General features: G+C 35.7%; 8 protein-coding genes across 15 annotated transcripts; 5 read left to right on the top strand and 3 right to left on the bottom strand.

Moving 5' to 3' along the window:
• The first annotated feature begins 3,077 nt into the window (after positions 1-3,077).
• On the top strand, positions 3,078-8,496 carry LOC131002852 (probable zinc metalloprotease EGY1, chloroplastic). Its single transcript, XM_057929331.1, has 10 exons — positions 3,078-3,603; positions 4,707-5,162; positions 5,298-5,438; positions 5,528-5,629; positions 6,314-6,528; positions 6,829-6,879; positions 6,951-7,020; positions 7,645-7,713; positions 8,037-8,087; positions 8,214-8,496. The coding sequence occupies exons 1-10, from the start codon at positions 3,265-3,267 to the stop codon at positions 8,370-8,372; spliced, it is 1,653 nt and encodes a 550-aa protein (XP_057785314.1). The 5' UTR covers positions 3,078-3,264; the 3' UTR covers positions 8,373-8,496.
• Positions 8,497-12,829: 4,333 nt separating this feature from the next.
• Positions 12,830-18,858, top strand: LOC131002851 (cationic amino acid transporter 2, vacuolar-like). The gene is made up of 14 exons (XM_057929330.1): positions 12,830-13,583; positions 14,316-14,517; positions 14,999-15,083; positions 15,318-15,458; positions 15,545-15,663; positions 15,794-15,890; positions 15,977-16,149; positions 16,254-16,320; positions 16,984-17,142; positions 17,271-17,547; positions 17,656-17,764; positions 17,900-18,012; positions 18,115-18,190; positions 18,295-18,858. The coding sequence occupies exons 1-14, from the start codon at positions 13,415-13,417 to the stop codon at positions 18,449-18,451; spliced, it is 1,944 nt and encodes a 647-aa protein (XP_057785313.1). The 5' UTR covers positions 12,830-13,414; the 3' UTR covers positions 18,452-18,858.
• Positions 18,859-19,595: 737 nt separating this feature from the next.
• LOC131002844 (uncharacterized protein At4g18490-like) lies at positions 19,596-26,860 on the top strand. Of its 4 annotated transcripts, none has more exons than XM_057929316.1 (17): positions 19,596-19,734; positions 20,020-20,104; positions 21,601-21,693; positions 22,084-22,207; positions 22,499-22,684; positions 22,785-23,807; positions 23,967-24,152; positions 24,222-24,341; positions 24,482-24,622; positions 24,924-25,079; positions 25,173-25,338; positions 25,487-25,554; positions 25,645-25,681; positions 25,826-25,975; positions 26,064-26,174; positions 26,269-26,360; positions 26,429-26,860. In XM_057929316.1, exons 3-16 carry the CDS (start codon positions 21,630-21,632, stop codon positions 26,323-26,325), a joined length of 2,589 nt encoding a protein of 862 aa, XP_057785299.1. In that variant the 5' UTR covers positions 19,596-19,734; positions 20,020-20,104; positions 21,601-21,629; the 3' UTR covers positions 26,326-26,360; positions 26,429-26,860. The 4 variants fall into 4 exon arrangements, with proteins under 4 accessions (XP_057785299.1, XP_057785301.1, XP_057785297.1 ...); XM_057929318.1 differs by having other exon boundaries at positions 24,485-24,622; XM_057929314.1 differs by lacking the exon at positions 26,429-26,860 and having other exon boundaries at positions 26,064-26,405.
• Positions 26,861-28,657: 1,797 nt separating this feature from the next.
• On the top strand, positions 28,658-31,851 carry LOC131002847 (NADH--cytochrome b5 reductase 1-like). Of its 5 annotated transcripts, none has more exons than XM_057929322.1 (10): positions 28,658-28,776; positions 29,125-29,251; positions 29,579-29,720; positions 29,873-29,963; positions 30,079-30,156; positions 30,470-30,550; positions 30,710-30,799; positions 31,164-31,229; positions 31,411-31,497; positions 31,584-31,851. In XM_057929322.1, exons 2-10 carry the CDS (start codon positions 29,146-29,148, stop codon positions 31,674-31,676), a joined length of 834 nt encoding a protein of 277 aa, XP_057785305.1. In that variant the 5' UTR covers positions 28,658-28,776; positions 29,125-29,145; the 3' UTR covers positions 31,677-31,851. The 5 variants fall into 5 exon arrangements, with proteins under 5 accessions (XP_057785305.1, XP_057785308.1, XP_057785304.1 ...); XM_057929325.1 differs by having other exon boundaries at positions 28,775-28,944; XM_057929321.1 differs by lacking the exon at positions 28,658-28,776 and adding an exon at positions 28,818-28,949.
• A 1,816-nt stretch (positions 31,852-33,667) lies between these two features.
• Positions 33,668-35,717, top strand: LOC131002845 (probable arabinosyltransferase ARAD1). The gene is made up of 2 exons (XM_057929319.1): positions 33,668-34,865; positions 34,940-35,717. The coding sequence occupies exons 1-2, from the start codon at positions 34,080-34,082 to the stop codon at positions 35,492-35,494; spliced, it is 1,341 nt and encodes a 446-aa protein (XP_057785302.1). The 5' UTR covers positions 33,668-34,079; the 3' UTR covers positions 35,495-35,717.
• LOC131002846 (replication factor C subunit 3) lies at positions 35,681-39,633 on the bottom strand. The gene is made up of 11 exons (XM_057929320.1): positions 39,314-39,633; positions 39,087-39,197; positions 38,760-38,792; positions 38,455-38,623; positions 38,011-38,192; positions 37,703-37,839; positions 37,207-37,305; positions 36,840-36,909; positions 36,657-36,731; positions 36,416-36,461; positions 35,681-35,933 (listed from the first exon to the last, which is right to left on the bottom strand). The coding sequence occupies exons 1-11, from the start codon at positions 39,395-39,397 to the stop codon at positions 35,875-35,877; spliced, it is 1,065 nt and encodes a 354-aa protein (XP_057785303.1). The 5' UTR covers positions 39,398-39,633; the 3' UTR covers positions 35,681-35,874.
• An 820-nt stretch (positions 39,634-40,453) lies between these two features.
• LOC131002861 (LOB domain-containing protein 20-like) lies at positions 40,454-41,705 on the bottom strand. Its single transcript, XM_057929344.1, has 2 exons — positions 41,229-41,705; positions 40,454-40,791 (listed from the first exon to the last, which is right to left on the bottom strand). Exons 1-2 carry the CDS (start codon positions 41,700-41,702, stop codon positions 40,510-40,512), a joined length of 756 nt encoding a protein of 251 aa, XP_057785327.1. The 5' UTR covers positions 41,703-41,705; the 3' UTR covers positions 40,454-40,509.
• A 2,851-nt stretch (positions 41,706-44,556) lies between these two features.
• Positions 44,557-56,748, bottom strand: LOC131002853 (probable polyribonucleotide nucleotidyltransferase 1, chloroplastic). The gene is made up of 25 exons (XM_057929332.1): positions 56,316-56,748; positions 55,828-55,896; positions 55,497-55,603; positions 55,366-55,408; positions 55,155-55,238; positions 54,263-54,327; positions 54,003-54,159; positions 52,807-52,863; positions 52,385-52,498; positions 51,487-51,753; positions 50,779-50,853; positions 50,087-50,200; positions 49,534-49,626; positions 48,545-48,723; positions 47,985-48,168; positions 47,500-47,547; positions 47,261-47,333; positions 46,879-46,952; positions 46,685-46,792; positions 46,504-46,598; positions 46,262-46,325; positions 46,060-46,113; positions 45,938-45,979; positions 45,106-45,592; positions 44,557-44,988 (listed from the first exon to the last, which is right to left on the bottom strand). The coding sequence occupies exons 1-24, from the start codon at positions 56,643-56,645 to the stop codon at positions 45,182-45,184; spliced, it is 2,907 nt and encodes a 968-aa protein (XP_057785315.1). The 5' UTR covers positions 56,646-56,748; the 3' UTR covers positions 44,557-44,988; positions 45,106-45,181.
• Positions 56,749-69,573: the final 12,825 nt, after the last annotated feature.

Raw genomic sequence — 69,573 nt, forward strand, 5'->3', positions numbered from 1 at the left:
ATCCTCCATGTCAGTCGACAAATTGATAGTTCAACATAGCGGCTCCTGCAAAAAGTAGAATGGTCCACCTGCAAGTCAGTTACAACTACTACTTCTTAGGTGTACCCTTTTTGCAGTCACAAAAGTACTTTTTCTATTTATCTTCAGATTCGCGGTTCTTTAGAAATCAACTTCTTCTCTTTCTACTGCTTGTGATGATTCTCTGTTGGAGATCAGGATACTCAGCTCTTATGACCAAAGGAACTCCTTCTCCTCTAACCAAAGGAGCCTTCTTCTGATGTTCAATTCTTCCTTTCGATGGACTTTGTCCTCTGCCTCTTCCCTAACATTCCCTTACTTTACGATTCTTTTTTGAATGCCTCAGCTCTGAGAGGGGCCATGATTCTTACTCTGTTACAAAATCCCAATGAAATTATTACGAATCTTTTTCAGAGGTCGCTATCTTTGTTCGTGAACTTAGGTATTTGGGCTATCTTTATCCTTAAGGTCTAAAGCCCAAATACCATCCTCATTATATTGAAAAATACCAAAAAAAAAGTATAAAAAATAAGTACAATATAAATAATACAGGAAAATAATAAATCCTATGTTTATTTTTTTAAATAAATAAATTAATTTTTTTATTAAATTAGTTTGTAGCTGGTAATAATATAAATGCATAGTTTTATCGTGGTTAAAATGACATTGAATTGTCATTACCATTATTTGGTCATAAGGAGTCTCGTCTCGCTCCACTAATTATGTCACCCTCGAAAACTTGTTAGCTCGTTTAAATGGACTGAAACGTCATTATAATCTACATTTGATTGTTCATATGTATTTCATGGGATTATTATCATTTCAAAATAACAGGGGCGCCGAAATTACTACTATGTTTTAATGGTAAGTAAATTAATACCATACTTATTGTGTTAGGAATAGAATATCAATAACGGAAATTAATGGCCACCAAACAATATCATAAACAACTATCAATAATTTATAACAATTGATGTTTTCAAAAAAAATATATATATATATATATATATGTCCCCTAGGGGACACCAAGCTGTGCGACTTCCTATGTGTGAACAGTGAGGTCTCGTGTTCAAACCCCACTGCTCCCCCTCCCAAACTCCCCCAAATAAAAAAAAAAGAAAAAAAAATTATAACAACTGATTGATCGCTACAAACATAATAAACATCTACGGATAAAAAGCCGATCTATTTTCGAAATCGTTTGCTTTTGGTGAACTTGAACGGAAATTATCGTATATTGCTAAATGCTAATTACTTCACTGCCGCTTTTTTATGTTGTTTTTGGTTGTTTAGTATTATTTTTTTTTTGACTTGGGGGAGTTGGGGAGGGGGAGCAGTGAAGTTTGAACCCGAGACCTTATTGTTCACACACAGGAGGTCGCACCGCTTGGTGTCCCCTTGAGGACTGGTTGTTTAGTATTAGTTACAATAACACGGTACAAGTTTTTTAACATATGTCACAAGGCATTAAATATTATTCAGAGTTTACTTTAAATTGTTTAATAAATAGATTTCAAATACTCCCTCCGTCCCAACTATAACGAGACTCTTTTTTTAACACAGAAATTAAAAAAAGTGTGTTCAGTGATTTAAGTGTAGTAGGTAATAAAGTGAAGAGGGACTGAAAGTAATGTGATTACTTTTTTATAATAAAATTAAGTATTCCTAATTTTAAATTAATTATTTCCATAAAAAGAAGAGTCTCAAGATAGGTCGGACACCCAATAAGGAAAGAGTCTCATTATAACTTGGACGGAGGGAGTATGAAATTATGACAGGCGAAAAGAGGCCAAATAATGATTTGTAGACTTAGGCCTAGTAAATATTCCCTTTGCCCACGAAATATTGTCATAATTTTATCATTTTAGTCCGTCCATAAAAAGTTGTCATAATTTAATTTTAGTAATAATTTATGGATCCATTTCTCTACTTACTAACATGTAGGGCCCATTCTCCACTCACTAACTTGATTAATTTTTTTCATTTTTTCTTTATTTGTGAATCTTTATCTCCACTCAATAAATAAATAATAGTACTATTTTTTAAAATTCAGATCTCCCTCCCTTAGGACAATATTTCTTGGACGAAACGAAAGAAACAATATAAATGCCCATAATTATGTGAGCCGGACAGAATTATAATTGGGCCAATCTATTATCCAGCCCATTATCATGAAAATATAACAATAGTTTTCTATATCCTAAACAAATAATCTACATGAGAAAAATACATCGTTTGAAAACCCAATATACTACGACACTAAAGTCCACCAATGTATGTTCCTGTGAGTAAGTGACTAAAATATTTATATTTTGAGTGAAAATTTGTTTTTTTAATTATCATCCCGTATCATAATCACTATATTAATAAATGACTCAGGCATATATTATACTACGTTTACAAATGACGAGGATTTTGTTGATTTGGACTAAAATTAAAATAAAATACTAATGGACTTTTGTTGGTTTAATTTTCAATTTGAGCTTTTAAAATTAGTTTGGCCTTTTGTTAAACATTAAAATGATCCATATAATTATTTAATTATTTTAATTTTTAATTTCCTTAACTACTTTAATTTTAATAATTTAAATCAATGTAATATTAATTTAGAAAATATATTTATTTTAATTGTTATCATTTAAATTAAATTAATATAATGTAAATTAATGCAATTAAATGAAAAAAAGCTAAAATCAAATTTAAGGTCTTGACTCATAAATAATCCCGGAGCATAGATAAATCAGTAAGTGACTCAACTAACATGAATTTTCTTCGGAACTTATTGTGTCAACTCCCAAAGAATATACACAAAAAATTAGATACAATTGAGTGTACTGTACAATCGAATTGACTCATATCCAGAACAATGTTATTTACACGGTTCGAATCAGGATGCAGGTTTGGATCAAAGTACGGATCAGGATATGAATATGGGTACAATTCGATTGTATGATACACTAGGTTATACCCTAAACCACATCAAGAATTTATAAGCTATTTCAAAGGGATTAAAGAAAAAGAAAACGAGGTATAGTAAGATAAAGAGAGATATTTTGAAATGGCGGAAGAGATATGCTTCGTCACATGCTTACAAAAACCTCACATAAATCCGTCATAGTTCTCTTTTTTTTCCTATTCTAATTCTTTATACAAATAGTATATAATTTTGTCGCAATTTATCTGAAAGAAATCACAATAGACACACGCCCACACGCAGACACTTAAGCTGTAGTTAATTTCATTGAAATGGGGACATTATCCAGCTTTAGTTTCAGTCTAATCTCTCCGAATGGGGGTAATTTCAGAGATAAATTTCAGAACAATCGCACCAAATGTTTATTGTGCGGTGAGATTTTGCTGAAGAGACGACGGCGGTTGGTTGCGAGAGGGGATTTCGGGAGGTTGAATTCTGTAATTAGGTCTTGTTATAATGGTGAAAGTAATAAGAGTGATGATAGCAGTAGTAGTAGTAGCAGCAACGGTGAAAGAGAAAGCAACGAGAATTCCAATTTGGCTACGATGACGCCTGCTGAGAAGAAATCCGAGGATAATGCCGATGATCCGCCGGCTTCTGCGTCTTCGCGGGTAAGCGAATTCTTCAAAAAGTTGTGAGTCAATGTTTTTTTATTGCGAGATAGTTGCTAGCTGCTGCTGGGTAGCATAAGTTTCGTTTAAGATGGTGCGGTTTGTTCCGAGTGCGAGTTGGGATTTTACTTCGTGAATCGATTACAATTTTCAATCATGCATGTTGAAGGAGCTAGGAACTTTAGTGTTTGGGAAAGAACTCATTGAAGATGCCACCGGAAAAATATGGAGAAAACTGGTGATAATTTTGTGGCAGCCGGGGCTACGAATGAATTGGATTCAAGTTGAGCTTTTGAGAACTTTTAGGTTCGAGCTCAAATGGTTGATGTCTCAAAATACTTTATTTGAGCTCAGTTTTAGAGATAATTAGAACGACGCCTATAAAAGTATGATGTTCTATCAAATTTGCATTGCGTTATCAAATTTTTTTAGTCATTAGGTATTGTTCTTTCTTTTTCTTTTTTCCCCTTATCAGTGCAATGGTGCAAGTTAGAATTGAAAACTGTTACTATGCTATAATACAGAAATAACATGGAATAACGCAATACATATTATTAGAATCATCATCAGTGCTACTCTTTAGCAGAGTCTGAAATTATAACCATTACTTATGTTTGCTAAATTTAAATACAATTCAAGGTGATATAAATTGTGTAGAATGAGCTTGTGGTTCAGCATGCTTGTCAAGATTGAGTTTGAGTTGAGTCTCGCTCAAACTATTGCGCTAGACTCAGGAGAGATCTTGCTCCAAATTGCAACTTATTGAGTATGGGAATCACACTAGTTTGGATGACTTATATACAGATACTACAAAGAAGCTTCAGGAACAAGTAAAGCTCTGTAAAGCATGCGAGCAAATGACGTACGCTCCACTGAACTGCAAAGAACTTTAAAGTTATGAACAACCATTCTAATTAAATGGTTCTGATTCAATGCATAGATATCCTTTTGGGTTTTGAACAGTGGTAATTGCAGCCTGACGGATAGGTACTGCATAATTAGGGCCTTCTTGTATGATTTCCGAACATTAACTTGTAACTAACTTTGCCAACAATTTGGAGATTAACTAAAGCCTCAACTAACTCAACTTTTGATTTGCTCAGGAACCATCATTTACACCTGCTTACAGTAATTTCCAAGTAGACTCTTTTAAATTGATGGAATTGCTGGGCCCAGATAAGGTTGACCCTTCTGATGTAAAAGTTATCAAGGACAAGCTTTTTGGCTATTCAACCTTTTGGGTAACTAGAGAAGAGCCTTTTGGTGATTTTGGAGAAGGCATTCTTTTTCTTGGAAATCTTCGGGGAAAGAGGGAAGATGTCTTCTCAAAACTTCAGACTCAGCTGAAAGAAATAATGGGAGACAAGTACAACCTGTTCATGGTGGAGGAGCCTAATTCTGAAGAGGAAGACCCTCGGGGAGGCCCCCGCGTCAGTTTTGGCATGTTGCGCAAAGAGGTTTCAGAGCCAGGTCAAACAACGCTTTGGCAATATGTGATTGCTTTTCTATTGTTTCTTTTTACTATTGGTTCCTCAGTGGAGCTCGGGATAGCATCTCAGGTATGTTTATCTACATGGGAATATTTGTTGGTTGATGGCATATGTGGATCTTCATATTATAAAATTCATAATTACTAAATATATCAACTCTCTCTGCATCAAACTTCGTAATTAGTTCTGGTTTTCACAATGAAGGTAAGTAGACTTCCTCCAGAGATAGTGAAATACTTCACAGATCCCAATGCTGTTGAACCACCAGACATGCAGCAGCTGGTTCCATTTGTGGAGTCTGCTTTGCCTCTGGCCTATGGCGTATTGGGGGTTCAGTTATTTCATGTAAGATTCTATTACTTCTTCTCCCTCTATGACTATTGAAGTCCTTTGTTTTCCTTTTTTAATTTCTACATGGAATTTATTTCCTGCAGGAAGTTGGACATTTTTTTGCTGCTTTTCCACGGAAAGTAAAATTGAGTATTCCATATTTTATTCCAAACATTACCCTTGGTAGTTTTGGTGCGATCACTCAGGTAAGGATATGTCCACAGAGAAGATCTTCTGGACATAACTGATCCAATTGATCTACAGTGCATGCACAACCTACTTATTTTCAATGTTGTCCATCTCTATCGCTTCTTTGCACAGTTGATGTCTTTTAATTTTGTATCCTCATTGATATTTTGTTGGACTTAGGTGCTTTGACTCGTGAAACATACTGCTATGACATTCAGAAGGAAGGATACCATGACATAATCATGTGATAACAGAATGTTCAAGTTCAGTAGTTACTTTGACAATGCGATGAAGTATGAGTTAAAGCCCATAATGTACTTGAGAAAGCTATGAACTTCCTTAATATGACATTGCAATACCGAGTACAGTTAATTTGTCAAGAATCTAAGGAATCAGTTTTACTTTGAAACTGTCTTGAGATCTATCAAAAGATGAACCTATCAATCTGATTTCATTATGCACTTGAAATGGAAGTATGATAAAATTAGTATCAAGTACCATTAGTATCTCAATAACCTTTCCAGCGTTCTCATCATGTTCCAATTTTATTCACTTTCAAGATAATATGACATCTAGCAGCATTTCTCCATGAAATCTCACAATCTGAAATCTAGCAACATTTTTTCTCAGCATGCCCTCTTTCTTTTGTGTCATCTAGATGATTGTGAAATGTAGGGCTTATGTGTAGGTCTTTTCTGCAGTTCAAGTCTATTCTTCCTGATCGGAAAGCAAAAGTAGATATTTCCTTGACGGGACCATTTGCGGGAGCTGCTTTGTCTTTTTCAATGTTTTCTGTCGGGCTGCTGCTTTCATCAAACCCATCTGTGGCAGCAGGAGATATGATTCAGGTTCCAAGCATGCTCTTCCAGGGTTCTTTGCTGCTTGGGCTTATCAGCAGAGCTGTCCTAGGTTATGCGTAAGTAATAGGAGTATTTTTTAACAACCTTCTCAACTATGTAAATTTTAGTCAAACTAGAGTGCTGCAGTATGAGTCCTTAGTATGCTGACTTATACTCCTTCACAATTAGAAGAGGTATTCAATCTTATTTTTGTTTGTTTATTTTTGTGTATCTCTGTTACTGTTAGTGTAACTTTCTATATCCGAATGAAGGTCATCCAGCATGTGTTGTTTTTTTATGTCACCTAGGCTATCTAGTTGAATTTTTTAGTTTCAGCCCAAAGATAAATAGTGACATTTTCTCATTTATATCAACAGGACTATGCATGCAGCAACAGTATCAATTCATCCTCTGGTGATTGCTGGCTGGTAATGTAGCTTTATGAAGTTCTAAGTTAAGTTTTGAAGAGCATGCTTAATGCTCAGCTCTGTGTTTGTAGGTGTGGGTTGACGACATCAGCGTTTAACTTGCTACCTGTTGGATGTCTCGATGGCGGAAGAGCCATGCAGGTCTAGCAGTTTTCTTATTCCCTTAGTTATGTCATTTTAGGTGCGAGATGGAGATAATGAAAATTACAATCAAAATTAAGTCTAGAACACTTCACTTCAATTTCGTACCCTAGTAGTTGTTTGTGATTATACATGAAAATATTTTCTGGGTGCTGGGATGGTCTTGTATACTAGGATATTGATGACTATAGATGTCAAATACTGTTTGTTCCACATAAGGGCTTCAAATTTCCACATAAGGGCTTCAAATGGCCATATATAATCTACCAAACTTTTCAATGAACAATCTGTCAATCTCACATATGATATTTTCATAGTCAGAGTTCGCACTGTTTGGCTCTCATCTGATATGATTCCTTTAATCTGCCCATCTCTTAAATCTGTCAAATCTCGCGAAGGAGTGGTTTCTGAAGGAAGGTAGGAGAGCTCCAATATTTTCATTATTGATCAAAAGCTCTGAGGTTAAGAATGACTTGACTTGTAAAACATCAAGGAACACACTATAACTTATTTATCAGATGGTCTCCTGATCCTACACTTGTGTCTTGAATCCGTTATCTACCAGCTGCATGTGCTTGGGAACCTTCACATCCTTATTTCACTAAATCTTGATATTTTTGTCAGGGCTCTTTTGGGAAAAACGCACTGATTGCTTCTGGTTTGGCTACATACAGTCTGCTGGGTTTGGGAGTGGTATGCTTTGTCTTAATTTGCCTTGTGAAATTTTAGCGCAGTTCTTGATCTCGATCTTTGATCCTTTATTATGTGGTGCATGAGTTCCACAAACCACAATGTTTCTCATCTCAAGAGATATTTCGATCCTTTACTCACTCTTTTTTTCTGAATTTAATATTGATTTTCTGTCTGATTTCTGCAAAGCCCACACCCTCGCCTAAAAATAGATTGCCATTCTTTTGGGCGGTGATTTTTACCTATTCCTCATCTTGGAAACCTCCAATTGATGTTTTCTTATAGAAAATACTGTATCTGCAACTGAGATTTTGTTTTCCTGTCAGCTGGGGGGTCCCTTATCGCTTCCTTGGGGATTATACGTGCTGATATGTCAGGTACACACACAGTCAGAAGCATTTAATGAATACTTACAGAATTACTAAATATTTTCTTGGATGATGAACATTAATCATGTAAAGTGGTCATTGTTGGCTAACTAAGAGTGTTATCGAATGATGCAGAGGAACCCAGAAAAGCCGTGCTTGAACGATGTATCGGAGGTTGGGACTTGGCGAAAGGTGGTGTTTGCTGCTGCAATTTTTCTTGTGGTGATGACGCTTCTCCCAGTGTGGGACGAGCTAGCAGAAGAGTTAGGTATAGGCCTTGTAACGTCGTTATAGTTGCTACCACTTTGACATAGAAAACCATTTTTGCTCTGATAAGGTGGATGTTGAGCTCCTTGTATTGACATCTTGATATTCACATTCCTATATAATGTACATAAATGTACCACTACAAAATAAATGCATCAAAAAATGATGAAACTAGTCTTTATTTATCGTTGTTGAAATCAAGGGAGTGACTGTCAAGGTCCACGGTGGCAAATCACTACCTTTTTGTTCCAGGTAATGTACAAATTAATATGAATGTGATTATTATTTAAATTGGTCTGAGTTTTTGCGCTCGTGTCACAGCCAATCAGTTTGTAATTAGAGACGTGCAAACTAAAAGGTTGTAACAATTCTGGTGAGACATTTGATGGGATAAAGGTATCCTTATTTTAGTATTTTATTGGTTTACGTGTGTAGTACTTATTTACTGTTACTGGACCTAACTATTTGATCTCTTCCGAATAAAACGACGTACGAAAGTAACCAAATTATTTCGATGTCAACTGTTTGATTTCTTTTAAATAAAATGACGTATGAAAGTAGAGCAGAATACAAAATTCAAACAAAGAAAGTCACCAAATTTGGACCCAAAATCCATAGCCTATCAAAATGGGGGCACAGATCGTGGTCTTTGAATTGGTCAATTAATTAGAAGTTAGGAGTCGTAAACTCTATTATATATTGAGAAAGGAAAAAACATGAGCTTTTAGTCAGCGTGCACTTTTGCCAACTATAGAAAAGTCTTATAAATTTGAACATTTTATTATTTCATTTACTATAAATACTTTTCCCCGTCTTACAAGAATGTGCATTTTTTTTAAAAAAAATTGAGACGCCCACAAAAGTGTGCATTTGCTATTTTTGGACACTACCTCTAACTCCTTATTTTTTACTTTTAGAATGTGTTTGATTTTTATCCATCTAAATAGAGGGATAATATAATGAGGTATAAACTTATCACTTAAAGTGGGGGTCACATTTGTTATATCTTATTTGGTTTGAAGGATAATATATTTATTCACTTCTTATAAAATTATACCACCCTCTTCTAGGTATAAAATTATCCATTTTTCAAGGGATAACGAACTGCCCAAAAAATTATACAATCTGTCCGAATTTTTTTATACATCAAAATAAACGAAGTATAAAGTGGTAAATGTAGTTTATCCCTTCTTTATACTCCCTCCGTCCCAATAAAAGTGGCCACATTTCCTTTTTGGATGTCCCATTAAAAGTGGCTACTTTCTAAAAATGGCAAAAGTTTACTTTAATTAAGTCAACAATTACTCACTAATTTGGTCAACAATTGTAGGCCACTTTCTAAAAATTACTCACTAATTTTGGTGGGTCACACTCAATTAAAACATAACAATCCCCTTCTTAATCTCCGTGCCAAAAAAAAGTGGCCAGTTTTATTGGGACGGAGGGAGTATCTCAAAACAAATATATCCTTACTTTATAATGAATTATTTTTTCTCCACTCTTAATACACTCATATAATATTATTAAATTATGTTACCAAAAGTGATGTACACTCTTTTGGATCTGTGGATCTGTGGGTAGGAGGAAGGTACCCTCATAAAATAGAATATATTTACATATGAGAATGTCCCCACCCTTAACCCCCCTCATGTGGAGGTTTATTTAGGGGTAAGTTCGGAACTATATAAATGACCTGACCTTTCAACTTGCAGAATCATTATGGGGATCACTGTTTTCGAGTTTCGATGTGATTGGAGGGCAATAGACAACAATAAATGTAAATGAAAAAGGGGAAATAAAACAAAAAAAGTGACTTATACTTGACTTTTTTATGAATTTTGGGGGTGAGAACAAAATATAATGGGGACGCTGGGGCAGGAATAGTGATCTTGATTGCTCTTTTTGATTCCATTGTCTTGGCATGGGCAACTATCACATTTCACGTGCTAACCTTGAAATCATTAGAATCTTCAACACTATTAATTTTTATTTTTTTCATTGTAATATTTAGTATTTATTTTGCATGACTATATTAGTATGGTATAGGTGATAATTTGATTACTAGGATACAACTACCTATTGAACATAATTATTTATTAATTACTATATGTTAAACCTGTTAATATAAACAGACACAGTGACATGTCTTTTGAATAAAATTGAATTCTTATAATGTAAATTGAAACTTCCATAATATAGTAGGTAAACGAATAAACGATTAAACATATCAATTGATTATTATGTCTCATCATAAAAGATTTTTTTTAAAAAAAATCTATTGTAACTTGTGAATTGGATTATATCGATTATTTTAAACATATCTTCCGATCCATATTTGATTTTTGTTTACATGTCATGCGATTTATCATATTGCATAACAAATTCAACTCAACGGATGGTTAATGATTCTTTTGATCAGTAATGTGATTGATTTGACCGAAAATCAAATGATAGCAATATTATACCCATATAAATGAATATAAATCATGTTGACCTTTTATTTGAAATATTAGGCTATTCCTACTCATTATTAATATATAATTTTTTTTGGCATAAATGTTACTAATATTGATATATGTATTAATGATGACCATTACTAATTTACTAGTATTGTAATACAAGGAAAATACACAAGTATTATTAATATATTTTTTTTGGCATAGATGTGTACTAATATTGATATAGTATGTATTAATGATGATCATTACTGGTATTGTAATATAAGGAAAATACACAAGTTCAAAATTTACAAAGTTCCTTATATAATAAAAGCAGCGTAGATTAACTTAATATACTACACCGCATGTATATATGTAGGTATGACATTACACCACACAAAGATAGCAAAAATATTATTACACTGTATGAACCCAAGATTTTTTTTATAAATGAGTCTTTGGGTGTTTCATAATTAGGCTTTATTGGCGATTAACAACGTTAATATTATATTCAAATAATTTAAAATAATTGCTCTCACATTTAAATTTATGGAATCATTATCGGTTTAAGAGTGAATTATCAGCTCATAAGTATAATGGATTAGCAAGCAATATATTGTCCTTTCACGTCACTCCATTTTAGTGCCGGAAATGAACATGTGGTGCGACTTGTAATAGAATGCGTACAAACAAAGTTGAAGCAATGTCTGTTTCAAATTTATAAATCTACAACAAATCTCTATATTTTATTGAAAGTGCATTATATAAAAACCTGTTATAATTTTGGGTAATTATCTGTAAATTTATAACGTTTACACGGAGTTGTTTTTGCTCCTATTTTAAAAAATCCGCCTCTAAATACATAATCTTTTATTTTTATCTCGTTTTTATCCGATGACCGATTTTGTCTCGTTTTGGCGGCAGGGGGCGGCGCCAGCGGCAGAGGGTGGCGGCGGCGGGTGGAGGAAGGGGAGATTAGGGTTCGAGAGTGGGGGAGGTTAGGGAAGATGATGATATACGTTTATTATTATTATTATTATTATTATTATTATTATTATTATTATTATTATTACATGTTATAAATGTGCCAAGTGGAGAATTTCAGTTGCCACTGTGTCAATTCCGACTGCCACCGTGTCATTTCTAACGCCGACAAAGAAAAAATCGGTCACCGGACAAAAATGAGATAAAAATGAAAGATTATGTATTTAGAGACGGATTTTTTTAAAATAGGAGCAAAAATTAATTATGTGTAAACGTTGTACATTATAGACAATTACCCTTATAATTTCAAACGAATTTCTCGACCATAAAAAAGGGAATAATAAAAAATTGCCCGTTGAATTTCGGATGCATTTCCTAAGAAACAATGATTCCCACCGACAAATTTAAGACCAGAAACCCATAAGTTGTTTTTTATCTGGTTGATTGAATGTTTGAAGTTTAGACTGTAAATGACCCTTAATTATATTATAATTCGAAATAAACACACATATATCCAACTTTTGCAGCGATTAAGACTTGGGATTTAAAAATGAAAGTGGTCCTAGCAAGTAATCATCAGTCCAGTGACCCACATAATAATATACTTGGCAAAATTATTAAGTAAATAATTTACTATTTACAGGAAACATATCATATTTTCTGCCTGATAATAATACCCCTTCAAGAAATACATCCAAACCATTCTTCGTTTAGTTTTCTCCAGAATCTTCGCTCCGTCTTTCAGGACTCCTAATAAATATCTTCATTGTAGAACATTCAAAAATAAAAATAACTGGAATATTAAATTTGTTGACTATTACTTATGGAATCTTATTTCCGTGGACGCAAATATAAGATATAATTTGACAAAGAGCACCGCGTCATCCTATCCATGCAAATATACTTTTTAATTTTAAAGCAGTTAACATGATTTCACTGGTAACGAATCAAAATGTACTTAATAAAATAATTAAATTATTTTCCATCCGGTTTAAATTTTAATCTTTATTTCCCCCTTATTATACATTTACTTCATACCAAGTTACCAACTATACACCTTTCGAATTAGCCAAGATGACTTTTATGTCAAATGGATGGGTAAGTGAATTGTACATCTACTTTATATTTGAACAAAAACATTTATAATGGGTAAATATGCAATAATCATGATATCAAGTACTCCTTTATTTCCATTGGGATTTGGAATCTCATCAACGAAACCAATAAAAAAATGGAAATGAGTGGACTAGAGCCGAGTTAAATGCACACATTCTTTAGCTTCATTGGGCAACCCACAACAATCAACAAAAATTCCGTCAGAATCTCGTTTCCTCTCTCTCAGCTGAATCTCTGTAACAGCAACCCCCAGCCCTCCCAATTCCCCCAAAGGCCATAATCCATCGAAAAATTCAATCTTTATCCACTTTGGGGATGCTCTGATCTTGTAATAACGTTTTCAATCATCCTTACCATAATCCCTGTTCAAGATTTTCTTGCTTGTATGGAATTCTAAACCATCAAAAAAAGGGGGAAGAGAAATCGTGTTCGAATATACACGGACGGCGAAGTTTTGGTTTCTCTTTAAAAATCTTTGGCAAGAAAATTGAATCTTAAGGCACCCAATTGAGAGATATCTCGTGGGTTGTGATGGGATTTCTTAGTGATACACAGAATGATAATGGTAATGGAAACTGTGCCGCCGGGGGTTTCATGTCTCTCGTGAGGAGGAAACAGGTTGATTCTGATCGTGCCAAGACGTCGTCGTCTCATCATCATTTGGCTAAGGCTCTCACTATTCCTCATCTCATAGCCATAGGTATGATTAAATTTCGCCATTTTATTGGCTTTGATTTTTTGTTTTTTTCTATATTTTTTTTTTGTTTTAATAACTTGTGCTTTGATGCTTGCTTTTCGATTTCTTCAGTTTTAGCTCCGTTTTATGTTATGTTATTGTTGTTGATGATGTATGTGGACGCGTTGGTTCGTTGGAGTTTGATTATCTTTTATTGGTCTTATAAGGAAAATTTTCGATTTTTATAGGTTAAAATATGCATCTATATTTTCTGTTTTGCCAGAAATCTGGCGATATGTGTTTTGAATATTTTGATAGATTTATGTTCTATGACGTCATGAAGCTAAATATAGATTTTTTCGTGTGAATTGTATGGTACAAATGCATTGACAATGGATGTGTTTTGCCAGAAATCTATATTTTCTGTTTTGCCAGAAATCTGGCGATATGTGTTTTGAATATTTTGATAGATTTATGTTCTATGACGTTATGAAGCTAAATATAGATTTTTTCGTGTGAATTGTATGGTACAAATGCATTGACAATGGATGTGTTTTGCCAGAAATCTATATTTTCTGTTTTGCCAGAAATCTGGCGATATGTGTTTTGAATATTTTGATAGATTTATGTTCTATGACGTCATGAAGCTAAATATAGATTTTTTCGTGTGAATTGTATGGTACAAATGCATTGACAATGGATGTGGTGATGAAATTACCTAAATTGATGTTTTGTGAGCGTTTCTTGGACTTGCAGGAGTTGGTTCAACTATCGGTGCTGGTGTATATATTCTTGTTGGTACTGTTGCAAGAGAGCACTCAGGGCCGGCGCTTACATTTTCCTTCCTGATTGCCGGAATAGCAGCTGCTCTTTCGGCATTCTGCTATGCTGAGCTAGCAAGTCGTTGCCCTTCTGCTGGAAGTGCCTATCACTATTCTTACATCTGCGTTGGAGAAGGGTATACATGTTTGAAATTTTCCGATTGGCTTAATTTTGTTTCATAGTGCCTCGTGTAGAACTTCCCTATCTCGTTTTTAGGTTTGACCGAAGCAGATAGAGACGTGTCTTTTGATTCAATACTCCATTATGGCATCTGAATCTGGCTTGTAGATTTATTGGTAGGGATCTGAACTTGCTTATGACCACGAGCTTGTCCACTCTACCAATTAGGCCACTCCCAAAGGGCTGATGCTTGATTATATTGTATATTTACATGGTTGTTCACATTTTAAACTTGGTAAAGAAATTGCTAATCAGTTGTTCTACTTTAATCTAAAACTTATTAAACTTTTTTTAATATGACGAAGTTATATTTTTTTTTTGTCCTTTTCACTTTCTATAAGACTGGTTCAACGCTAGTGAACCTGCTGGGAAGACCAGTTTGATCACTGATTGACTTATGGAAACGTCGATTTAACTTTAATACACTTTTCTTGCAGTGTTGCTTGGTTGATTGGTTGGGCATTGATTTTGGAATACACGATAGGAGGTTCGGCAGTTGCCCGTGGCATCTCACCAAATCTGGTGTGCTTTCTCTCTGACTCTCACTTTATTAGGTGAAGTTGTGAGTGTTACGATTTGTGATTTATTTGTAAAGTGGAATTTCTTAGCTATATTATAATGGGAGATCTTACTCCTAGGGCTCCAAACTTTTTGTGTTTCACAAGAGATCATTGTTTGCTATGTAGAGTCCAAACATATGGAATATAGCAAATATCTTGTTAATGCCTTGATTTTGTTATTCTCCTTTCCTTTCAGGCCTTGCTTTTTGGGGGGGCAGATAGCCTCCCTATGTTTCTAGCTCGCCATACCATCCCTGGGATTGATGTTGTAGTCGACCCTTGTGCAGCCATCTTAGTTTTTGTGGTCACTGGACTTTTATGTGTGGGAATCAAAGAGGTCTCTTTCTAATATCCTCATTTTATTCTGCGAAATTTCTCTACTCCTGATTACTACTATAACTTACTTATGCATGATTTCTGCAGAGTACATTTGTCCAAGGAATTGTCACTGCAGCAAATATTTGTGCCATGATCTTCGTCATTGTAGCCGGAGGATATTTGGGTTTCAAAACTGGATGGCCTGGTTATCAACTTCAGTCAGGGTAATTATTTGGTTCCCCTTCCCCCCCCCCCCCCCCCATTTCTTTTTTTCTTTCATATCTGGATCTTTTTATTGATATGGGAAACACACTTCATGGAAAGTGAAAGTTAATAACTTCAAATACTTTTCAGATATTTTCCTTTTGGGGCTGATGGGATGCTTGCTGGTGCTTCAACTGTTTTCTTTTCATATATAGGGTTTGATTCAGTTGCTAGTACAGCAGAAGAGGTATGGAATATTATCTCAAAAAAATTCCGTGAAGATTGTAGCCTGATTGATTGGAAATCTAAAGTAGGAACTTTACTCACCTGTAGGTGAAGAATCCTCAGAGAGATTTGCCTATGGGTATTGGTCTTGCTCTGTCGATATGTTGCGCCCTGTATATGTTGGTTTCTGCAGTCATTGTTGGTTTAGTACCATATTTCGCAATGGATCCAGACACTCCCATCTCCTCAGCGTTTGCTAGTCATGGTTGTAACTGGGCAGCGTAAGTAGATAGTTGTATCCTGGTCATGCATTTGGAATCTCTCAAAGCTTAGTCCATTTAAATGCTGAGCTCATTTTTCATGTCTCTAATTGGCTGTAATGCAGGTATATAGTGACGATAGGAGCTTGTACTGCTCTTTGCTCAACATTGATGGGTTCAATCCTTCCACAGGTAACTGTAATCTTTCCCAAAAATGATTGGTCTGTGTAACACTTTCATACGGTTCCCTTACCATTGAAAATCTTCTGTGATTGCCATCATATGCATCAGCAACTTGATGAAATCATAAACTTCTGATCTATATGGTTGCATTAGGCTGTGACGAGCCTCCATTCATATTCTCTTGATGCCAAACCCAGGAAAATTGTGTGCTGTGTGAATAGGGTTGACAAAGTGCTAGATACAAATTGTCATTTCTTTTTATGTGCATGTGTGCATGTTAGACCCTGTTGCTTGCTAAGATGATGATTGATAGTCTCAAGTTAAAAAAACCTTGAATTTGTTTTTCTTGTCTGTCTGCGTAAAGTATGTGAATTTAAACAATTGTATTTTGTACGGTAGTTCTCTTTTGGAACATTAAACTTCTTGCACCAAAACAATAATGTTATAGATGCTCTTTTGGTTTAGTAGCTTCACACAAAAGTTATGCCTTTTTTCATTGTGCATCATCTTTTTGTTTAATGATATATTGATATGTGTCTAATATACTGGATGGTGTATGTGAAATATATGCAAGCATCTGCAAGATTAAGCAAATATGAGATGAGTTGGTTGGACCAATTTCTGGATTAGTTTGAGATTAGTAAAATCTTTTGTTTCTGTCTGTGTTTTCAGCCACGAATACTGATGGCAATGGCCAGAGATGGATTGCTACCATCATTTTTTTCAGAAGTTAATAAAAAAACTCAAGTTCCACTGAAGAGCACTATAGTGACTGGTATTCTTGCAGCACTCTTGGCATTCTTTATGGATGTGGAAGCGTTGTCTGGAATGGTATGCTTCTATTCTCTCTCTCACCTAGATTCCTCTCTCTCTCTCTCACTCCCAGCAGAAATTGTCCAGCTTCATTGTTCTCTAGAATACTTATTACTGATCTTTATAGCTTATGTTTCTACTTGCAGGTTAGTGTTGGCACGCTTCTTGCATTTACTATGGTGGCAATTTCCGTGCTGATACTGAGATACATTCCACCGGATGTGGTTCCGATCCCATCATCACTTCAGGAAGCAATAGATTCAGTTTCTTCGAAGTATAGAAGCACCACTAGTCTTGTAGATTCTGATGCAGACGATGCCGATGCTAAAGCTGTTACATCAGAGAACCCTGTTCCAGTCCTAGTCAGCAAAGAAACAACTTTAGAAGATCCTCTTCTTGACAAAGTAGCTGTGCAGTTGAACTGTAAGTTCATCCTATTCCAGAATATTCACCCCTTCTACTAAGCATTTGATGAATCTTGATTCTGTTATTTCTAGGTTCTGATTTCTACTTCTTTTATAAATATTGCAGATTTCACAAATGAGGAGAACCGGCGAACTATTGCTGGCTGGGCAATCACGTGCACGTGCATTGGTGTGCTCATTCTAACTTCTGCTGCTTCAAGTCGGACCCTAATTAGGTATGTTTGGTACAATCGCGGCTTCTCAGCATCACTGAATTTATTATCACAGGGATTTCAAATGTATGTTAGGTTTTCCCATGTTATGATTTCTGCGAGTGAATTTCTTAACCAAATAAACATAATTCCTTCCAGCACTTATCGGTATTCTATTTGTGGAGTTGGCGGAGTGCTCCTTTTGTCCGGTCTCATATCGCTTACATGGATCGACCAAGATGATGCAAGGCACAGTTTTGGTCACACGGGAGGTATGTCGGATAAGATCTCAACTTGTTTGTTTCGTTCTTTTTGGTTGCTGCAGTTTCTATCGCGAGTTAAACGTGGTCATCTAAGTGTCGTTTCTCTTTCAGGATTCATTTGCCCATTTGTTCCATTGCTACCTATTGCCAGCGTACTCATCAATGTCTATCTATTAATCAACCTTGGGTGAGTATTTAGACAGTAGTTATCCTTCCATATCGAATTCATAAGTTAAGTTTAGGAATCTTGGATGTTTGCTACGCTGCAATTCCCATGTGATGAATGTGCAGCGGTGATACTTGGATGCGCGTATCAGTATGGCTCGCGATAGGTGCGCTCGTGTATGCTTTGTACGGCCGCAACCACAGCTCATTGCAGAACGTGATCTACGTTCCTGCAGCTCATGTTGATGAAATCTACGACAGCATCTCCCGACCTCACCCGTAAGCTGGTATCTCTCAAGAAGAGTACTCTGTAGTTTTAGCAGCAAGGATTTTCCGACGACGACGAATGGCTGGAGGCATATCTGGGCTCTCAGATTACCTGGATAAGATAAAAAAAAAAAACAAAAAGAAAATATAGTACAGTATTAGTGTTTCTGATCTGAGAAACACAGCCGAACTTTGATGCCATATGGTAGCATTACTTTGTCGAATTTCAGTTAATATAGCTAAATAGGGGGGAAAAGAAAAGAAAAAGGAAAGCAGATGAAAAGCTTTATATAGTCTTTGTGAATAGTTAAATAGTACGCATTTAATTAGCATTATTTCTTCAGTCAGTCCTCCAACTGGACTTGTACGAACAATCTGTAAATAGTGTGGTATTTTTATTGTATTAATTATTCAAAAAAGAAATTGTGGGCTTTCTGTCAGTTTTTTATTAAGGATGAAATAATTAATTTCATCTTAATTTAAATTTGAATTAGTGTGATTTTGTCGGTTTAATTTGTGTGCTTGTGTGAGTTGTATTTCATCTCCACTTCAAGTGATGCAGGGATTTAGATATTTTGCAAGTTATCGTTATGATTCTTTTTTTTTTTTAAGTTGCAGAGGAGATTAAAATAGATTTGAAATATTACATTGAATAAAAGCATTTTAGCAAAAGTTATCGATAAATAATAAGTGGAGATATTATCTTCTCAAAAAAAAAGTGGAGTTATTATAAATTATTTTTTGGATATGTTTGATTTTTATCCCATTAAATATAAGAATAATAGGTATAAATTTATCACTTAAAGTGATGATCACATTTTTTATACTCCCTCCGTCCGCCAAAAGTAGACTATTTTTACTATATTGGGCGTCCGCAAAGAGTAGACCACTTTCCTTTTATGGAAATGATCCCACCACCCACTTTAATCTTTTATCCTTACAAACACTCTTTATTTACAAAAAATTCACCCCAAATTCAATCTCAACCACATATCTCATAAAGTGGTGGGACCCTTTCTCCACTACATCAAAATCATCAACAATTTTATTAAATCCCGTGCCCAACCAAAGTAGTCTACTTTTGGCGGACGGAGGAAGTATTTTTTTTGTGAAATCTACATTTTTTTTAATAGAGAATGACGCCATCGATCAGCCGGAATTCGGCAGGGGCTCCGCATTTTGCTCCATTAGTCATGTCATGTGTATATAAAACCCTACAACTCAAAATTTTAACCGCGTGTTCTATTTGGTGGCAGCTTCTCGCTCAAATTCCTGCAACTCTGATCACTCCAACTCAAGGTCTCTCTCTCTCTCTCGCTACTTCGTCTGCAACGTGTACTACCATGCATTTATTATACTTTTCACTGATGGTCAGAATAATTGTGTGATTTCGCTCGATGAAGATTATTGCTATTTTGATTTAGATCGTCAAAAATTAAGCTCAAATTCCTCTGTAACTCTTCAACAATCAGTAGTCATAGCGCGAGAGTTATCAAAATGTTCATCTCAGAGGATGATTTTATCTTCTGTTTGGATTTCGGAGTATTGCTCAGATTTTTATTGTGATTTTGTCGGATTTTCTAGACTATCGGCCATGAGAAGGCAGAGGACGATGAAGTAGAGTATTCAATTCCAGAGTTTGGGGACACAACAGCAGATTCAAGAAAAGGTATTTATGGCAGACGATTTCACTTTACATTTCTTTTTTATGGTGAAGATATTGAATGAATTTTGTTGGTGTGATTAATGAAATCCATGTTTATGCGTAAAATTGCTGAACTCACCTCTGAAATTTTGAAATAGTTGCCGAAATCATGTTTATTTGAATATGTCTGCATCTCCCGATTCCTACATTCTCGCATAGGCTCAGCGCCGCCTCGCATAGCCTCAGCGCCTCCGCACGTCGAGGCGGCCGCCTTTCGCCAACGAGGCGCATATACACAAAAATCTTACAGAGGCGCACATATTGGTGCCCTTCAGTGTCGCCTTGCCTTGAGGTGCGCCTCAAGGCGTCCGCCTCCAGCGATTTTCACAACATTGATCGTATATACTTCTTTTTTTCACTCATTCATTTCCTTTTATTTGAATATATTTTATGGAAACAGATGTAAGGAACTTTTTATCAATGTGGTCAATTTTCTTACTATGAAATAGATTCTGATGTTCCAGTCAATGTCGAGTTATGCTGAGAGTTAATAAAATAAATTAGTAGATTACTAAATTAAAAGTTTCTGAAAAGAGGAGGATAAAGAAAGGAGAAGAAACAATGGATGAAAATATGTGTGGGAAGAGAAGCATGAGATGAATAGAAAGTGGCTGTATGCATATTGTATCAGAATCAGGATTGCCAAAGATGGTGAAATTGTTGAATAGATAGCTCATTATCTGTAGAATATGCCTACGACTCAATCATAAAAACACCACTATGTTGAATTCAATGACATAGCATTCCCTCATGCTACAGATGACCTCGTCCTGAAGGATCAGAAGTTGAGGGATCAGGGACCTGAGTTCATTTAATGATTGCTAATTGTTGGGACAGCCATTGCGAGTGGTGTTTGGTACATGAAAGTAGTATAGCTAGGAATTCAACTATAAAACAACTTATGTGCAGCTGCACATCCTTATACTCAATTACCTCAAGTGATTGCTAATTTTAGAGCTTTCAGCTCTTCAAGGGGTATAATGTCAGTGTTGTTCTATGATACATTTCTTCCTGGCACTAGAAAGCCCATAATTCTCTCGTCTCTAAGGTTATAAACCTGAGAGTGACCTTTTGTTCCTTTAAAAGTTGTCATTCTGCAGTGGTCATTTAGTGGCTTCCTTATCCACTCTGGATGGGTTCTTTGTAATATAAAGAAGAACAGAGATCCAGAAGATTTGTTGTTTCTTGGAGTACCCATATGAACATGCTGGAAATTTACTTTTAAAAAATAAATGCATTTGTGGTAGGGGATATAGTCTATCTTTGCAAGTCTGAAATTATTCTTTAACTTATTACAGGGTTGAATAAAATATGGTTTATCCTGTTATCACACCTGAAGTTGTTTATTAATCTATATCATACCTGGTGCAATGAATAACTGTTGTTACTTGTTACTCTTTCCAATAATTATTTCGTACCTGTTTTATTTTTCTTTCAAACTGAATGGTCATTCTTTGTAGAACAAAGACGTTACTAGCTGCAAACGAAGATGGCAGACCCTCAGAAGAATAATCGTGTTTCTGTCAATGTGAAGGAGAAAGATCCTTTGCAAGGTATTGCATCTGTTTTCATGATCATATCTCTAGAATGGATGGAACTTTTGTAGATTGAGAATTGTTGAGTTGGATAGTAGTGCATCTGTTTATTTAAGTTTATCACATTAGAGAGAATAACATCAGGGACCTAACAAGTCTTTCCAGTGAGGACTTGTAGAGAGTAGTCAGGCTGGATATAGAGGAACCAAAATCCTAATTGTTCCTTTTTCTGGACGAGAACTTGAATCATAATGGTTAATACTGAATATGTGGCAACTCCATTTTAACTTGGGAAACCTATATCTGTGCTTCTAGCAACGGTTTTACTGCCGCAAGTGCATTTTTTTATACATATGTATTATTCTCTGATGTAAAATCTCCCTTCATTGTTTATTTTGCTTGATGCAGATCTGGAAATTGGGAATGATTTCTTTTCTTGGAAATCAATGTCAATTGGAGAGGGGGATGGGCTGGATTTTGACATCACTCCAGTTTCTAAGGGCAATAAGAAACTATTTAACTTTGAGAAAGCGTAATTCAATTTTTAAGTTATTCGTTTATATTTTGAAACTTCAGTAATGTATTTTGAACATTTTTATGGTTTCTGGTCTGTTTAGCATGAATATGGGCATTAATAGGCTAATTTCCTGAATTAATTTATTGATCTTCTTGCCCTCCATCTACTTGAGTTACACAGTTACTCGATTTCTGCTGATTTTCTGCTCTTAGTAAAGTTTGCATTGACGAACAGTTGTAATGTAATAGCAGCTTAAAAAGTTGCAAGTCGTAACCAGGACTAATGGAATCGCTGCAAAAATTCCAGGGATATGGATTTTAATTTGGACGCTGATTTCGGAAAGATGTCATCTTTCAATTTGGATATATCCGATCTGGATAACTCACCACCACTTAAAAAAGATGCAAAATCAAAGGAGAAGCCGCAAGAATCATCCAGTGGAAAGAATAAAGGAAAAACTGATCGCTTTGCTTTTGGATTTGATTTTGACGAGTGAGTGTGCTGATACTCCTTCAAAGTTTTTCTCCTTGCATGCTTCACTTTTGTTGAGGTCATCCTGCTATAACTCTGCACTTATCTTTCCTAAAACTAGGTTGGACGATTTCAGTTTTGACTCCCCAAAAAAAGAAGGTACAAAAGCTCAGAGTGATAACAAAGAAAGTTCTTCAAATGGAAGTGGCTGTCAAGATAAGGAAGGTTCTACTCACATAAATGAAACTGGAAGTAAGAGTACTTCAAAAGATGGACCTCAAAAGCCATCTTTACCAGAGAGCCGGATCACTTTTGACATGGATTTTGAACCCACAAGGGAAATTTGTCCTTCAAATTTTGCCATGGATGACATTGTTACTCAAGAACATTTAGCTGCAATTGATGAAGGACCAACTGGTGAAGTGAAAGGTCCTCTGGAGACAACAATATCCAGGGAAATTCCAAATATCAGTCCATCTAAAAAGTTGGTTTCCCGAGGACAAGTTGATCTTGAAGCTTGTATTACAAATGATGTAATGCTGGACTTGTCATCTGATCATCTGTCTAACGATGAGCCAAGTGGAGGTAATTCATCAGCTCTGGAGAATAAGGTTGACTCTGTGGATGCAAATGCTAGTGGCTCCAAAGGAGAACAAGATGGTAATATGACATTGGTTGCTGATTCAACATTTAGTTACAAACATACAATATCTAGAAACTCACAGCACCACCAGGCTGTTGCAGTCTCCGAGAACATTGACGAGACAAGTGTAGATAATTCATCAGCAGGAGAGAGCAAGGTCAGCTGTATGGATACCAATGCTAGCAGCTTAAATGGAGAACAAGATGCTAACATGGTATTGGTTGCTGGCTCACCCTGTGATTACGAACATACATCTAAAGCCTCCGAGCACGATCAGCCTGTTGTATTCTCAGAAAACATTAATGGCGAAAGGACTCAGGATGGAATCGAAAATCATGCGGACGAAGATAGAGAAAGAGCTGAACTAGGTCAAACTAATTCACTTGTTGAAATTTCATGTACAACTGGGGATGTATCAGGGATATCCTGTGACAGTGATACACAATCTAGCAGGGAGAATCAGGAACCCTCTCACGAAATGATCAAGTCTTCATTAACCAGGTAAGGCTATATGTGCTCTTTTTTTCTTGTTCCAATTTTTTAAACTAAAGTAGTAGTGACACCATTTTATTTGTGGAAATAAATTTCACCGCACTCATGATATTGAACTACTCATTATTTTACTGATGGTTTTTTATTTGTATTGCTATGATGAGGCAGTGAGCCAGCTGATCCATTGGCCAAGCCAATTGAGAACACAACAGAACCCCTTATGAATTTCTCACGACCGTCAGTTCAGTTAGAGAAACCTGAAGGTCCCATCCCGAAGGCGTCAATCCAAGCAACTTTTTCCTCATTAAGTAGTAAACAGATTACCTCTGCTCAACCAAGTCTAGTTAAAGGAAGGTCTGTATATTAATATTTCATAATAATTTATTGATTTGTTCACTCCCTCATATGGCTTGGACAAAACAGGAATGGAGATGCGGCTCAAAGTGACAGAAAACTATCCTTGCAATGTTCTAAAACACTACTGAGGGGGATTATTCCCCAGATTCAGAGTCAGAAAAGCTGCAGTCATCTAAATATTTATGGGTGAGGCTCATTGTTTGTTTCAGATAAGTCAATTTGCTATTTTATATTTCCATTGACCAACACATTATGATATAGAAGCTAAGACTAGCAAGAAATTTTCTTTTAGTAGTCTGACAATTATGCCATGATTAAACATTTAGCAGAGAGGACCCTGTTGCTGATGGTTCACGAAACGGCAGTAACTTGAATGATTCTAGTGCAAAACAAGTTAAGGACATGGAGAAAATAAAATCTGCACCGAGGCAAAGAGAAGTGTTTACGAAAGATCTAGATAATCCCAGGTCTGGTGTTCTTTATCAAGACAACATATGCTAGAAAGAACTTTGTTGATGAAAGATTGATTCTCAGATATCATCCAAATGGTGACAACAGGCTTGGTACCTGAAACCAGGCCAGAAATGGTTTGGTGCTGATGGTCTACACATCTAAGCCTATTGCGGTTATAATCAGAATCATATTATAGTGTTGATATGATACAAAAAATGGTGGATTATATATTTATATTGCATTAGTCTAAGAAATTTTGAAATGAATTTATTTTTGAACCTTTCTGGAGATCTTATGCTGCCTTTTACTGTTCAGAATGGAAACTAATAGTAAAGCAGCAGAAAGCAGTGGAAATCCAAAAATATTAGCATCTATACTGTCAAATAAAAACACTTCTGCTCAAGAACACAGAACTTCTGCAACTGAAGGTGGTAGGAAGCCCCCTGATCTGTCTGGACTGAAACTTTCGAGGTGAAATCATCTTTAATCTTGAGAATTCTTGCTGTGGTTTAAATTGAGATTATTTCCACCGATCAAGTTCTCTATCCAATCTTGAACTGGCAGATTAAGCATTGATTCAACAAAATCACCAATTTTGAGAGAGATTAAACCAGTTGGAAACAGTAGTCAGAAAAGTGTTTCAGTAAGCAAAATACCATTTGGTACTGCTCATCTTTCGGACCAGTGTAGGCAAACAATTTCTACCCTATCTGTGAAGCGAGCATTAGAGGTACTTTTTTCATCGTGGTGTTGTACCTTGTATCTCCAATGATTTAAGATCAGTAACTATATTGTTATCTGTGCATTATCTTTCAGTTTGAGATATATAATTATCACCATATAATGCATGCTCTCAATGGACTTGGTTTTTCGTACAGGATGACACTGCAGATACTAGTGCCTTACATCCAGCTAAACGTCTTTCTCAATCAGTAGCTACGAGCAGGTTTCCTATCATTCCATTTGATATGATAGTTTGTTGAAATGTGACCTTCTGGATTATATACTCACGCCTGATGATCTGTGAAATATGCAGGAATTTTTTGGAAACAACAGAAAAGGTTCTCAAAAAGGTAATTTAGTGAGCGTTTAATGGAATAAGAATGAAATGCTACATGTTTATCAGTCAAGAAAGCAGTCCAGCAAGAAAGGAGCAAATAAAATGTTGAGCTACTAAGGGTAAAAGATTTGATGGCTCATGGGTTTCCAATTACTAGGTACCCATCAATCGCATGGAAGATGATCGCATCAAAAGCACAATCGGAAACTCCCATGAATTGAAGGCTAAAGGAGTAGAGATATCATCCTCGACAAAAAATGATAGCAACATCAAACTGGCTGATGCTTGCAGCAAGGAACTTGATGACGTAAGAATGATTGCCCTTTTCGTATGATTCCAGTTTTGAAGAAGCTAGCATTTGTGGAGTTCATTTTTTCCTTCGTTTTTGCTTGCAGCTTTGCGACATCCTGCGCAAGAAACATGATGAGGCCAAAGAACTACTGGCTCAAGCTATATTGAACAACAATAAGCTGCTGATGCTCAACAATCCCCAGTTGGATGAGAAGATATCCTTCAAGCTTTCCACTTCTACAGATTTTGTGGGTTCGATTTTCATAATTCATGCGAATACGCACTGTGTTGGCCTTTACTACTTATAACATTCGCGCAACTCAGAATTTGTTTGCCAGATTAACAGTCGGCGGCATTCAAGGATGAAACCATCAACTTGCGCAGTTATTTTTCATATCAAGGTAGCATTTTGCCCATTGATCTTGGTCAATTGATTTTTAATTTGCTTATCTTGACCTATGTTCTTCAGGTAACCTCGGTAGCAGCATTATCAATGATTGTGGAGAAACTTAGTCTGCTTTCTCAACTCTCAATCTTTTTTTACATACTTAAACACTTCAATCACACACATGAGCATCGTCTCATCTCATAGCTTGCAGTGGTAATTCAATAATACGCGTATAGCCCCAATGAAATACTTAATTCATATGCTTCGAATCCTGATCCTCATAATATATATCGAAATACAAATAAACGGGCCCCTATATTCCTTGGTTCCAGATAAAGTCCACATTAATGCGCTTAATGGCGCCGTTGAAATCTTTGAAAATTCGGTAAAAGTTGCCTGCTTAACGCCGTCTAAGTAGGGCGTGCTGCGCGCACAAATTGGTCGATTTGGCATGCTGCCGTACTATTAATTTTTTACTCTAATCTTTTTCCCAATTGTTTTTGGTTTTCTCAACTCTTCTCTGTTCCTTTTTAAGAAAATTCAACGTTACTGCGTTCAGTACTGGATGTCAAGCAAATTGTTAATAACGATGATTCATTGAATTCCACCAGCAGAGAATGCACACCTCAAGATTTCCCCCTATCTTTATTATTTAAACATATTAATGTGTCAAGTCAAAAAAAAATAAAAAATACTAATACTAATGTGTTGTTAGTAGTTAATAGGCGCAATAGTTTTTTAAGAATACAAAGATGATGTCATATTATGAAATGAACACATATTATAAAGAAATTCCACACCATAATAGTCAAACTAATTAAGTAATTAGTACAAAGATTAGACAATATAATATTCAAATTCAAATAAATTTTAAAAACTATTCACACTTTTGTGGAAATTGAACCTAAGACTTCTAATTAAATAAAAATTTTGATGCTTCAACTTTACTATTTAGACTAGACATTATCAAAGGATGCAATGCTTTTTTAAGCGATGCAATGTTATTAATAGTTAACGAGTACAATATACACGTCAAATATTTGTGTATTATATTTCTAAATACTCTGTGGCCTGATCGTAATAACAAATAATATAATAAATAGTATTAATTTCTCTCTCCATCCTATAAAGATAGTCTTAAGAGAGAATGACATGAGTTTTAATAATTGTAGTTAAGTGTATTGTGAGTGAATAATGACGTTTAAATTAAATTAAAATGGTGAACCATATATAGTAAATATGTAAATAAGTTAATATATTGAAGGTAATATACATTCATTTACTGTAGGAATAGAAATATTTTTTGTGAATATTTCAAAATAAAAAATGGGTCAACTTTTGAGATAGCATAAAACTCAATATTTGACCATCCATCTTAAAAACAAAAAAATTGGATATTTTTGTAATTTTGGACTGTATTGCCCTTAATTTGGACGGGGCCAAATTGGGTTGGGTTGACCAACTTTTGAGATAGCATAAAACTCAACATTTTCTGGTTTATATCATGACCTTATAATTTGGCCAGAAAATACATCAATTTTCAATTTAATAGCAATTATAACATGACTTTATAGTTTGGCCAAAAAATACACCAAGTTTCAATTTATTCTCAATTATAACATGACCTTGTAATTAATTTAGTATAATAATATCAAGTTTAATACATTAAATATTTTAAATTTTCTTTTCATCTCACAATATACTATATATAAATACATATATATTTGATAAATATACATCTATATGTAAATAATATATAATATTATTTACTTTTTAACATAGTTTCTATTATATATGTACGTAATTTTTTTAATTGGTCCTAATATTTTATAATTTCACAATTTAAATAAATAAATACTTATTATATATATAATATATTAATAGAATATTAAAATCAAATTTATATATATATATAAACAAGATATTATATTGATGGCTTAAAAATACATACATATATATATATATACATATATATATTATGAAATAATTATTATGAAATAATTATTATGAAATAATTAATAATCTAACTTAATTTTTATAAAAATTAATCAATCAATTAAAAATATTTTATACATAAAAATTTAATATAAATACAATAAATATTAATACATCTATGACGAAAAATAATCTAAATAAGGTCATGTTATAATTGAGAATAAATTGAAATTTAGTGTATTTTCTGGCCAGACTATAAAGTCATATTATAATTGCAATTAAATTGAAAATTAATGTATTTTCTGGCCAAATTATAAAGTCATGATATAAACCAGAAAATTGACAAAGCATATGTATTTTCTGGCAATAACCCCAATATAAAACACCAAATATGGGTGTTTGTCTCTGTTTTCTGGAAGGCATCAGTGATAAAACCAGGGGCCGCAGACATTGTTGGCTAGCGGAACCTCAACTGGAGAGCTGTAGGTTGGTAGGTAGGTGATAATTTCTCTCACCAGATCTTTCTCACTCACAATTTCTTTTTCCCCACCTACTCCCATTGCTTGCGCGTACTGTTGCATTCAGCCCTATTTTCATTTACTTATTTTGTTAAATACTCTTAATTGGACTCATTGTAGCATTATTCCAAACTGTGGACTCAAGTATGGTATCCCTCTCTGCTATAAGGCATTTCTTGGCATCTTAAACAACAAATAACCACCAACCCATTTGCTTTTCTTGGTCATTATGTCCAGATTTAGATGCTATTTATATGTATTTATTATATTCTAGTGAGAGATAGTTCTATTTTTATAAGCTCTCTTCCTTTTGTAAATTGTTAGGTGGTTTAAGTTATTGGAGCTATGGATTTCCTGGCAACATCTGAAGGCCAACTAGTAGTTGGAGTTGCCGTCGGTCTCGTAGCTATTGCTGCTGCCTACTTCTTGTTTTCCTCCAAGAAGCCTAAAGGTTTGGTTATATTTTTAGTGATTCTAATTTTATTTCATTTGAGTGAGTGTGTGTGTTTAGTGAGTATTGTCTGGTAATCTGCATGTAGCTTAGAGAAAGTATTTTTTTTTATTGATTTTTTTTCCATCTCAATTAGGGATTCAATCTTTGCCTAGATTTATGCGTACAATGAGTGCAGGGTTTAAAATTTACAAATTTCTGTTTGAATTAGGGGTTTCTTCAGTTATCTACCTACTTTCTTCCAAAAAACTTTGAAGTTTTCGAGGGGATAGAATAATGTCTTTATATACATGCATATTATATGTTGCTTTCCTGGGTAATTGGCAGTGTGCTTGGATGCCGAGAATTTCAAGGAATTTAAGCTTGTGAAGAAAACACAACTCAGCCATAACGTGGCTAAGTTCAGATTTGCTCTTCCTACGCCTACTTCTGTATTGGGTCTTCCTATTGGACAGCACATAAGCTGCAGGTTGAATCTCTAATTCAATTATTGTTCTCATGGTATCTGATACATCATACATCTAGTAATTGGTATACGGGCATATTGTGTTGATTTTGGCCATTGGAAGAGAAGGCATACTTAGGCTTGATCGATAATTTTGATTGCTTTTATCGACACAGGGGTAAGGATAGTCAAGGTGAAGAGGTCATTAAACCATACACTCCAACTACTTTGGATTCTGATGTTGGATACTTTGAATTAGTTATCAAGGTGCATTTCGTATATTTGTCAACCTGTTTATTTGCTGGCATGCTGGTATACAGTATCATACTTTCACTTTTCTTGGGTCTCATTTGGTTTGCTTTATGGCATTTTGCAATTACAGATGTATCCACAAGGGAGAATGTCTCATCATTTTAGAGAAATGAAGGAAGGTGATTATTTGGCTGTTAAAGGACCAAAGGTACATGCTGTATAATATTAAGATATATTTTGCACGCTGATGATGTGATTTATAATTTTATCGGTGTCAAGGCCTTCTGATTTCCTTCCTTACTTTTGAAACGATCAAAAGTTGAATAATTTTAGGACTCCAATATGTAATATGACCTATATGTTGCTAGCCAATCTATTGTAGGGTAAAGCAGGTCTTCTACCTCTGGTTATTCATTTGCATGTGCTTGTGGCATTGAGTCGCATTCTATTATTTATGTGGACTTAATTTGGTAATGCATCTGGAAATCTACTCTTAATTTTGATTTCTTTATCAAAACTAGGGCCGCTTTAGGTATCAACCAGGCCAATTGAGAGCATTTGGTATGCTTGCTGGAGGCTCTGGGATTACACCAATGTTCCAGGTTTATATTCAATCTCTTCATGTATATACATATATATTTGGGTTCAGACATATTATGTCTAGATAGATTCTTCTTTCAAACCTATGAATGTTTTAATTTCATAACTAAATTATGAATCTATCATCAACACAGTTTATACATTTTGGCATTTCTGTTTAGGTTGCCAGAGCAATCCTGGAGAACCCCAGTGACAGAACAAAGGTGCATCTGATTTATGCTAATGTTACGTCTGATGACATTCTACTAAAGGTAAGTTGTAATATCTTTTCTCCATCTGCGACTTGAATTATGCATGCTTAAAGCTGTCTATCGAAAAAAGTAACTTGAAATAGTTAGAATGAAACACAATTTGAGCTTGGTGATAGCTCAGTTGCATACGGACTGGGATAATTCATGAATCTTGTGCAGTCGAAATGTCTGATAAATTTGTTGAACAAAAATTATTGCCCAGTAGCTGCAGAACGAAAGTATAAGGGAAAACTTAGTTGAATCAATTCATTGTTCTTGTTCTATGGCGTATTCATTTTACGTATATTTGGTGATAGTATGGAATAATATAAACTAGTTTTTTAACTATTTTACGATCCTGAATAACTGTAGTTTCTTGCTGCAGGATGAAATCGATGGTCTTGCCAAAAACTATCCTGACCAGTTCAAAGTTTACTATGTGCTCAATCAGGCAAGTTTACCATCTATAAATCCTAGCACGAGGCAACCTCAGCAATTACACTTTTATTCTGAATGATTTCTGCACTTGTCACTTTTTGCACAACTGTTCAGAAGCAGTAAAATGAAATAATCTATGTTACAGACGACTATCCCAACTAATGGATTGTTGTTTGTTCGAAAAATTTCTATAGCCTCCTGAAGTATGGAATGGCGGGGTTGGTTTTGTGTCGAAGGAAATGATTCAGGAGCACTGCCCTCCTCCAGCCTCCGACATTAAGGTTTGAATTTAGCCATGCGAACAAATTAGAAAAGGAAAAATAGGTATGAAGTTTGAAGCAACAAATCTGTTACTGTGATTATGCAGATTCTGAGATGTGGTCCGCCTCCAATGAACAAGGCCATGGCTGCTCATCTTGAGGCACTTGAATACTCAGCTGAGATGCAGTTCCAGTTCTAACTTTCCCAGCGGTTGTTGAGACTTGATTTTATCATCTTCTTTCGGGAAATTACTTTTGATTTGCACCTTGTAATATAGGATTTTCCGTTTTCCATTTTTCAATTAAATTGTTGAGAAAGTGTAAACCTTTTTTTCCTCTTACCTTAAAATAAGCGATTTCCCCTGAGTTAAGTCATTAGGTCGATTCATCTCTAGTATTTTCTCTACGCAAAAATTTATGTGTGGACATTCGTAATTCTTCCGTCTCGTAAGAGTGTATCATATTTTTCATTTTCGTCCGTCCCATAAGAATGTATCACTTCTATTTGGGACATGACCTCACTTTCTTCTTTGAACCACAACCAACAAACGCTCATTTTCACTCAATACTTTATATATCAATTTTTTTTTTAAACTCGCACCATCTCTTATGTGATACACTTTTATAGAACGAACGGAGTGAGTATAATTTAGTTAAATCATAATTATAATATAATGAAATCCTAATTAGGGTAATGAAGACGGTTCTCACCATGCTTTTTTTGTGTGGCACATAGTGTTTAATATGAGAGAGTATTATACTACTAATTGATTTTTACACCTATCGTTTTTTATTAAGTTTCCTGGTCGTTAAATTTACACATACTAACGAAAAATGAAATTTATGTTTATAATTTTATTAATTATCGTGATAAATGTATATATACAGTTTAATTACCATATCCTGAAAAATATTAATTAAGGATAAGATAAGAAGAATATTACTTAATATATTGGATATTTATTAGGGAATAAAAATAAAATAAAATGGGACATCTATTAAAAAAATTATTATTGTAATAAAAAAACAAATAGCGCGAAAATCAATTGTAGGCATCTGTTTAGACAAATACCTATAGATCGAATTTATTCTAATTTCTAGAACTGAAATCGTTTTAACTTGAATACGTTACGCATCTAGTATATATTTCACATGCAAAAAATTGTTCTCAAATTATCTAGTTTAGTCGTGGGATACCATGAGCTAAAAATAACAAAGACCAACTATCTAGGATCCATCAACACATAAGTATGAGCGATTTTTTAGGATCTATCAATTCTTGCAATTAAAGCCGGTCTAGGTTAAGACCTTTTATGAATTACTTAAAATTTTTGTGTTGACCATACGGAGTAATATTTTAAGGCAAATTTGTGAATTGGTTAAAGCCTAGCACAGAAATTTGTACCGACCATACTAATAATTAAAGGCAAATTTGTGTATTGTTATATAAAGACTAATTTATTTATTTATTTTCAAAGTCTTTCGTGCTTCACCGTTTTGGCATATTTGACTTGTTTGGCAGCAGTCTCACCTAGCCACCGTTAACATTTAATAACAGCATCAAACTGCCATACAGTATTATCAGATCTCAAGAAATTACAGTCATGTGACTGTTTTAATGTTTTTTATTTTTAAATGGTATAGTACTGCATAATATTTTGTATTGCAAGAAAGGAAGTTGAAAATGATAGGTCTTCGATTTTTTAGGGAATAAAAGACGTACTAGAAACACTTATTCAAGAGATAATACTTCTTGAAAATGAACTGACTTGGCTACAAATTGAATTGGTGCAGAGTTTTAAACTCCCTCCATAAACCAAACTAGTACGTTTAAGTTTAGTCAAATATTTTCTTTTTTTGAGAGCATTTAGCTTTCATATTCATGTCTCACCGAAACTACATACTAACAGGTTTCCCATTTAAAGAAATTAAATAATAAATGGAGATGAAAAGGTTACCTAAAAATATCAAATTAAAAATATTAGAAATTTAATGAAGGTTGGATCCATTTGTTCATGACATGTAGTCTGTACTTGGTGTGTGTATTTTAATTTAATTTTTTTTTTATCTGTGTCAGCAAAGAGATTTTTTTTAGATAGAGTGTCCCAAAAATAGTTCAAAGAAATGTACAGACTTATTTTATAATAATACACACATATATTATTTTTGGATTTTTCGTACCTCGAGAAGGTCCATTTATTTAGTATTTATATGCACATCGTCAGCAACATAAACAATCCAAAATGCCCTCCCCCAATACAAGTGTTAGGTATTTATTACCCACAAAAGCCTCGGAAAATTAAAAAATCAGAATATTTTTGCAGTAAAAAAGAAAAAAAGAGTTTTTGTTTAATTACATTTGACAAAGATGAGATGAGCCCGCTTCTTCAGATGCTTCCTACACTCACGCTACACAAGCACCAAAAAGAAACAAAGAAATCAGCAAATTTCTTCAACACACAAGTAGTCCCGCGAGACAGAAAACACCTAAATAAATAAAACCAAGAAAAGAAAGGAAAGGAAAAGAAAAGAAAAGCCCCAATCTGAATCAAATATCATCTGGGTTTTGTTTGCAATCATACAAATCCCAGTCTCTCATCTCCATGCATGCAACCAAAATGTCAAGAAATCTAGGGCTCCTCCTCCTCCTAATATTCTTGATCCCAACAGCACTTGTCGTAATCTCTTCCCTAAACATGCTACGACCAAACGCCGCCTCTCATTTCATCGACGAAGCAACAAAATGCAGCACCAATAACCACCGAATCCTCAAGGTGTTCATGTACAACCTGCCCCCCGTCTTCCACTTCGGCCTATTGGGATGGAAAGGCAACGGCCACACCCTCTGGCCCGACCTCCGCCGCCGCCACATACCCCAATACCCCGGCGGCCTAAACCTGCAGCACAGCATTGAATACTGGCTCACTCTCGACATCTTGAGCTCCCAATTCTCCAAGAATTTAAGCGGCCGCAGCGCTGTCAGAGTCGGCGATTCGCGCCAAGCCGACGTTGTTTTCGTCCCGTTTTTCGCCTCCATTAGCTACAACCGCTTCGGCAAGAACCAGAAGCGGAGCAAGAAGAGCGCCGACGATATGTTGCAGGAGAAGCTGGTGCACTTCTTGGTAGCTCAGGAGGAGTGGAAGAGGTCTGGTGGGAGAGATCACATCATCGTTGCTCATCATCCTAATAGTCTGCTCTATGCAAGAATGAAGCTCTGGCCTGCCATTTTCATCCTCGCAGATCTCGGCAGATATCCTCCCTCCCTTGCTAATGTTGACAAGGATGTCATCGCCCCTTACAACCATCTCATTCCGGCCGGCCACCAGGACTCCGGCTTCCACGGCCGCCCCACCTTGCTGTATTTTCAAGGAGCTGTGTATAGGAAAGATGTGAGCCTTCAATCATATTCAATTTTTCTTCTCACTTGTTTTGGTTGATGGATTTGTTGATTTTGGTTTTGCAGGGTGGAACGATTAGGCAAGAGCTCTTTTACATGTTGAGAGATGAAAAAGATGTGCATTTCACTTTTGGGAGCATAAAGGGTGATGGGATTAACCAGGCTTCAAAAGGGATGCACGCCTCGAAATTCTGCCTCAACATAGCCGGCGACACGCCCTCGTCCAACCGCCTCTTCGACGCCATTGCTAGCCACTGTGTGCCGGTGATCATCAGCGACGACATCGAGCTGCCGTTCGAAGACATTCTCGATTACACCGAGTTCTGCGTCTTTGTCTCCACAGCAGATGCTTTGAGAGACAAATTTCTCATCAATTTCATTAGAGGCATCAGTAAAGAGGAGTGGAGTAGGATGTGGAGAGCGCTCAAACAAGTGGAGCATTACTTCGAGTTTCAGTATCCGTCGCGGAAGAACGATGCCGTTCAGATGATATGGCAGGCCATCTCCAGGAAGATTCCGGCCACCAAGAGGAAAGTTAACCGGGCGAGCCGGCTTTCTCGAATGGCTGTCGCCGGAGAGAGGAGGGCCATTGCGGCCCCTCTGCCGAGAAATTTTTGGTGACAGTTTAGCAAAACAGAGTTTACTAACTAGATGATAGCAGAATATATTACACTGTACATAATGTTCCAACCATTCATTTCTATCTCAGTCTGATTGAATTGGTGGTCATATTTTACTAGTATTTTTTTTGGTCTGTTGAGTTTTGAACTTAACAGGAAACAAGATTGCGACAATTAAACTGTTGAATGAGAATCAGAAATAGTGATGGATATCTCTAATGAAACATGAAACATCATCACACTGCACATACTGTAATGAGTTGGATGCAAATCAAAGTGAATGACTGCACAACTGATAACAATTGAACATAAATCCTCTCTTAATAGGCATTTATGGAAGTTCAGCCAAACGTCTTGTCTCACGGCAGGATTTGCACGAGCTCAGCCGAATGTCTCAATGAGGAAACCCTTGTAGATGCTCATGAACTTGGCTACAAATGCTGCAATGTCGAGTAAAGCAATAGTGTAAAGTTTTACTTGTTAGTATGTAAGCAGTATCAGTTGTTATGTGCTTATACAGCTTAATCAAGGTAGACTCTAAATCAGAAGGAAATTAAAACCAAATAACCACCTCATATTCACATTCTATAAGTGAACATAAACCAAATAAGGCGTGAAGCAATGTTATCTTGGAAGAGAAATGGTCAGAATGTTCAATCTTTACTCAACACTACGAGGTAATAAGCTGAATGCGGAGAAATTAATTTAGGATGCCCAAAGCAACTAGTTAAAGAAAATTATGAAGCTGTTCAACAAGAGGATTATCATGCTGGAATTGAAAAAATTGTTAAAATTCCTATATTTCTTTTTGCATCTCACTGATCCAACATAATTATCTGAGATGAAGAGTAACACTTGAGAATTATGTCAAAATAACTGCATCAATTGTTCACACAAAAGTCAGCAAAATTACATGACGTACCTTCAAGGTGGAATATTGCTTTCTGTCCAAGACGCAATCTATGTTCCTGCGAGAAGCAAGTTAATACTGCAGTTATATCTACGGCAACTTAGTTGAGCACAAACTTTACACTACAATCCAACTCTAAATTGAAAGTCATTTTTATATACGTCACTTGTCAGAAAAAGCTGATCTTCTGCTTTCCACTTAGAAAGGAGGGGCAGGGAGGGGAGGGGAAAATCATAGTGCAATCAGAGCTTACATAATAAGCTGCCCAATGAGAGATCTCATGCTTTAGCTCAGAGTCCAATTTCTTCAGCAATTCATGAAGCAATCTCTGCAATGAAAAGAAAACGTTCTTCAGTCTCATACTGAAAATGCTAGCTATATAATCCTTTGGCTCGAAGAAGTGAATGGGGTTGGAAAAGCACTAAAAAAAGTCAACCTTTAAAATGATTTCTGGAGGGATACAATTAACAAGTAACTCGTATAGCTTTCCACGGACCTCAAACAACCTACACGAAGAAATGCATTAGACAGAGAGGCAAAGAAATCAAAGTAATAAGCTGCATTCCAAAAATATATCGGCATCGTAAAAAATGTTATCATGAAACAGCATTTCATAGGGTACTAAGATGAGCTCAGCTATAAGTCATTTATCATCAATGATGAACTCATCAAAGCAATCCTACATGAAAATTTCATGTGCTCATACATTAACAAAACTACCTATAAGAGAAATGTAAGGAAAATAAATTAGCAATGATCTTGAACCTAAGGTGTCTCTGACAAAAAGATTGTTATTGCAAAACCTTTTAGGACTCTGCTCCTTAAATATGCTTGATGCTATTTCCGAAACATATTCCTCCCAATCCATAGGTGGTATTGCCTGGTTGGGTGCAAAAGGATACCTAATTGAAAGTCATGACATTAGCACATAGTCATGTAATCATAATAAATGCCTATAGTAGAAAGTTTATTACTCCCTCCGTCCCTGAAATAAGTTCCTCTTTGGGGACGGCACGTGTTTTAAGGAAAAGTGGTAAAGTGTATTGATAGTGGAGAAAAATGTGTTATAATTAGTATTGGGAGTGGTGAAAAAGTGAAAAAGTGTTATAATTAGTATTGAAAGTGATGAAAAAGTGAAAAGTAAGAATAAATAAAATATTATTAGTGGTGAGGTAGTTATCCAAAAATGGAAAGAAAGAAAGAGGAAATTATTTGGAGGACGTCCCAAAAAGGAAAAAGAGGAACTTATTTCAGAGACGGAGGGAGTATAATTTTTATAAATGCAAAACAAATCTCAACTGTTGGACACGACAAGTCTCAAATAATAGTATTGCCCTCCTTAGGCTTCGATTAGATTGATGAGCTATTCGATCAGCAAATCCAGGTGGGAGTTGCAATGCTTCCTTCTTGCCAATAAATTCCAACACCGTTGTGATCTGACACGGAAAAATAATATATCAACACAAGTAGAGAACAAAAATATAAAAACATACTAGAAAACTACGTATAAGTTAAAAAAAATGTTGTAGTTGTTACACTGAACTATGACTGTGCTACATACTTAAATAAATGGAGTGAAAAATTAGATAAAAGGAAGAGATAATGACCTCTCCTTCTGTTGGTGCATTTATGCGCAAGTTCAGACAACGAGAGCGGATGGCTTCAGTGACCTTAGAAGAGCTATTACAGCAGAGAATTAGCCGACAGGATGCACTATATTTCTCCATTGTTCTTCGTAGAGAGTGCTGCGCTTCCCTTGAGAGTTTGTCAACCTCATTCAACACGAGAACTGATATGCCCAAGTCCATGTTATTGGTACAGAGAAACCAGATATAAGAACTGACTGAAATTCATCCTAATAGTTATTTCAAGAAAATTAAGAGAAAGGGAAAAGGCACTGCAGACATCATCATGAATCTGTTAAGTTGTATACATTCCTTCATACCATTTCAAGAATTATAGCTATTAAACAGCTAAAGAAGCATCAACGCCATTGATACACAAGCAAATCCTAGTCAAAACATTGATACAGGCAAGAAGGGCAGATTTACCTTTGAAACCCTTTTTTCCCTTGGTGTCAATTGGTCGGTTCTTCGCCATTTCCTTAATTATCTCTTGAACCACATACCGATCTTGAAATCCTGCATCACTAGGATTCAGTTCAACATGATGCGTGCTTGATACTGTAGTAAGCTCTACATCAATTGCTCTTGAACCAGCCTGCGGACACAAAATTAAATGTTTACTCAAACTATAACGTCTAGAAAAATCAATCCATGCAATAACTCTGGGGCAGAGCAGAAATAGCATCTCGGACTACATATTGCGTCATAAATTTTGGGTGAGAAATACTCACATCAACTCTCCAGTTTTTGTTTTCCACTTTAACCTGCAGAACAACATGAAATAAGTCAAATCAAAGCATCCTTCATCAGATAGAATAGTTTTGGATAGGCTAAACTATGTAAAAAATTTAATTTTCCACATTCTCATCGGCTAAGTAATAGGTCAAATTGCTCTCAACAGAACTCGAGAAGCAACAGAGTATGAAGTTGCTCACACTAAATCCTCATTGTTAGGGCCATATTTAGCCAATTTGCATATCTCCAAATATAAATCACTAAATTTAACCATAACTAGTCCAACGACAGCCAGAACTGAAAAACAATTACTAAAATATCACCTTGTCAGCTCCAGGACCAAATATTTGTCTGAGAAGGGCCATAATTAGGGTTTTCTTACCCGACCCGGATGGTCCATAGAATAGCAGATGGGGACAATCCTGCTCAGTCACCTGTATTCAAACAAAAAGTAAAAATTTATGGACCAAAAAAAGCAAACAAATTTTGAAGCTTCGGCCAATCGAAATTAAAAATGTGAACGAATTTGATCGATTTCATCAACGATTACCAGTTTCTTGAGATTTTGGGCAATATCTTCGTGGACCAGAACCTTGTCTAGGGTTTTGGGACGATATTTATCCACCCACAACATCTCTTCTTCAAATTCAATAAGCACCTTCTTCTTGTTGTTGTTATTTTTCAAGATTTGCACACACAAACACACGCAGCGAAGGTGAGTATGGAACAACTTCTGTGCGGGTTTGTGGGTCAAAAACTCAAGAGGGCAAGACTAGGAGTGGCGGGAAACGGTAGGTTAGGTCGGAAGCCTTTCAACTAAAGTCGCTCTTGGAAAAACAGCGATTTCCTCTGTTACTATCACTTTCTCGTGACTTTTTGGTTTGATAATATTGAATTTATTGACAAATTAGAATGGGCTTGGGCTAACATAAAAAAATGAACAGATTTGGGCTAATTATTATTGGCATAGGGGTGCAATCAATTTGAACCCACCTCATGTAGTGTCTTAAAAAATTGATTCACTATAATTACATAATTATTTCTAATAAATTATTAGTTATTCAAATTAAGAACTTTACTCTTTTTTGATTAGCTAACAAAGTATGTATCTTATGGAGAAAAAAGGGTACAGATAATTAATTTCCAAATAATTTAGTTGTAGAACAATTGAATAAAAATGACATTTTGAGTAGCTTGATCAAATATAACATCTCACAATTATTTGCGCTTTATTTTTTTTTATTTTTTTTTTTATAACATGTTTCTTGGTCTCATGTTTATAGAAGATTAACCTACTCAATTACCCCCTTTTCAATTTCTGTTGTTCATTAAGTTATTTTTTTTCAACAATTAAAAAACAAACCAACCTCATTTGTGTAAAAGGATGATTTTTATGATTCAAATCGTGTTGGCCTAGCGGCAGAGTGGTTAATGCTTAAACTCAAAGGTCTTGGTTCAAGTCCACGGTCTTTAAATTTACTTATTTAATTATTAATTTATAATAAAAAAATTAAATACGACGATCAATAAATTATTGCAGTTTTGAGGACACTTAATTTTGGTTGGTCGCATATAATTGGCGCATTCCCAAAAAATCATATACACCCGTTTACCAACTTCTCTAATTAATATGAGGTTACACGTATGGTAATTATTTTTGGAGGGCACAAAGATTATTGGCGAGGAGTCATGGAAACAACATTTAATTTATTTCTTACAAATACATAAATGGGTATATAAATTAAATCATTGAAAAATGTTATTAGCAAATGCAACAACTGCAGGATCATGGGTCTCTTCCTCCTCTTCGTGATCTTCATGCATGGGCTCAAAACTGTTTGTTTCCCCAAAGTTAGGGCTGAAACTGTGCATGCTAATTAGGTTGTTCGAAGCCGAAGAAGTGTTGGAATAACAAATCTGCTGCTGCTGCTGCTGCTGTGGTGGATTTTGAAATGCATTTGCCATCACATATCTGCTGTTCATTAGCTGAGTTTGCACCACTGATAGCTCTGCTTGAAGTGATGCCACCTGTATATTTATCACAACCGATCATCTCGATTTTACAACTTTCTTTTAAGCTACTCACAGACACTATTTATTCGTGATTAATTTTAGTAGCCTCAGATGATAAAGTTAATTCGGAGATGTTTAATTTCGCTATATTTCAGATTTGTAAATTGAATTGGCCGTTATGATCATATGTGGTACCTCCTATTTCCTCTAAAAAAACAAATAAAAGATATATAGTACTACCTTAGTTCTTATTGATATTTATATATGTAGACAAATTTGCTTCAGTCACCAGCTCGCTGCAACTATATATGTATGCTTTAATAAATATTAAATATTGATGAATTTAACTGTTCCATCAAATTTCCGTGCAGATGGTCATATTACCGACGTTCCCATTATCTCAAACTTGGGAAATCAATCTCCATTAACAATTAATGAAATTAAAAAAAAACCTGCTGCTGCAGCGCAATAATGGTGGAGACGCAACCGTAGACGGGGTCGGAGAGCCTGGCCTGAGCCTCGTAGGAAATGGTGACGACGGCATCGTGGCGGCGGTTGGGCGGGATGTGCAGCAAGAGCTTGGAGACGTTGCTGGCGCCGAAGACCTTGTGAACCGCGGCGAAGCGGGCGGCTCCCTGGTCGGAGCCGAAATGAGGGGCAAATATGCAGCCGCTGATGCACTTCCTTCTGAGGAATTTGCAGGCGCCGCATGGCGCGTTGGGCGGAGGGGCCTCGGCGCTCCTCTTTCCGGGGCCCTTGCGGCGGCTGTCGGACGTGCCGTCGTCTTGAGGCGGCACATCCATGCAGGGTGTTGTGAAAAGGAATAAATGAATTGGATTATGTTTATAGTGGGTGATGAAATGAAGAGGGCCACGTAACTCTCGTGAAGGGGTTGGCAAGAGAGAGAGAGAGAGAGTGAGTTGCATGCATGTGCAAAGGGAGTGTTTAATTTGCAGATTATTGAATTAATTAGTGGTATTGTCTTAAATAAATTGATATGTGATGGCATGGGTGGTGGGTGTGATGTGTTTGTTGGGAAGGCACAAGATTTGTGCTGGGCGTAGCGTGTGGAATGGTGGGAAGCTAGGCGTATTCAGGTGTCATATCATGCCAGGAAGCATATTAACTCACAAATTCACACATGCATTTTTCTTGTTACAGCTAATTTTACTTATTAATCACTTCCTCTCACGCGCTACCTCATTATCAAATTCTAACCAACTATTCAACTTTAATTTCATTTTTATAATAAATGTGAAAAATAATATAATTATTTTCGTGAGTTTTGATCAAGAAAAGTGCATGAGTCCAAAAATCAGAAAGCCATTTGGTCCACAAATTAATCCTTAATTTGCACAATCCACCCATCATATGAGATTTCGTTCTTCAACTCTTTATGATCATCAATTTCCGAATAAAGCCACCATGGATTGGAAGTTGAGGTGATATTGGATACAATCGAGTGTATCGTACAATCGGCCGGTTGCACCTTAACCCGCATTTCTCGAATTCGCATTCAATCTAAATCGTGTAAATGACACTATTCGATTATATACAATTGACATTGCCTGTAATTGACACTATTCGATTATACAAATGACACTGCGTATAAATGACACTATATATAACATTGTAAATGACAATGTGTATAATTGACACTATTCAGAATTATAAATGACACTTCCTGTAATTGACACTATAAGATTGAAAATGACACTATAACATTTTAAAATATTACAGTGTCGTTTATATAATCGAATAGTATCAATTTTATAGGTAGTGTTATTTGTATAACCGAATAATGTCATTTACACGATTCGAGTCAGGATGTGTGTTCGAATCAAAATGCAGATCAGAATGTGAATGTGAATTAATCCAATTGTACAATACATCCGGTCGGTTGTACCCTAGATTTTGTTTTTGAAGTTTGAGTTAGGATGCTTGTCATATGTGTCAATGGTAATCATATCATCGACCATCAACAACATCACAAGTTTTTGTACGTCGACATCTATTCAATCCACGCCTATGACTACCATGTGTCGTACTATGTACTTTTTTTAATTAATTTACACATACACACACATATCAAGAATATATCTTTCTCCACTCACTAAATAAACAAGTACACATGCTCTCTCATTAACAATAATAACGTTTCTAGATGCGTAACTATAACTAATAAGTACGATGAAATTTTCAATCAAGGAACTATCACACAAATTATACGGAAGCGACTCAAAAGATTTGCTATTTTTTCCCTAAACATTTAATTCTTGGTATCTAAATAATTGAGAATCATAATCCAACATGTACCTCGTGAAGATGTTGTATGGTGGTAGATCAGGCGCCCTTTTTCCTTGCCTTTTGTCTTATCGGATTCTGAATGCCGAGATGAACTTGCCATTTTTATTAAGGTAAAGATAAAATACTTCAAAATTGTAAAACTAACTAGAATGTTTGATAAGATGAGATTATGAAAATAATGAATACTACATAGTATAGAAGCTATATAAATAAATAGAGTATAGAGTGGATGAACGAGACTAGAGAAAATTCGACAACTAATTGAGAGTTGTTGAGACTCAAGAGATGAACGATCAATAAGAGAATTGAGTTTACTAGAGAGTCAAAATTGATAAAATAATGATTGGGTATTTATAGATGACGAGTGGAGAAAAAACAATTGCATTAAAAAATGAAATGAAAAGAAAAATGTATGGAATTCGACAAAGTATAAGGGTGCGTTTACTTTGATGAAAAAGGAGAGAAAAAAAAATATATTTTCACCAATTTCCATCATTTTCACATGTTTACTATGATGGGTTTTCTCCGGACAAAATGAAATATTTTTTTAGACAGCCAATTTTCACTTATTTTCTCTCCAATGTTGGATAATATTATTCTATGGTGGAATGTGAAAATATTTTCCAACACTTTCTCATCTTTTCATCTCTAGTAAACATATGACAAAAAAAAATGAAAAAATGATAATATTTTCTCATCTTTTCTTATCCACCATTTTTCAATGAAAATTTTACAACCAAAGTAAACGCACCCTAAAGGAAAAAAGAAGATAAATGAATCATTATAATTAAGGCTTGTTGGTGATTTCATCGAATTGAATAAATGAGCGGTTGATACATTTAATCCAACATCTCATCCTCCATTTAATTTAACCAGCCTAATTCTAAACGTTGCAGTAATCGTGGTATTATTATGTATTAATTTGAGCAAGAAAAACCCCAATTTTTGGCGTAAGCAACACCATTTTGAAGCTAGGAATCCAAATGTGTACTCTTACAACTCAATCAAAGTACAATTGCCCATACTTCCTCCTTTCAATGGCATAAATAAATACTCCATAAAAATATCTAGTATAATAAAGAGAGAAATGTTTTCTAGTCTTTCCTCCCACAGAGTTTGGAGGTCCCAAAAGCACAATCGGAAATTTCTTCGTCAAGTATGGAATTACTTTTATAGCCAATCAAGAGGTAATTAAGCTTTGAAAAGATTTATATGATGCGAAACGAATATTGTGTAGTAAGATAAAGTGGCCAAGTTGGCTCACAGAAAACTCCAAATAAGCTTAGAATGAGACACAAGTTCCAAGTCTTTTGTGTGATTCTACAACATCGTAAACTTTCATACTTCCCATCTATCGAAGATCCACTCCAAATAAAAAGGGAGAGAGGAGACAGCACAATTCCGTTGCATCATATAAAGCAAATAATACACCTCCCAAGGCTTCTCCTCATGGCCGGCAGCTTCTTCGTCAAATTACGAAATCTATTGCTATTATAAAATTGTGTTGTACCTTACAAATTTAGACATCTAACTAGTTGAATTTGGTAGTAGCACTGCATCATTCCTTTGGCCAATTCATACATGTAGCATTAACAGAACCAAAACAACTTTCCCAGACATAGAAAATCAAGAACAAGGCTGCTCGACAAGTTAAAAGTGTATCCTTTGAATTACTAGCCTAACATGTCATCAACACGCTGGACAAGACAAAATTTTGCTGACAAAATAGCACTTTAGCTCAAGCAGAATGATTTTATGCAAGCACCGCACTTTTTACATGCATTTCAGGCATGCTACTTACATTCAGCAGGTGGATGTTTTCGTGCCAGAACTCGTGATTTTGAGAGAAACAAGCTGAAATTACTATCTAGTGGTCACTTGCCATCCAGAAAGCTAGCTCCATCACTGTTCACATGGAGAAAACTAGATGTATAAAAACTAAGATGATAGGATATAGGAACCACAGTAATCAATGGAAATAACAATTGAAAGATTATCAACCACGGAATGCATGGTGCATACCTTTTTTTCCGCAAGTGACAACATCCATCTCCAAATCTCATGTATAATAAGGTCTTGTTTCTGACATGGTGTTTTTTCATCCAACTTTCGCTTCTCCATTTACAACTGGACTTTCACTCGTTTTGGATTTGGTACTGGTTCTCTTGAACCTGCTTTTATTAGTTTCAGTTGCATCCTTGCCTGGGCTTATGGACTTCTTCACAAACTTATCATCCATAGGTGTTTCAGCCTCTACTGTCTTATTTTTGTCGTTGTCGTCGGTTTTAACATCAAGAGTACTATCCTCAGGAAGTTCTACATTGTCAACTTTAACATCATTCTTAGGACCAGATGACGTCTTCTTCAGTTTACCCTTCTCATCGGCTTTCTGAGTATCTGTAGTTTCTTTATTGAGGTTACCAATACGTTGCTTTGTGCTCACCTTCTCTGGGCCAGGTTCTGGAAGTAATGCACGGCGGCTCAGCCGAAGTTGTCCTTTCTCATTGATCTGTATCATATTCATGGCGGCAATGTAAGTGTAAAGAAAAAAGGCAACATTATTTTGCATTTAAGAGGTAATTTTATTTTCAAGTTCTCTTGGTTGAATACAACATATTTGGCCCCAAAAGAGGCTTCAAATATAAACCTCACCATCTAGGCAATATAGTTGTTTTGAAAAGATAATATGGTCGTATGTTGACAGAAACATATTTAGTCAAATGTCAATCTAAAAGGAGATATTAGTGATTAAATTTAAATGACAAAAACCAATTATAGATCTGCATAGACAGGTGCAGCATCAACGAAAATACATGCATTATCAACAACCAGAAAGGGAGAATATGATTCGAACCTCTATAAGCTTGACATCAACACGATCTCCAGCTTTAAAAGCCTGTGTTTTTTTATTGAAAATGGTTAATTCATCAAAAGTGTATTACATTCTAGTAGAGCACCCAAGCTTAGAATGCTTACATCTTCTGCCTTAGCAAGCCAACTTGCACTCAACTCGCTGATATGACACAGTCCCTGAAGCATCAAATAGAATAATAGATAACTACTTCAACCATTATTATGCATTATGCATAGCTAAATTGAGTCGAAAACAGGATAGAGGACTCATAGATTAATAGACTGCTGCTTGCAGTACACATGCGTTTTGAAATTTTGGAACTACCTCTCGGCCAGGTGCAATTTCAACAAAAACTCCATATGGAGCAATTGTTTTGATTTCACAGTTCCTGAATAAAAAACAATAGGAAGTGTTAGTGCAAAAAGAACACAAATTCAGATTGCAGCTTCACGCAACAAATTTGTTAGTAAATACAGCAAAACTAACCAGCAGATCCAAATAAAAGTGTACATGTGAAGAAAAGATCAATTATTAAATATATATATATACATATATCAAAAGGAAACCTGTAAATGTCGCCAATCTTGGGAACCATTGTCAGGTTACTAATAATGGCTTTAGACTTTTCCAGGCTTGACAAATCTTTAGCTGTTATTTTAACCTGTAACACTCACATGTCACACTGTAAGGTTGAAGAGACATAAGGAGTAACATATAACCACAGGAGTACATGTCTTCTCAGCTTACAATGCCATCATCTTGCGTCTCAATAGACTCAACCCCAGTTTCTTCAATGATGCTCTTCACTTTTTTCCCACCAGAACCTATGATCATGTTAACTTTATCTGGATTCACCTGCGGTATCAAAATAATGATTCTGAAAACCACATTCGCTAGTCTTAACGACTGCCAGAAAAATTGGACATCCAGAACCAACAAACCTTCATAATGTGAATAATTGGAGCATATCTTGAGAGTTTCTTTGAAGGAGGAGGAGAGCATTTTGACATCTCAACTACAAAAGCAAACAAAATCATTGAGCTCAAGTGAAACATGGAATACATAGTTCTAAATTTTCGAGCATTTATTGATTCCTTAAAAGATCCATAAAATCCACTTTATTCTACTTTTCATCCAATCCATGTCAGAGTAGCTAGTTCATGAGCACTGGCACTTGTATATTCAAGATATTTTGTAGGAGAATGATCTGGATGAAAATGAAAATGACAGCAAGAATTCATCCCAATTTGCTTTCCTTCGTAACTTTTCAGGCATGTTTGTCAGAACCCAAATTCTATGTACTTGACAATAAAGTTCAGTTACCAAGGATATGCTTCCGTCCCTCTTTTGCTTGCAGGAGAGCTTGCCGCATGACTGATAAGGTGATTCCTGTAACCTGCCCTCACACATTTACAGAGAATGATTACTGCCAGGCTTTTTGACCAATTACAAACACAAGATATGAGGTCAAGGTATTTCAGATCCACTGCAAAACTAATCACATCTAACAATTAACTGGGATTGGAAAAGCAAAGCAACCTATGAAGACTGCGGCACACTACCTTTATATCCATCTGAAATGCAGTTACACCATCATCATTTCCAGCAACCTACAGCATCAGAAAGATAGCTAAGTTAGCACCATGCTCCCAGCCTTTTTTTTAACATGCACGAGTGAAATAGCATTAGTTTTTATTTGGGTTAATTTCCATTCTTATATCATGGTTTTTGACCAAATCTGCAAATTTGACGTGTCAACTCAAAAATTGCAATGTTAATTTATGTGAGTCTTTAGGCATAATTCCAGTGGCCATCGGGGAGGAAACAACACCGTTTAACAAATGATCCTAACAAGTCATCATTTGGTCATTAGTATTATGCAGTGTGACTTGAATTGCAAAAAATTGTGCGCGTTGATTATTACATGCTGTGTTTAATTTGCATTCTGAATGCAATTAGCCCTACATTTTCCTAACTTGAGGAAAATATGAGCATATCTTTCTATAACAAATAAAAGAGATCAACTGAGATAGGATTAGCCCACAACCTTGAAATCCATATCTCCTGACGCATCTTCACCCCCTGTTATATCAGAGAGGATTAGTGGAGAACCATCTCCACCGAAATCCTCAGTGTTCAAGACCATTCCCATGGCTATTCCAGCAATTGAACTCCTAACTGGAACACCAGCATCTTGTAATGCCAAGCAACCCCCACATACTGAGGCCATGCTGTCACAAATAAGTTACTTGCATGAAGACTCAATTGCAAATTACTCACATGGGTCAGAAAGGTACAAAAGTATCCCATGAAAGATTAAATGCTTTACTCTTTTTATCCCAGACAAAAGGACATTGTAGGCATTTAGCCTGTATGGATATTTGTCTGGAAATCACTTAAATAAAAGATTAGATGTGGAGAGTACTGCAGTCCACACTTAGCAGGTGGAGGAACAAATGGGAAACTGGTCAGAATGTCAGTAGAGAAGATCCTATTATGAGACCATTCTCATATGTATTGAAGAAACCAAATGAAGAGCTCAGAGAGGATTCAAGAATGATATTCCCCTTACCAAATGCACTGCCACTAAACATGTAAATGTTGTACCTTGATGAACCATTGCTTTCTGTGATGGTGCTTTCAACACGTACGGTATAAGGAAATTCATCTTCAGAAGGTAATATTGGCTCCAGAGCTCTCTCAGCAAGCATTCCATGGCCAATTTCTCTCCTGGATGGAGCTCCTGCACGGCCAGCTTCTCCAACACATGACGGAGGAAAGGAGTACTACACAAACAACCAACAACGGAGAACATCAAAAAGATAAATCAAATGAATGCAGAAGCAAATGAACTTATATATTAGCATACTCCTGAAAACATTTATATTCAAAGGAAGAGTACCTGGGGACAAATCGTACCTGAATAACATTGCTCAAAATCTTAATACATCATAATATTTCTAGCTAGTTAAGTAAACCTCATAATGGTCTTAAGTGCAATCTTATAATTATTAAATGTTGTTTATACTTTATAAAGATAATACAATCTTTTAAAATTGATGTAAAATGTAAGGTATGTAAAAATTATCAGTTACATCATAGTTCAGTGACCAGCACTGGAGACAAGGTCAGAATATTAAACTAGTCAGCTTCAACATTGCGCATGATTACCTAGAATTAATTACGTGTGATCATTTGCCAAGATCAGCAGAAAAGAAAAATACTTCTCAATGGCTGAGATGAATATAGCTCTTGTGGAGATGATAGATGAATATAAATTTGATAGGAGCAGGATTGCATGAGAGATGAAACTAACATGTTTTTTTTATCTATAGTACTCCCTCCGTCCCATTACAAATGTCCCATTACTATTGGGCACGGAGATTAAGAAATGTGTAGAAAGTAGAGAAAGTGGGTTGGTGGAAATTATATAAATATTAGGTATAGAGAGAGAATATATTGTCAAAAAAGGAATGAGACATTTGTAATGGAACATCTCATTATGGAAAGTGGGACATTTGTAATGGGACGGAGGGAGTAATACATTATCTAATATTTTCAACTAGAAAATACATCACCAATTCGAGGAAACTCACCTGAAGATAGAATCTCTTGAACTCCTCTTCATCTACTAGGTTGTCTATTCTCTGTGCCATTTGCTTATCACCAAGGGTAGCCACAGCTAATGACTATGAAGCAAGAAATGAGAAAAATAAATAGAGCTATAGCTTTGTGTAGTGGATCGAACTCAAGTAATATTTAAAATACCACATTCACTATTATTCTATAGGAAAATTTGTACATATTCAAAGGCATATTTCTAAACATTTTGTTTTTTATTGTTTTGGCACCATATGGGATCCATCGTGCTTGTATATTAGGTTACTGTTGATTTCTATGTTTGTCCTTCCATAATGTTTTCAATTACATGCATCAAAGGGGGAACACTAAGAGATAGACAATATTGTACGATGAAAATTCTTTAAAGAAGCTATCAAGACTCAACCTAAAAGGCTAAAATTCAGACTCTTAAGAAGAGAATACATTCAGGGTCTAATGTTACATATACAAATAGCCTACTCAAAAAATAATGTGAAATATGCAAAAGGAGCAATATTTTAGTCTCTCCACCAAACAAAAGATCCAGACCTGGGTTTCGCCTCGCGTAAAAAGAGCACTTCCATGTGCCCGAGGAAGTAATCCACAGCATGAATTAATCGATCGTAACTCCTCAGGTTTCCTGCCGTCGCTTCTTCTTCCACCCTGATAAATCAAGCATAATAACACAGCAGAAGCTTAGACCAGGTCAGCATCAGAAAACTAGTTAGGGGATCAGGTGAGAGACTCTTGGTGGGTCTCATATCATAAGGATTTAGGGCTTTCTATATGTCAAAACTTTTAGGGGCTGAAGTTGCATAATTAGCTAGAATGCTTTCATGATTCTGGGGACAACATGCCCTTTGAGCAGCTTCATTTCCTCTAGTTATATATTTCTGTTTCTTATCAGAAAAGAAAAAGGGGGGGAAATGATAGGTTCACCTTGTGTTGCAAATTGACATCCAGTACCTATATATGTTGTCACTACTCAAAGATAATGCAAAATTTATTGTACGCATTACCGCAAATCAGATTCAGATAAAAACAAGAAATCGTACAAGGACAAACTTAAACCCCTTTATTTGATTAATTAGGAGCTTGTCATCTACTAAACAACAGGGTTCATAGTAATGGTGAACAAATGATTAGCTTGTTAAACAAAAAATGCAACATCTCATATAAACTGCAAGTGAGATGGCACCATGATTACTATTTCAGGTCGTTTATTGAAATATGAAACATACCTCCACAATACGTCTTCGTAAGAATTTCGACGAAACATCTTTGAAAACCAGCTTCACATCTACCTCCGAGTATAGCTATAAGAAGATCATACATCAAATATTGTCTTTGATTAAATACCAATAAAATCAACAAGATCTTATCAGACAGTAATTGTAAATCTGAGAACCAATTTCAAGTTCCACTAGTCAGTTATATGAACTTACTGAAAAATTATATTCATGCAAGCCCCGGTTTAATGACAAAATACTAAGCATGTCTGCATATATAAGCTAAGAGCACAGATAGAATCTTTCCAAGCAATGAGTTTTGAGTATTATTTAAAGTTTTGCTGACGGGTTACACTAAAGATCTTTCTTTAACTTAACATCTAATTATCTCTAGCTATGGATTAGTAGTTAGAAGTAGCATACATCAACGATATGTCACTAGAGTTGCAAATCTAGTGCAACAGTGGATGCAAATATCAGACAGAATCCAGGGTGAAGGTACCATTTTATCATTGAGAGCATTTCACCAATTCAATATTCTTTATTACACACACGAAATGAAGGAGAAAAGAAGCCTAGATATTCGCAGGCATTGCCCTACACCTCTTGCATGCCCATGTCAACCAAGAAAAAGGATGAGTTTTGCATAATTTCAGACAATCACATCTTCAAGTCTACAAAGAAAATATTAATCATGTTTCTCCAAGGACCAAGAGTTACCATAGGGACGGGTTTCTTTGCAACAGGCTTGATACGGACATCCCCTTCATCAACTTCACCATCAACTACAACCTCCTCATCCTCATCTTCAACCTCAATTAGGTCAGGCAACAACACTTCAGAAGTAAGGGAAGCTTCAGTCTTACTAACAAAACCCTCTTCTGTAAGTATGTTCAAGACTTTTGCCTCCAAAGATGATAATGCCTTTCTTCTTGGAATTTTCTCCTTAATTTGTAGTGCCTCAACTAATTCATCACCTGCAATTTCCTGAATATTATCAAACATCACTGTCATGAACTAAGAGGATGCTTATATCACAGAAATGAAGACAACAAACTACATAAGTGAGTACACTTTGTCATCCAGAACATCACAAATATGGCAGTTAAAATTGCCCCAAAATTGTCAAAGTGCTTATGTTTTGTCGACAGCGTACTTGTAAATTTCTATATAAATATTTGTTCATATAGTTTACATTAAAACTTGGACAAAAATTCAAAACTACTTCACCGTGGACAGCATCTTCCAGACCAGTGGCCTAAGATTTCATCTTACAAAACATTATTGCTCCGATCTTTTGAATTGCCAATTAAAATTTTCTAAACCTAAATTTCTTGGTCTTGGTATGTCTCAGAAACTCTCTGCTATTTAGAGGAAGGATTTAAGAAAAAAAGTAATCCTCGTTTTTTCATCAACAGCCCAACCAAATAAAAATCAAGTACGTATTGGCGGAGATTTACAGTATAAGAACCTCATCTAGCAGAAAACAAAAGGAGAAAACATCCTCCACTCAAGGAAAATGTTTCCTCTACCACAGCGAAAAGATAAGAACAAGAAAGCAATACAAAAGGAACACTATAAGATACGGGACAAAAGAAAAAGGGAATTGATAACATACTTCAACATGCTTATATAGCTCTGGAGGGGGCAATTTGATCGCGTCCACCAATTTTGGTTTTCCACACTTCTTCACTAAGGATTCCACCGCCATGCATATAGCTCGGACAGCATTCTGCCATAGCAAACAATAAACACATTCTCACTTGCATAGATCTTACTATCACTGGTTTTAACTGCCGCATGGTGTCATGTTGAAGTCACATATAATCGTGAAGCTTGCAATAATTGAGACGTGGCAAACAATCTCATTATTCAGTCAAAATTTCCAATAGAAAAGTAAGAGGAATTATAGTGATGTCACAATTTATTTATTTTAAAAAACTAATTATGAATTTTGTTAAACATCCTACAGCCTCAAAACAAAATCATGTTCTTGGAGGAAACCAACTCAAAGATATGACATGAAAGATATGTAAGCACCTGCCCAACTTCAATAGCTTCCAATAACTTCTCTTCAGGAAGGAAATCGCAGTATCCCTATAGTGATCCATTCCGTCAGAAAAAAGAATATGATCAGAAAATTTCCCATGCAAAGCTGATGACTAGATGTTAAGTGCATTCCTCCAATCATCAAGACAAGAACAGAACTATAGTATAGTAATAAACTAGTACATTCGCCCCGTGCGATCCACGGCGAACATAGTTTTGCATCAAAATTAAATGATGTAGTGTGTATCGGTTAAGCGATTAAGTTTTAATATCTAAAACCGAAGGTCTTGGGTTCGAGCTCTTGTTGTGCGGCCTTTAAATTTTTTTATTTAATCATGTTAATTTATCAAAAATAAATAAATTAAATGATGTATCAAATAAATAAAAAATAAATATTAAATATAATTAGAAGGAGTAGTAAATATAAATTATTTTTTCTTAAAAATAAAATAATCTACATCAATTAATCAGTAAAGATCCTTAATTTTATTTTATAATTTTGAAAAGTATCGTTTTTAATTTTTCATCTATTTGATGAAAAACTTTATTTTCTTCCCTAAAATTATAGAATAAACACATCATTCAAATTAAAAGAAACGAAGAAATAATAAAAAAAGAGTTTTCACATCACAATATATATTTTTAAAACATGAGCTAATCTTGCATAAATTTATTTTTTCTATGTTAGCTCATTACCTATGTCATTTTATTAGAAAAGCTTCGATTGATAAGTCGGAAAATAAATTATATTATTAGAATTTATTAGAATACTAATAAAAGAGTTGAATAATTATTTGATACCAAATCAAAGATATTGCATTTATCTTTAATTTAAGATATATATATATATATATAGAATATTTTATATAAATAAAATTTGATTTTTAAAAAAAATATCAAAATATGAAAAAGAAAATATGAGAGAGAGTATAGAAAATTGAAGAATGCATATGATGAAAAAGAGGAGAGATAAAATATATGAGATTTGTTGAGTTTTATAAATACCCTTTGATTGATTCTTTAATTACAATTTTGCCACAAACTGTGTTTTCATATAATAAATAGATATCATACACAAATTATTTAACAGTGCGGCCAACAACTCCTGAATTATATGTACAGGCTTACAGCAAATCATTTATGTAGCAATGAACTATCAGAGATGGATAGAGGAATCAGTAATATACCTCAATCATCAATACCGCACTATCTGTCCCTGCCAGCAACAAATCCAGTTTAGACTCCTCCATCTCCTTGGTAGTTGGATTCACAACAAACTTATCACCAATAAGGCCAATCCGGACACCAGCAATAACTCCAGAACTTGGCACTTCTGAGAGAGCTCTATTGTATCCAATGACATGCATAAGCATATATGTGTCATAGTTAGATCTCAAATGGATAACTTACATAAACCACTGTAAAGGAACCAAAAAAATAAACATACACTGCAATCCCAGCTGCTGTCACCGCCAAAGAATCTGGAGGATGCAAACCATCATAACTCAGGACCTGCCTCATGGGATGACAGAAGTTCAAAAGACAAACTATGAATTCATTGTTGCAAACCTCAAGTTGGCTTGGCCTGAGTAAGGCAAGCGAACTGAGATGACAGAAAAAGATGCATAAATTTGGTCTCACAAGTAACTTAAAATCACATGATTCATATTGATACAGAAGTCAGAATCAACTGAAGATAAAGATCAATATTAAATTATTTCCCAAAGTATAAACTCGCAACATGCCAACATCTACATCTCAAAATGATACAGATTCCAGATTCCCCCAAACTTCAAGTCCATCCAAAAATATTTCAGATCCATCCAATACCTGACTCCAGTAAACAAATTTCTAAAATTCTCAATTACCATTTGAGGACTGTAAGTAAGCAAAATATCACCAACAACTTTGCCGAACTTCCAAAACCATTATTTATGCTCAGATATATTTATATGTAAAATTAGTTAAATTGGAGCACAAGTTTTGAATTTGAAAGGGCTTACTTGCCAAATATCACCAACTTCACTGAACTCCCAAAACCATTCTTTATGCACTGATACTTTTAAATTTAACATTAATTAAATTGGAGCACAATATGGAGTTGAATGGTCTCTATTGAAACGTTTCAAAAGTTGTGTCTAAATTGTAAATTCACTGAAAGGTCGTGCATTATTTGGCAATTAACCCATTTGAAAGCTTTATGAAGTGGTCCAGTTTAGAGGAGATACAAAGAGTGCAAGAAATATAACAAAATGAAAAGCATTTGCAAATTATTAAACCGTCCAAATGCAATAGTCAAGCACACATTGTACATTAAAAAGTCCTTAGCAAGGTCATACCCAAGATAGTATCTGGGTTTCATGATAAAATCCCTTTGGCATAGTTGGCCGTAGAGGTCTATCTATTAATCTACAAATGAGAACCTGAAAGAAGAAATTGCTAACAAATTTAGTTGGTCAACCAAAATACAGAAATTGTGAGACACAGCATCCAAAGTTCTATAAAATTAAAGCAAAAGTTCCTCAACATCAAATACAATGGGAATAATACCTCATGATCCTTTGTCCTTCCCTCTCTCTTGAAAAATCCACCACTGCTCAATGGAAGGACAACAGAAAATTAGGTTTCCTCATCAAGTTACGAGTTAATGAGAAGGAAACAGCTAAACTTTTAAACTTTACCTAGTACGACCAGCTGCTGAGAATCGTTCTTGATAATGTACAGAAAGAGGAAAGAAATCAGTAGGCTCGCTGGGATCATCATTGAAACAAACAGTTGTGTAGATAACCTACAAGAATTTATCAGACCATATTATTCATAAACATTAAAACCAAATTCAACTAATCATCACTACATTAAAGTTCTAGTCACAAATAGTGACCACAAAACACATGGATAAACATAAACGATGATTTTTCTCATAATCAATTATGTCAGTTGTTCAGGGAAACTAAGAGAAATAACTGGGTCAAGTTGAAATAGAACAATTTTATCTTTAAGTTTACTACTTACAGTTTCTCCATCTGTAACAGTAACGGCAGCACTAGCCTGTCTCCCAATGTGACCTGTCTCAACGAGTATCTGTGAATATTCAGAAGATCACACACTCAGCTGTGGGTTTGGTCATAAAATGCAGAAAGACCAAGACCACAAAGCAAAAGAAGATGGGCTGTGGAGAAAAATGTCAGGCCAATTCGCGTAATGAAAGACTGGAAACAAGATCATCTAAATACCATTTTACGATTATAGCATTACGCTCCATTTCAAAGCGTGAAAAAAATTACTCGTCTTCTAAGTACCTTTCCAAGATACAGCTAATGAACAGCCACCATTTTAGCATCCCAAAATACCGTCATCACAAACGAAATTCAATTGAAAATAATAGGCTAAGCCTGCCTCCGGCGAAATTCGAAATAGCCACCTTGCCTCCATTACCAATCAATTTCCCAAGAAACAAACTTCTAAACTATAATAACAAATTTAAGAACCGAAGCACTTACATGACGATCACCAACGGGAATTTTAATTGAGTAGGGAGCAAAAGACTGCTGCGGAGCATCCACGCTCTGAATGCCTGGCTCTGCTGCTAAACAAGCTCCAATAGTAAACCTATTGCACAAGTTACCGCTGTTTCTACTTTTGTTTTTTCTCGTTTTCGGAGTCCGGTGAACAGCATTTGATGGCTGAATTGATGAAATGTGAATTTTTTTCGACCGAGGAAAGCAATTAATCGCCGAAAAATTAGAAATTATTTTGAATTTCTTGGAACTCGAAGCTCTGAGTTTCGAAAGAGGGACGTGGAAGCTATAATTAGGGTTGGCTGCCAGCATTGCCGCTTCTTCTCCTTCACCTTCACTGTCACTATGTGTGAAGTGTGTGTATTATTTGCAGGCTTATCCACTTTATTTTTGCGAATGAGAAAAAAAAAAAAAAAAAAAAAAAAAAGGGAGTAATACTATTACTAGAAATTAACGTTGCGTTAAAATTCAATTATAAATCTTTGGGCACTCTGCCAGCCCAATATTCTAGTGGGCTTCCCAGTGAAAACCTTAGGCCCAAAAACATATGTTGAATAGGCCGATTAGTGATATGAATTTAATTGACACACTCACATTAATATATTTGAAAATATTATTTTATCTAGTAATTAGGCTTTAACTCGCGGTTGAGATTTAGGGGTGTATTCGTTCATGATTATAATAGATTTCTGCATATTTTAAAATTTGGGTGTATTCGTTCAAGACTTTTAAAAGTCTATGAAAATCTAAAGGTATTCGTTCAAGACTTTTAAAATTCTATAAAACTCCTGAGGTATTCGTTTCAGACTTTTAAAAATTTATGAAAATCTAGAGGTATTTAAAAATCTATGGATTTTAAAATTGGACTGATTTTAATTGATTTCATTCAAAAAATACACATGAACAAATCCGACCTCCGACCACAAGAATTCAAAAGATTTCATATTTCAGCGTCGGCTGGGTTCCAGAGGTCGTGGCTCGAAGAAGCCAGCGACCGCTGGCACCCAGCGATCATTGGAGGAGAGCAGCGGCGGTAGAGGAAACAGAAAATCCAGAATAATCAAATTTATATCACCTTCAAAACAAAAACCAGTGATTTCATAACGCTCCATGAATTTAAACTAATGGAAACAGAAAATCCAAAACAATCAAGTCAGCAATAGCGGAAAACCCAATGCACAGAGTCGTGGGGTTGACGACTTACAGTGAATGTGAAGGTAAAGCATTGGGAATTTTGGAAGAGAGATGAACAAGAATATGACGAGTGAAGACTGCAGTATGGTGAGAGGGCAGCGGTCGCTGGAACGGGGAGCCACGGCCGCTGGAACGGGACTTTCTACACTATTAATTTCATTTTGTGACTTTCTACACTATTAATTTCAAGCCCTAATTTTATTTCGTGACTTTCTACACTATTAATTTCATTTTGAAACTACCTCTAGGACTATTACTTTATTATTGACTTCGTATTTATTAGACTGTTGGATTGATCTTTGATTTAGCGTTTGAACTTGAATTTTGATCGTTGTGCTTGTTTGTCTGCTGTTTATTTATTATTTATTCGTCACAGGTTTTATGGATAATCGATGAAATAGAAAGAATATTTTTAATTTTTTTTGTGAAATGCGGGACAAAATACCCTCCCGCGGGACCAAAAACCCGCAAAATTACAATAAAAAAAATATTGTGGGACTGTGAGGGTACCCTCATACCCGCCGCGGGTATCCGCTGCGGGTATTCGGGTACCCGCAGCATGCAGGAGGTCGGGTGAGGGTGGGGTTTTGGGCGATTTTTGTCCCACGGGTACCCGCATTTTGCGGGTAGGGTACCCGCGGATACCCGAATTTACAGTCCTATTTATGGCACTATTAGTGCCATAAGTGCGAATGAAAATCCAAAATAAAAGCAAGTAAAATTTTGGCACTTATGGCACTAATAGTGTCATAAGTGTCTAACATGAACCGACACGTGACTCGCGTGCCTAATCCTACCCAATCCGTCTAATTAAGAGTAAAAACGTCCGAAATCGTTAAAATATGCCAAATTTTACGTTTTTTCAATGAGTGACCATAAATTGTGTTTTATGCTTCATTTTGGCTACTTCAAAATTTCGCTCTTCATTCTTTTTCTATTTTTCTTCAATTTCAATTCTATATGTCTTAGCTTTATTTTGTAATTACTAAATAGAATTTATCTCATCTAAATAGTATATATAATTATTTATTATCATTTAATTTCACTTTTATTAGTTAATAATTTATAATATTGTAATAAAGTTTATTTTATAAAAAATATTACTAAAATAATAGATATATTAGTGAGATATAATGATACACATAAAATTATGGAACATCAAACCTTATCCGAAAATAAATATTAAGCAATTTTTATAATACTTGCGTTCGAACATCAAACCTTATCCGAAAATAAAGATTAAGCAATTTTTATAATACTTGCGTTCGGCTCGATTAATCTTGTTTCATTTGTGAGTATACGATGACAAAATCTCTTTGTTATAACAAAAATATATTGTGAAATCTTGTCATTTACAATTAATTTCTGAAGTTCCAATATTATTAGTCTCTTTAGCTAAGCAACATGAATGGCGAAATCGTCTAATGTTTGGGATAAAGATTCAAATATATTTAACCTTAAATTCTTCGACATAATTATGGTCGACAGTCTTTGATACAATAATGATTACGCGGGGGATATTGGAGCCATAATTAATTAAAAACAGAGTCCACGAAGCAAAAGTTAAGAAGTAAGTTAAATTGTATGCGCGCATTGACCAAGCCACAAGAGGTTAATATTCAAAATCAAAGGTTTTGGGTTCGAGTCTTCTGTGATGCGACCTTTAAATTTCTTTATTTTATAGTAGGGTTAAATACCAAATCCCCCCAACGTTGGGGCCCCTATCGCGTATAAGACCCTATAGTCAGGGTAAGCGCTGTTTACTACCTCAACGTGGCTAAACCTAAGCAAATCCCCCGTGTTTTAACGGCCCCAAACGCCGTTATTTAATTATTTTTTTTTAATGAAGGTGGCCCCATTTTCTCTCTCCTGCAAATCCCCAACCTCCGCCGCCGCTTCCCCCGCCACCGCCAGCTCAGCCCTTCTCTCTCTCCAGCACATATCAGTCAATGAGCGGCCATGGAGGACCGCCGCTGCTGCCATTTTCGTCCTCTTTCGCGACCGGCGGCGTCTGAACTTCGGCCGCGCCGTCCCGTTCGGCGGTGTCTCGATCTCTCTCTTCTCCTCACGGTCTCGGCAACAGCAGTCAAGGAGAGGCTGCTGCCTCACTCCTCGAACGCCTGCACCACTTCTCGTCGCCACCGGCGTCTGTGCCGCCTCGCCTTCGCCCAGCCCCAGTCGCCGCCGCCTTGTGCCGCCGCCTCTCCCAGTCGGACATGCAGCCCCAGAAACGAAAAGGAACCCTCCCCACCCTTCGACTCTCAACAACCCAAACCAAGATAAGTAAAGGAATTTCATATTTAAAAAAAATTGAATCTTGAGTTGTTTTCGAATTTTATTGAAACGTGAGTCTTTGGGTGAATCTGTTCTCATGGTTTGTTTGTCTCTCGAATTGTGAAGAGTCCGATGAGCGGCGGTGAAAGGCATGACTGGCGGTGGCGGGGGAAGCGGCAGCGGAGGTTGGGGAAGAACATGTCTGGGGGCGGCAGCGGCGGGGATGGGGGGAGAAGGTTGGTGGTAGTGACGTGTGAAATGGGGCCCACCTTCATTAAAAAAAATAAATAAATAACGGCGTTTGGGACCGTTAAAACGCGGGGGGGTTTGCTTAGGTTTAGCCACGTTGAGGTAGTAAACAGCGTTTATCCTGACTATAGGGTCCTATACGCGATAGGGGCCCTAACGTTGGGGGATTTGGTACTTAACCCTTTATAGTATTATTAATTTTAAAAAAAAGTTAAATTATTAGTCTGAACAATTTAAGTAATTAGGTAGTGATTATGGCGTTTTGAGTCAATGGGCGGTTGGAAGGTTAAAGTTGTTAAATTGACGTCGCACTATGAAAAACAAGAAGAGATGCCGACTATCTAGCGACAAATTGCCGCTAATTCGATTAATATTTAATACAGAAAGATATAAATATAATATAATATGATACAATAATTAATATATACAGTCACATTGTAATGTGACTATCCATATATTAATTTAATAGAGAATTTTTTAATTTGTTTATTTTTTTAAATATAAATAGAATTTAATTATTTTACTGTATTTTCGATATTGAACATATTTTTCTAAAACTTTTTTTGCTTTTTTTTCTTTTTTATTTTTAATAAAATAAAAAAGTTACAAAAAAATATAGAAAAATAACTAGAACAATACAATAAAATAATTAAATCTTATTTTTATTTTAAAAAATAAATTAAATAAATTAATTTTTTTAATTTTACTAATTTATAGGTGACCATATCATGACTATTTAGCATCACTGATGATACAAGGATCAATATACAAAATAAATAAATATTTGGTTTCTAGTACACAAACATAAGGAAATGATAGAGCTCGTTATATAGAAAGGGGAAAATAATAATCATGTTACATGCATACATTTATTTTAGGGATAAAATTAATGATATAGACTCATAAATACTCATCTTTTAAAAAACATATAATATACGTATTTAAAATACTTTTACCCTTATGTAAAACATAGTGTAATTTACATTTGTAATCGACAAATGTCGAGCATTAGTGTAATTTTTAAGAATGCTTGACTACTAATGCTCGATTCGACTCGCAATAGTTGAGCATGTCAAGTATTGGTGTATTTACCATTATTGCTCGACTCGCAAAAGTCGAGCATGTCAAACATTAATATATCTATCATAAATACGCTAATGCTTGATATACTCGACTCACAATGGTCGAGCATGTCGAGCAAAGTTCGCGATTTCAGTAAATTTTGTAAATTAAGTAAAGGTTACTTTGTCCTTTCAAAGTCAAAATGAATAATTTTTATAGTTTTCTTTTATAGTGAGTATTTTTTGTTTTTATCTTTGAGAATGGGTAAAAGCAACATTAACCCTTTATCTTGTTCATTTTTCAGTCATCATATCTTATCATATATATACTTGCATTAAATAAAATTAAATATAACGATTTTAATTTCCAAAAACCTCAAGAAGACACGGAATTCCCATTTTCGCAAATAATTTAAATCTGAATCGGCAATTATATTCTGAAGACATTATCATATAATCATCAACTTTTTATGCAGAGTATTTGAAACGTGTTAGATATATAGTACCTTCAATTATTGCAAAAATCCAATTAAATTATCAATAGGTTGTGGTATATGGTGTATAGTGTAGATAAGAATAGTCGTTAATTATAGTGAATGAAGTGAAGTGTAGCATCATATGATACAGTTTCAAAGCCGAGACATTTCATTTCAAAAGTTGTCAAAATCGTTCAACTTTTATATCATCCTCACATTCGGTGTCTTTATCGCAACTATGTATTCTATCTCTATCTTTGATAGAAAACTGTCATGCGTTTGATCGATAGATACGTGATCCTTTTGCACTTCAATTTCGCCGGCCAGCTTAATTTGTTCCATCATTATTTACAACTGAGTGTAAAATTTGTGGTTAAGTTTTAATTAAATGTTTTGTAAGAAATAAAATGTGATATTGTAATTGCAATAAAAATTTTAAGTCGTGTTTTAATTGTATTAAACTATGGTAAATATGGTGTTATTTGCTGCAATTAATTGCAATTTTTATTAAAATTTATTATAACTGGGTTTTTAAACGAGCCAAATACAAATTTAATGAATTCGATTACTTCTTATATTTGAGCTGGAGTTGAATTTTTAATCTTTTAAGGGGTGTTTACTTTTAAGTAGGATAAATCTATCATTTAGTTTATAAATGAATTAATTATTTTTACACTTGCTTGGTCATCTTATCCTTCAAATAATGAATTCTATATCTTATCAATTCATCGTAACACTGAATGTAAACACTTTATGCCAATAAGCTGTATAACTCAAGTGACAAAATTGAGACACTCAAAGACTTTCTTTTGTGAGAGATCTTATGTTCAATCAAATCTGCATGATAATTGCTTATTTAATTAAAAAATGTTAACACTTCCTCGTTGAATAATAAACTGAAAGATATTGAATGAATTTCTTTGTTTGCTATTACCCTAATTATGTTTTGTAGTTTCTGTTCAACCTACCTAGACTAGTTCTCCTGGAAATTAAATATATAATCAATTTGATGTTAAGTTTAAAGTGGGGAAAGAACAAATTTGCACTGAGCTATCAGCTATACGAGTACGACTATGAGCTTCAAGTAGGAGCCGTTCATCTAATCTGAAGGAGACAACTCAGCGAATAATGTTTAGAAAGAAGACAAGTTAAGACCGAATTTCATCGACAACTATATATATAATCAGCTATTTATTAATTAAAAGAATATACTTTTGAGGTCGAAGTTATACTGCATAAATGCATAATTAATTTTCAGACCAAATGCATTCATTCATATATACATATGTCTCTCACAAAGGAGAGTATTAATTTGGATGCTTCAGCTTAGCTAGCTCTAGCTAAGCCTTATTGGCACTTATATTCAAGTTGAATTCGAGTTTTCTTAAATTAAACTTTCATAGTTAAGCATGAGAATTATTTAAAATTTAATTATTAATTAAGCTTATAAGCTGTTTTAAATCAATTTGTAAACAATTACATTTTTTTTATCAACATAAACGAGACTAACTTGAGCTCAAAGCATAGACATATAATCATATTGGAGCTTCAGCTATTTGAGTGTACTCAAAAGTATCTGACTAGAAACACCTCTAGTTTGACTTGCAATAGGACAATGACATTCTAGTGATGGTAAGCTGACCCAGTGTCATCTCTCAAGGAAAGTCTTTAAGGGCTTCTAATTGTATCGCAGGAAAAACAGTAAAGAGTTTGAATTTAAAAACTGAAACTTAAACTTAAACTTAAATTAAACTTGACTTGAATTTAAACTTAACCTAGGCAAGAATTTAAACAACTCAAATTAAACCTAACTTAAGAAATTAAATACTTGTAAATTTAAAGACTTCTAATCTAGGCGTGAAACTAAAGTGCATAATTTAAATTGCATAATTTAAAAGAAAGCATGAACTTGAACGAAAAACGTAAACATGATTAAGCGAAATAAATTGAATTGAAATACGAAATACCGTAAACGTCTTGAACGTGTAATTGTGTCACTCAATCACAATCCAAGAATTAACACTTAAACAAAACTAAATTGAAACCTAACAATTAAAATCAACAACTACGAAAGCAAGTAAATTCCAAAGCTTCGGATGCCAACAGATCGCAAAGATGGCGTCTAAAACTAGGGCAAGGGATGATTGTTAAATGAAAAGTATGGCCCTATTTATAGACTTCAAATCCTTCTGGATCACCATGGAAGTTGCCATGCAAAGTAGAACTCTAAAGGCAATAGAATCATGCAAAATAAGGCAACTCTCCAGCTGTGACGCGCGCTCTGGAAATAAGCTCCACCCTGGCGGAAATCGCGGCTCTTGCCAGCGAAACGGCTTCCGCTCTGGCTCTCGGTTTCTCTGACTGGCGATTCCGCTGGCGCTTATGATTCCTCTGGCATTCGATTCCTCTGACGCTTATAATTCCAGCAGCGAAATGATTTCTCTGGTGAGACTTCGCTGCGATGACTTTGTTGGCTTTGACTTTTCTCCCCGCTGCGCTGACTATTGATTCCTATGGCGATTGGATTTCTCTGCAGCGCGGGGCTTCGCTTCTCTGACACGCCAGAGTATGCACAAAAACGTAATTCTTAGCCCAAACTTCTCCAACATTTGCACTCTTTATCTCAAAATCCTAAATCTCCTGCAAAGCATAAAATACACCATAAAACGCACCAATTTCCAGAAGATTTAACTTAAAATATGCACATGCAAACCCCTAAAATTAGAACAATTAGGCATAAATCAGTATCATCGACATAAATATTGAATAATTTTGAAAAGTTCAAATTTATTTAAAATTGTGATTAGAGCGACATAATAATAATAATAATAATAATAATAATAATAATAATAATAATAATATTATTATTATTATTATTGTTATTATTATTATTATCATTATTATTACCCTTAAAATAACATGACTTTTATTTTCTGCTCACAAATATACGTACATAACGTATTTTCTGATTTTTGACACCGATAAAGAAAAACTCTAATTTATTATTGACGTGAAGGCCAGAATACATGATTCAATCTAAATAAATTCAATTGGAAACAGTTAAAAACTGCGAAAGAGCTGGACAATGATCAAATACAGCATAATTTGTGTAAACAAAAAACCAATAAAGTTTGTGTATTTACCGAAGAATAGCCTTAAATATTAGGGTACGTAATAAACATACAATAAGACTCTTTTATAATATGTATTGATTATAATTATAAAAAAATGGTTTTAGAAAATACTTTTGCAAATGATTTAGCGAAACAATATCTATCGAGTGGGTTGGAATAGTAAATTTAAAAATTACTCACTGAGATTAAAAAAACACACACACACACACACTTACCATTTTACCCTTGCATATAAAAATTTAAAAATTGCCCGCGAATTCACAACTATCATTGATTTTAGTTGTGAATTCAAGCTTTAAAAATCGAATTCACAACTGAATAACTAGTATTGCTTGTGAATTCAATGAGAAAAGTAGGGAGCTTTTGTCCCCCACGCGAAAAATGAAAGCACAAGCTTTTTGACCAACTGTGCGTGTGCGGCGCCACGCCGGTGCCATCTCCCCCTCCCCGGCTTCTCCTTGGCCGTTGCTTCACCGACGACGCGGCCCTCCTCGCAGCAGCAGTAGACCCTCCTCGCAGCAGCAGCAGATCGGCCCTCCGCTCCTCGCAGCAGCAGCAGAACTGACGACGCCGCCTCCTCGCAGCTGCAGCAGACCTCCGCTCTCGCTTCGCTCGACGCCGCGCTCTCGCCGCTCGCCGTCGGGAGCCACGCCGAGAAGACGGACGCGCTGCTCAAGCGGGCCCAGCTGCAGGCCGTCGGAGGTTAAAGAGCCGCATGAAAACTGCAGCTTGAGAAACCTCACCGCAGCTTGAGAGCAGCGACGCCATCGACGTCGCGCGGCCTCGACGTTCGCGGCTCAAAGCTGCGTCGAAGGAAAGCGGCGACGTCGTCACAGATTGCCTCCGTTTGTGAGAAATGGCATCGCTCCAGCCTCCCCTCCAAAATTACCCGATTGTGTCTAATAACTTTGCTCCTGTCAGTCGATCATCATCGCCACTCCACAGTTCTACTAGGGATTTCACCACTACTGATCAGACGACAATGAACTCTACGACAGTAATGACGGCGATTCTCTTCCCCGAGTCTGGGATCACGATGCCTCCGAGCATCACTGTCACAGATAGTTCGGCGGAGAATGCTAGAGCTACTGATGATGTTTCGTTCCCGGAAATCGCTGCGGTGATGACTGCCCATACTGTCGGCGTCTCTACTCAGGCCGATGGTCCTAAGGGCCTGATCCCACCTCGCTCGATCGGGACTGCCCATCCGAATGTGGTCAGTCCACCGTCTGCTTCGAAGGTGTCGCCGGTCTCTTTTGCAGATAAACTGAAAGCTAGGGATGGCAGTCCGACAGAGCAAGTTTCCAAGCCTAGGGACGTCCCCGCTCATGACTTTACAATCCTCCGGCCAGAGTTGGTGGATCTCAAACGTTGCCTTGTTTTAGAGCCTTCTTTCCACCAACGACAAGTCCGGCGTTTCGCCCATGCGGTTCACGGCCGGCTGATCCTCCGCAAAGGTGAGTCACCTCGGTTTGCAGCGGATCTTTGGCAGGAACTTCAGCAGCTTTGGAAACCGTCTGTTGGTTGGTCGATTCATCCTCTCGGAAAAGGTTACTTCACTTTTAATTTCGCCACCGACGAGGATAGGGCAGCGGCCTTCGCTAAAATGACTTGGCGTCTACGCTCAGGTATACTCCATCTCCAGGCCTGGGTGCCGAATTTTGATCCCTACAAAGCGAATTCAACCCTTGTTCACGTATGGATTAGAATCTTTAACTTGCCACATGAATATTGGCACCCAGAGGTTCTTTCCGGGGTCGCACGAGAAGTGGGTACGCCTATCTTGATTGATGGTCAGTCTGCACAGGCTCATGTGGGTCACTTTGCTAGAATTCTTGTTGAGTTAGATGTTTCGGCTGATATTCCTGAGGCTTTAGATATTAAGTGTGGCGACATTGATTTTACTGTCAAGTTTGTATATGAGAATTTGCCTTATTACTGCTCGGTTTGCAAGGTTGTGGGACATATTTCTAACGAATGCAGAAGGAGGAAAACAAACACGACAGAGGAGGGCTTTACGGAACATCAGGGCCGGGAACGTGGTCAGTCCAAGGTAGATGACCACAGGGTTCATCCTCGTCCCTACACCGGAAATCAGGAATCTCCAGCAAGGGCTGGAAAGGCTTTTGCTGAGGTTGGACAGAAACTGAACTCTTCTTCAGACTCTCCTACCTCATCCAATCCCTTTGCTGTGTTGGTTTCTCTAGAGTTGCAAGATGAACATAGACTTGTTTGTGATGATAACATGGAAAAGCCGCCATCTGATGGAGGCCGAGCTTCAGATGCTTGCATCTATCAGAACAATCAGGATAGAAAGGATATGGAACAGCTTGAGTCAGATGACGAAAAGAGCCAAATTGAGGTAGTGGACCAGGAACACGAGAGGACTTCTGCACCTTTGGTTGTTCAGCCGCTTGCTGTGATGACTGACAACAACGATTTGCTAACTTTGACTGGGACGACAGGACCCAGTTCTCGTAGACGAGGGCGTCCGAAAGGGGCTATCAACAAGAAGGGGAGAGTTTCTGATTCTTCTATCAAGCACAGGCTCCGTCGTATCATAATGAATGGCATGTCCTCGGATTTCCAAAACTCAGCACGCCGTGATGATATGCAGGGCCCTGGTCTTGACACTTCTTCGCCTGTGGAGTTCCTGAATAAAGTGAAGTATGCTCAGTCTAGAGGACAGATTCTGCAAAACTTTGTGATCAACTCCTCTAACTCTACCGATGCAGCCCATGCTATGTCGGTTGTGGCCTCTAAAAAATGGGGCGATATGTTGGACGATGAAGATGACGATGTTTTAGACGAGGACGACCCTCTTAAAATGTTCTCTTAGTCTTGGTTTCTTTTTTTGGTTACCCGGGGTTTCTTGCGGGTGCTTTTGCTTGTTTCCTTTGTCTCTGGTCTCTCTTTTTTCTTTTCTTTTTAATAAAATTTCTATTTCAGCATTGCTTGTGAATTCAAGTTTTAAAGTTTGAATTCACAACTAAAAATAGTGTTAGTCGTGAATTCAAGTTTTAAAAAGTGAATTCACAACCATAAATAATATTAGTCGTGAATTCACAACTATAAATAGTATTAGTCTTGAATTCAAGTTTTAAATGAATTCACAACTAGAAATATTGTTAGTCGTGAATTCAAGCTTTAAAACTTAAATTCACGACTAGCATTATTTTTAGTTGTGAATTCATCAAATTGATTGTGAATTCTAGTTTTAATTGTGAATTAATAGTTCTAGTTGTTAATTCATAGATCTAGTCGTGAATTCATGAACATTAAGTTATGAATACATAGATCTGGTAATAAATTCAAAAATTCTAGTTGTAATTAAATATCCAGCAAAGTTTTTGAGTGAAGCAAAGTTATTCAAATTAAACCTCAAAACTAATACAAGCAAACAATGCAGATTGATAGTTTTCTCACTTGGCAAACCTCAAAATTAATATGACATCTCTCTAGGGTTTAAGACCTAAAAAATTCCACCGAAAAATCAGTTCGATCGGAGGCATAAATAGCGATGATCCAGCGGTGCAACGCGGCACTACAACGGGTGGCATTGGCCCCGGAGCAACGGATGGCATTCTCCTCCCTCGCGTCGTCCATGGCAGCGCTGCCGGGGATGCGATATTGTGCGGCCAAGGAGACAAGAAGACTAATTAAGAGAGGAAAGAGATTCAAAGGTTTGTTCGGAAACTCCAAGCCTAAAAAGGAGAAGAAAATCGACAAGATCAAGGATAAGGTAGAGGTGTCGAGGTCCACTCCTTGGCCTCTCCCTTTCAAATTCATCTAAAATTTCGCTCACATTTTTTGTCGTTGTTTGCGATGTTTAATGTACTTTTTCCCATGAATTAATAGGAAAAATCTAGTGTTCAGTTGAATCGATTAACTTAGAAAAGATCGTGGTTGAAGCTAGATTCTATTAGTGCTTTGGTTTGGCTTGGTTGATGAATTCAATCAAATGGAACCAAAAGAGAGAGAAAAAGGAGAGAGAGAGAGCGCGCGTACAGAGAGAGAGAGAGTAGTGTATTTGTGATGATGTATTTATGGGTAATTTTTTAATTTTAATCTTAGGGGCAATTTAGTCATTTAACACAAAAATTGACTATTATTTAAATTTTTTATTTGAGTGGATAAATTTTTAATTTACTATAAGAAATAGGCTAGTTTGATATATTGACGCATATCTATAAATATTTCGTAATTTATGTATTTTCAGCATTGTCAAAAAATCCAAAACATAATTGATTGATGTTTTCACAATTGAGCAAAAATAATTATCAAGGCTTCATTTTAGAAAGAGTACAAACTCTGACAGATGGAAGGCCAAATATGTATGAACAAGGCACATTTTAAACGTTGTCATCAAACTTTAATATTTCTATCAGATTAATGAAAAGGGGCCAGTTTGAGATACTCCAAACTCCAAAGCTTTGATAATTAATTGCATGTTTTCCTTTCATATGTTCAATCACTCTCTTCACTAGAAGTATCAATGTTGCTTGTTGCAACAAATCTATCAAGGAACATGAATGGTTATTCTAATGTCATCATTATATTAATTTGTTGTTAATATTTTTTTATTATTAGTTTTACAAATTTAATTTTCGTTTGCGTTTACGTTTGACATTAGGCAGGGTCGCTCTCTCTCACTCTAATGTTCAAATTTTATGAAATGAGCAATATTCCACAAATATAATATTATGTCATAATTTAAATTAACCAAAAAAATTATATACAGTAATTAATTAAAACAAGAAGTAGGAATCTTTAATATTTACGTACCAAGGCAAATAATGATTATATAATCTCGAAGTAACAAATGATTATTGAAGACTAATATATAAATTAA

Source organism: Salvia miltiorrhiza, unplaced genomic scaffold, assembly GCF_028751815.1.
Source record: "Salvia miltiorrhiza cultivar Shanhuang (shh) unplaced genomic scaffold, IMPLAD_Smil_shh fragScaff_scaffold_23_2, whole genome shotgun sequence".
Taxonomy (NCBI): Eukaryota; Viridiplantae; Streptophyta; class Magnoliopsida; order Lamiales; family Lamiaceae; genus Salvia; species Salvia miltiorrhiza.

Bases quoted from the DNA above. Each gene is read 5' to 3' on its own strand.
- LOC131002852 (XM_057929331.1), top strand. From the start codon at position 3,265: ATGGGGACATTATCCAGCTTTAGTTTCAGTCTAATCTCTCCGAATGGG. The intron at 5,630-6,313 runs GTAAGGATATGT...TCTTTTCTGCAG, and splicing joins GTTTTGGTGCGATCACTCAG to TTCAAGTCTATTCTTCCTGA. The intron at 8,088-8,213 runs GTACACACACAG...CGAATGATGCAG, and splicing joins TATACGTGCTGATATGTCAG to AGGAACCCAGAAAAGCCGTG.
- LOC131002851 (XM_057929330.1), top strand. From the start codon at position 13,415: ATGGGATTTCTTAGTGATACACAGAATGATAATGGTAATGGAAACTGT. The intron at 14,518-14,998 runs GTATACATGTTT...CTTTTCTTGCAG, and splicing joins TACATCTGCGTTGGAGAAGG to TGTTGCTTGGTTGATTGGTT. The intron at 17,765-17,899 runs GTATGTTTGGTA...AATTCCTTCCAG, and splicing joins TCAAGTCGGACCCTAATTAG to CACTTATCGGTATTCTATTT.
- LOC131002844 (XM_057929314.1), top strand. From the start codon at position 21,630: ATGGCAGACCCTCAGAAGAATAATCGTGTTTCTGTCAATGTGAAGGAG. The intron at 24,623-24,923 runs GTCTGGTGTTCT...TTTACTGTTCAG, and splicing joins AAAGATCTAGATAATCCCAG to AATGGAAACTAATAGTAAAG. The intron at 25,976-26,063 runs GTAAGAATGATT...TTTTGCTTGCAG, and splicing joins GCAGCAAGGAACTTGATGAC to CTTTGCGACATCCTGCGCAA.
- LOC131002847 (XM_057929322.1), top strand. From the start codon at position 29,146: ATGGATTTCCTGGCAACATCTGAAGGCCAACTAGTAGTTGGAGTTGCC. The intron at 29,252-29,578 runs GTTTGGTTATAT...GGTAATTGGCAG, and splicing joins TTCCTCCAAGAAGCCTAAAG to TGTGCTTGGATGCCGAGAAT. The intron at 30,157-30,469 runs GTACATGCTGTA...TATCAAAACTAG, and splicing joins TGGCTGTTAAAGGACCAAAG to GGCCGCTTTAGGTATCAACC.
- LOC131002845 (XM_057929319.1), top strand. From the start codon at position 34,080: ATGCATGCAACCAAAATGTCAAGAAATCTAGGGCTCCTCCTCCTCCTA. The intron at 34,866-34,939 runs GTGAGCCTTCAA...TTGGTTTTGCAG, and splicing joins GAGCTGTGTATAGGAAAGAT to GGTGGAACGATTAGGCAAGA.
- LOC131002846 (XM_057929320.1), bottom strand. From the start codon at position 39,397: ATGTTGTGGGTGGATAAATATCGTCCCAAAACCCTAGACAAGGTTCTG. The intron at 37,840-38,010 runs GTCATTATCTCT...TTTCCGTGTCAG, and splicing joins ATGCACCAACAGAAGGAGAG to ATCACAACGGTGTTGGAATT. The intron at 36,910-37,206 runs GTTTTGCAATAA...TTCTTCGTGTAG, and splicing joins AAGGAGCAGAGTCCTAAAAG to GTTGTTTGAGGTCCGTGGAA.
- LOC131002861 (XM_057929344.1), bottom strand. From the start codon at position 41,702: ATGCAACTCACTCTCTCTCTCTCTCTCTTGCCAACCCCTTCACGAGAG. The intron at 40,792-41,228 runs GTTTTTTTTTAA...ATAAATATACAG, and splicing joins TTATTGCGCTGCAGCAGCAG to GTGGCATCACTTCAAGCAGA.
- LOC131002853 (XM_057929332.1), bottom strand. From the start codon at position 56,645: ATGCTGGCAGCCAACCCTAATTATAGCTTCCACGTCCCTCTTTCGAAA. The intron at 55,409-55,496 runs GTAAAGTTTAAA...TCCATTGAGCAG, and splicing joins TCAGCAGCTGGTCGTACTAG to TGGTGGATTTTTCAAGAGAG. The intron at 48,724-49,533 runs GTGAGTTTCCTC...TTGTTTGTGTAG, and splicing joins TCAAGAGATTCTATCTTCAG to TACTCCTTTCCTCCGTCATG.